Below are 72,089 nucleotides of genomic sequence, written 5' to 3'. Positions count from 1 at the left end.
GGGCCTAGCATGTATGTGTGCCTTGGCTTGTATGTGTGCAACATGAATTGTATGATCCCAGGAGGCGGCCCTTGTTACTTAAAATGGCAATTTTCCATTTAGCATAAACCAATGGCACATACTACTAAAAAAGTATATTTTTATGACAATGGTTTATCTAGATGAATCAGGGTTTTACATATGAGCTGTTCCTTGCTGTATATTTTTTAAAAAGACCTATATTGCTTGGGGGTATAGTTGTCCTTTAAGCATCAACTACTTTTAGTGCTAAAGTTCTCTCTTCAGATACTGCTACGAAGAGTCTGCTTCCTTTAATGCTTCATGCTTGGGCATCTATCTAGGTAGGATATGGCAGTCTTGTCCTCCAGTCTTCTAAAGGCTGCATATCCTAGGAGCATGCCTTGGCATCTGTGTGTGTCTAGAACTCACCCAGTTATTAACTGGCTTTCTTGTAAGTTTGCCGAGAGGTGCTCATAGAATTCTCCAGCATGGTTAATATGGACCTATATATATACATATATATAACCATGCCATTTTCCACTGTTTCCTGTTTGAACAAACAATTCCACATTTTGTACTAATTTGCTTTTATGTTCATTGAACTGTCTGTATCTTACTCTATTCAGTAGCAAGACTGCAAAAACAAATATACAACTAAATGAAATCCTCCATAGAGAACAGAAACCTGGTTCCCAAACAAGTTATGCAGCTGTGAGCCAAGAGGCCTACCTAGTGGGAAATGGAAAACAAAACATTTCAGAACTTGCACTTAAATGGCCAATTGCATACATAAAAGAGACATATATTTCCATCCTCTATAAAAATAAATAGAATTGCTCATGCAATTTTGCAGGACTTCCTTTAAAGTCAATGGGGCTCACTGGTGAAAAACAAAAAGCATATTGCCTTATGTAATACAAGTTTGCTCTGGTGCAGTAACCCATAGCAATGCTTCCTGCTAGTGATGAGCGAATCTGTTCTGTTTAGCTTCGCCATAAAGTTCGCAAAATGGCAAGCAAATTCACAAAGCGGCAAAAAATTCACAAAATGCATTTTTTTTTGTCGCCTGCATCTTTTTTGGTCACCCATGTCTTTTTTTTTTTTGTCGCCCGCCCTTTTTTAAAGAGACTGCACCCAATTTGACACGTGACAAAAAAAATTTATGCATGACAAATTTTTCCGCGGTGAATTTCCACTGAAGTTTCACAAAACAGTTCACCAAAAGCGAAATGCGGAAATTCGCTGCAAATCCATGCCTGGCGAAAAAATCCACTCTTCACTACTTGCTGATTGGCTAATTTTATTACAGAATTCCAAATGTGACATTAAGCTAAGGTACCCTTCCCCTGTTTTAGATTTGGAGTAGGATTGCCATCTTTGCCGGGTTATAAATCCTGAAAAAGGGGTGTGCGAGATGATGTTGGCACCGTGCATTACCTACGTCATCTCAGGGTGGTGTTTCTGCCCGCGTGATGACATTGGGGGCGGGGTTATTGCTATTGAACCAGACAGGTGGCAATATGGGACAATATACTGACATTCACATGGTTTGTACCTAGAGGTTGATTTATTATATAGTAAATTTTACTAATCTATAATCATTGCTCTCACTGGTAAAACATCACTGAAATTGAATTACATGGGTTATTTCCAGTCTGGAAGCAGCTGAGCCTGTAGTGGTAGATGGTCCAAGGGCAGGGTGGAGATGGGACAGAGCACCCCCCCTCCAAAGTAGGTGCAGATTTCAAAGCTCTCTTGCATCCATGGGCCTTGTTACATAGTTACATAGTTACATAGGGTTGAAAAAAGACCAGTGTCCATCAAGTTCAACCCATCCAAGTAAACCCAGCACACCTAACCCACACCTACCAATCTATACACTCACATACATAAACTATAAATACAACCACTAGTACTAACTGTAGATATTAGTATCACAATAGCCTTGGATATTCTGATTGATCAAGAACTCATCCAGGCCCCTCTTAAAGGCATTAACAGAATCTGCCATTACCACATCACTAGGAAGGGCATTCCCCAACCTCACTGCCCTCACCTTGAAAAACCACCTACGCTGCTTCAAATGGAAGCTCTGTTCCTCTAATCTAAAGGGGTGACCTCTGGTGCATTGATTGTTTTTATGGGAAAAAAGAACATCCCCCATCTGCCTATAATCCCCTCTAATGTACTTGTACAGAGTAATCATGTCCCCTCGCAAGCGCCTCTTTTCCAGAGAAAACAACCCCAACCTCGACAGTCTCACCTCATAGTTTAAATCTTCCATCCCCTTAACCAGTTTAGTTGCACGTCTCTGCACTCTCTCCAGCTCATTAATATCCTTCTTAAGGACTGGAGCCCAAAACTGCACTGCATACTCAAGGTGAGGCCTTACCAGGGACCTATAAAGGGGCAAAATTATGTTCTCATCCCTTGAGTCAATGCCCTTTTTTATACAAGACAGCACTTTATTTGCTTTAGTAGCCACAGAATGACACTGCCTGGCATTAGACAACTTGTTATCAACAAAAACCCCTAGATCCTTCTCTATTAAGGAAACCCCCAACACACTACCATTCAGTAGATAGTTTGCGTTTATATTATTTCTACCAAAGTGCATAACTTTGCACTTATCAACATTGAACCTCATTTTCCAGTTTGCTGCCCTGTTATCTAATTTTGTCAAATCGCTCTGCAAAGCGGCAGCATCCTGCATGGAACTTATAGTTTTGCACAATTTAGTGTCATCAGCAAAAATAGAAACAGTACTGTCTATGCCCACCTCCAGGTCATTAATAAACAAGTTAAAAAGCAAAGGACCAAGGACTGACCCCTGCGGTACTCCACTAACCACACTGGTCCAATTAGAAAATGTTCCATTTACAACCACTCTTTGTACTCTATCCTTCAGCCAGTTCTCTATCCAATTACAAATATTATGTTCTAGGCCAATATTCCTCAATTTGATCATTAACCTTCTGTGAGGTACTGTATCAAACGCTTTAGCAAAGTCCAAGTAGATGACATCAACTGCCATTCCAGCATCAAGGTTCCTGCTCACCTCCTCATAAAAGGCGACCAAATTAGTCTGGCAAGATCTGTTACGCATAAAACCATGCTGGCACAAACTAATAGTATTGTGAACTGCAATGTATTCAAGTACCCTATCCCTTATTACCCCTTCCAAAAGTTTTCCCACTACTGATGTCAGACTAACAGGCCTATAGTTTTCAGGCTGAGAACGGGATCCCTTTTTAAATAACGGCACCACATTAGCAATCCGCCAGTCTCTTGGCACCATGCCAGACCTCAATGAATCCTGAAAAATTAAGTGAAGAGGTTTGGCAATCACAGCGCTCAGCTCATTTAATACCCTGGGATGAATCCCATCCGGCCCTGGACCTTTGTTTACCTTTACATGTTCAAGTCTCTTTTGAATTTCCTCCCGAGTGACCCATGCGTCAGTAGCTAAATTACTAGAACTGGGCATATTAAAAGGAAAGCCTTCATTATCTGGCTCCTCAGATGTATAGACAGATGAAAAATAAGAGTTCAAAATTTCAGCTTTTTCCCCGTTCTCATCAACCAACTTACCCCCCCGTGATAATAAGGTTCCCACCCCTTCTTGCTTCATTTTTTTACTATTCACATAATTAAAAAATAATTTAGGATTCTTTTTACTCCTAGCAGCAATATCCCTTTCCATTTCTATTTTAGCTTGCCTGATAGCTTTTTTGCATGCTTTATTTGCTTCCTTGTACCTGATGAAAGTTTCCGCTGTCCCAGCTAACTTGAATGCCCTAAAAGCACATTTTTTCTTACCAACCTCGACAATAACACTTTTATTCAGCCATAAAGGTTTTGCTTTGCGATGCCTCTCCTTGCTTACAAGGGGAATATACTGTTGTGTATACCTGCAAAGCAATGTTTTAAAGATGTTCCATTTTCCTTCTGTGTCTAACCCCATGAAAAGCCTTTCCCAGTTGACACATTGCAGAGATGCCCTTAAACTGGCAAAGTCTGCACGTCTAAAATTGAGCGTTTTAGTTACTCCCTTATAGAGCTGTCTCTGTAGCATTATCTCAAAGGAGACCATGTTGTGATCACTGTTCCCCAAATGCTCACCCACACAAATGTTAGAGATGAGTTCATTATTATTAGAAATCACCAGGTCCAAAATAGCGTCATTCCTAGTGGGTTCTTGAACTGCCTGAAATAAAAAGTTGTCATTTAGCATATTTACAAACCTACTAGCTTTTTCTGACTTAGCCACCCCATTACTCCAGTCAATGTCCGGATAATTAAAGTCCCCCATAACAACAACTTGACCCAGTTTTGAAGCCTCCTCCATTTGCAACAATAGCTGGGCCTCATCCCCCTCATCTATACGGGGTGGTTTATAACATACACCAATGATCATTTTCTTTGTGACCTTCAGCCCTACTGAAATTTCTACCCAAAGAGATTCGACGTTTTCATTGGTAATGTCTTTATTACATGGCTTTAAGTCTGACTTTACGTAAAGACAAACCCCTCCACCCTTTTTAATCTCTCTGTCCCTCCTAAAAAGTGTATAACCATTTAAATTCGCAGCCCAGTCGCATTTATCATCCCACCAGGTCTCAGTGATACCTATTAAATCATAATTTTCAATACATGCAATAGCTTGCAGCTCCCCTAATTTACCTGACAAGCTCCGTGCATTAGCCAGCATGCAGCGGAGATTATTACTTCTCCCTCTGATGTTTACATTAGCTAAGGGAGAATTAGAGCTAAGGCAATTATGAGACTGCTTTCCTTGTAACGGAAGCTCCTTATCTGATAAACTATATGCCCCCCTCACTCCTCCCCCACAACCCTTTGCTAGTCCCCCTACCCCGTCTACACGAATTTTCCCATGGAATTCTAGCTCACCCACCCCCCCCCTTGTCTAGTTTAAACACTCCTCCAACCTCTTAACCATTCTCTCCCCTAGCACAGCAGACCCCCTTCCATTGAGGTGCAATCCGTCAGGGCTGTATAGATTGTACCCCAAGGAAAAGTCAGCCCAGTGCTCTAGGAACCCAAACCCTTCCTTCCTACACCAAGACTTTAGCCACGCATTTAGCTCCCTAAGCTCCCGCTGTCTCCCTAAACTTGCACGTGGCACTGGCAAAATTTCCGAAAAAATGACATTGGAGGACCTTTGCCTAATCTTAGAGCCTAGATCCCTGAACTCACTCTTTAAAGTCCCCCACCTACCGTTCATTTTGTCGTTAGTACCGATATGTACCAAGACAGCCGGGTCATGCCCAGCCCCTCCCAATAATGTGTCAACCCGATCAACCACATGCCGAACCCTGGCACCAGGAAGACAGCAAACTGTCCGGTTGAAGCGATCCGCTTGACAGATTACCCTGTCCACTTTCCTAATGATCGAATCCCCTATAACCACCATCTGTTTAGGCCTAGCTCTGCTCTCCTCCCCACCACTACTAGTGAAACTGGTCTCCCGGCTGTTAGAGAGATCAGCCTCACCTAGAACCGCCAATCCAGAGTTCACACTCCCATCTTCTTCACACAATCTGGCAAATCTGTTGGGATGCGCAAACCCTGGAGCAGCCTCCCTTTTCCTTTTCCCCACACTAGATTTTCTAACTGTCACCCAGCTTACTGCCCTATCATCCTTTTGCTGCTCCCCTCCCCCCATACTATCTGACCCCACTAGTTCTTGTTCAGTTAGCAAGAGACCCCTCTCAAGATTGTTGATTGAACGCAGTGTTGCAACGTGTTCCTCTAGGACTCTAACGCGAGCCTCTAAAGTGGCAATTCGCTCACATCCACAACAGAGGTATGCACTTTGGAACTGTTGTTCCACAACTGCATACATGTGGCAGGCTGTGCACTGTGTCAGACCTTCAATGTTGCTACAACTCATACTCCCAGTTACAAGAACAGTTAAACAAAAAAAGGTGTAAGGACTTGTAGTAAATACCTTGTTTTACCTTGTTTATAACTCCCTGAGTTTATAACTCCACTTACAGAGCCCCCACTTCAAGAGCAATCACTTACAGAGCACCTAACACCAGAGCAAGCTCCACTGGAGTGCCTGTGGTTCTATTTATGCAGTCTGTAAAGGTGAACTAATCAAACCCCACCCTCCTCAAGCTGAGGGTAATTACAAGGGAATGTAACCTGCTGTAAGCCTATGGATCCCACAAACTTTGTAAATTAGCTCCAAAAACAACAATTACTTATGAAAAAAAAAAATAAAACCCAACAGTTAAAAAAAAACACAATGGTTTTGATAAAGTTAGTAAAGAATACTTATCCCTTTTTAGTTGAAATGAAAGCAAGTTGATTCAACCAGCCACCAGCCTGTTAGTAAGCCTGTATTTTGCACCTTACTTGTATCTGCATGCAATTCATCAAAGCAGTGGTTGCTCTGGTTCTAGGGTATGTATATAGGCACAAGTACCTCTGGCAATTATAATAAAGCACAAGCTCTTTTGTGTTCTTGTGCTTACATCTGTAAATAAACCTTATGGGGTAAACAATTAGAGGTAGAAAGGCTGACTAGTAAATGCACCCTCCTGATTGGTTACTGTAGATTACTAGATATTTTACAAATTTTGCACTATTTATCAAATTACTGTAAGTGTTCCTTGTCCCAAACCTGGTTTCTCCTTTATTTTATGTGTACTGGGGACTGAAACTAATGGGATAGATAATGGGGCATAACCAATATTTTAGCAACATTTATGCTTTGCTCCTGAGAGCCCCGGAGCAGCAAGGTCGGAGGAGGGGCTGCATGACCCAGCCCAGCATCACTAGTGTGGGGATAGGTCAGTTAAGCTAAAAGGGGAGGGAGAAGAAGGTGGGAGGAGAAGGGTATATAGGAGAGGTAGTGAGGGCTGGCTATCCACCATTTTAGGTGATAGCAGCAGAGGAAAGATCCCCACCCACCCTCCCTTAGTTGGGGGTTGGTTCTATTGGGTTATGCCATTGATTCTAGACGTCACACATGTGGCCTTGGAGGGTCAGGGGTACACGGGTTAGCTAGCCAGTATAAGCGACATGGGGAATAGCAGGAAAGGACGCAAATGAGTAGCGTCATGGTACTTGTCACAGCTTTGGCGGGTCCTTGTCAGTCTGCCGGGGAGGAAAGCTTGTTCTGGTATGCCAGATCAGGTGGAGTGGATGGTTTAACCCCTAAGGTGGGTGACCATTGGCGGATGGAATAAGAAAGGTGCGCTGAAAAGCGCTGGGTGGGTACTGAATGTGGCTAATTGGGAAAGGGGACCAGTTAGGTCCCGGAGTGGCGGCAGTTATCCTCCGAGCTAGGGATTTGGCGGCTGGAGGATAGCACGGCTCAAGGTGGTTGTGGAAGGGCAGACTGGCAAGGGGCTCGGGGTCAGTATTTCAGTTCGGTAATGTTTGCACTTGTTACATTGATGTATTGTTATATCTAAACATGTTATGTTTGTATTCAATTTTGCACTGTTTGTATTTATAAATAAAGCTGTGGCCACTATCATTCCAACAAATGATATCGTCACGCAGTTTTTATTGGTTAGTAAGGTGAGCGAGTGTAGGTGGATGCTTGGGTCATGTTTCTTCAAGACTAATATTGTCCTTCATATTCACTACATCTTAGCAAAGTGTGTGTATCTTTTATCTAGTTTTATCCTTCATAAAACAATGCAAAATGCTACTTAGAATATTATTCTGTGTAGATGTGAAACATATTCTGTGTGATGCTTCATAAGTGGGGCACACAAACAAGAGAGAAAAATGAGAATTTGGATTTGAACACTAGAGGGCAATACAACACCAGAAAGCTGAATATTATGTTTATTTTAGTACCTTCAGGAGAGCAATGCTTTATTCTATATAACTTCCAGAACCATATAATGTGAAATATCAGCTGCAATATGTACTTTTATGTTTGACATCTATGCTTAACCTGTGAGAAATTCTCTATGTATGCACACAAAATATGTACAGGTATGGGATCTATTATCCAGAATGCTTGGGACCTGGGGTTTTTCAGATAAGGGATCTTTCTGTAATTTGAATCTCCATGTCTTAAATCTTTCAAAAAATTATTTGAACATAAATAAAACCTAATAGGATTATTCTGTCACCTATAAGCATTACTAATATCTTAGTTGAAATTAAGTACAGGTATAGGACCCGTTATCCAGAATGCTCGGGACCAAGGGTATTCCGGATAAGGGGTTATTCCGTAATTTGGATCTCCATACCTTAAGTCTACTAAAAAATCAATAAAACATTAATTAAAACTAATAGGATTGTTTTGCATCCAATAAGGATGAATTATATCTTAGATACATGCCACAGGGCACTTCTTATATTGTATACATAGGCACTTAGTTTGCATTTCATTGTGTGCACTAAATATATTCACAGAATATTATGGGTTAAATGGAGGTGAATATGGACTGATCCTCCTCTTCCTGTGGGTATTTAAACACTTGTTTGTATTTGTACTAATAGGCTTGATAAAGGGCTGGAGTGAAGCCCGAAACGTTGCCTTTGGCACTTAGTAAAGATTCACATTTTTCAAAACAACCGGAGTGCTGCTGTTTTCTTCATTCTTGAATTATATCTTAGTTGGGATCAATTACAATGTACTGTTTTATTATTACAGAGAAAAAGGAAATCAGTTTTAAAATTCGGAATTATTTGTTTAAAATGGAGTCTATGGGAGACAGGCTTTCCGTAATTCTGAGCTTTCTGGATAACGGGTTTCTGGATAAGGAATCCCATACCTGTACAAGGTACTGTTTTATAATTACAGAGAAAAAGGAAATACTTCTTAAAAATTTGGATTATTTGCTTATAATGGAGCCTATGGGAGCCTTCCCGTAATTCAGAGCTTTTTGAATAATGGGTTTACGGATAATGGATCCCATACCCTATACATAGGGTATAAAAAGTGTCACACTATGAACTATGTTTATCAGTATTTAAAAACAAAATATTAATCCTAATACAGAGGCAATTTATTGCCCATGAGCAAAATTTTGGCAAAAATGTCAACCGGCAAAAGAGAATGTTTCCTGTATCAGTTGGGAATTTCCAGTAGGGGTCTATTATGTTTTCCAACTCTATGAGCGAAAGAGTTTTTCACTAAGCCTTTTTCATAAACTCTTTCAGCGCTTCCAATAAACCTCCCATAGCAAGGAATGGTTTATGGCGGCTCTTGAGCAAAGCACATTTGGCCAAGATTTGACATTTGTAAACTGAGAGGAAAACACAGTGCTACCAGAAAGCAGGGGGAAATCATTTTTGGAGAAATGTATATTTTTATAGATATACAAGATGTGTTTCTGAAAGAAAAACTATGACTCCGAACAATGTAGGTCTCTATAAAAATATATCGCTCATATGCAAAACCCTGCTTCATCTAAATAAACCATTTTCGTAAAAATATACTTATATTGTAGGTGGCACTGGGTAATCTTAAAGAGAAAATTGTCATTTTAAGAACCAAGGGCCGCCCCCTGGGATCATATGATTCACAGTGCACACAAACAAGCCAAGGCACACATACATGCTAGGCCCCATCAGCCAATGAATGGACAGAATTCTGCCTTTTACTCCCACACTTCTTCCTGTTACAGTTAGAGCTGCATTATTTCTGGTCATGTGATCTCTGAGGGAGCACACAGCCCATCACTAAATGGCGGCTCAAGGGAAAAGATGTAAAAGGGCAATATTTACTTGTATATATATATTCTCTAATAGGAGTATAAATTTGAAAAAGTAACTGCTTTACTGGAAATGAGACCCACCAGGGCTGTGAAAAAGGGATTTGCCCAGGGCCCACCAGGACCAGCACCTTTATCCATTTTTTTCCCCATTTTTAATTTATTTCCTTTATTTCTAACTATTTTTCATTTGGAAAAACAAATGTAACCCCCATATTTAATAAGAAGGCAGAAAGTTTGCACAGGTTCAGTAACCCATAGCAACCAGTAAGATGTTTGCATTTAAAACTGGAAATGCAACTTGCTGAGTGGTTCTTAACAAAATCTGTGCAAGTGTCAGCCTAAATATACCCTGGCCTCCTTTTGTGGCCAAACTGAACTGATTTGACTCCTTGGCCCTAGTAGAAATAAATTCAGTCTCTTGTTCCAGATTGCACAATTACGCACATACTTGGATTGTTACGGCTGAATAGCCGACTGGTGCTGATGCAAGCTCTTGTCGGGCATGGGTCCCACAAGAGGGGTGACAAGTTGGATACCTGGTTCTCACTTGCCCATCTGCTCCCTACAGGGTTGGGTGGCCGGCATGCCAGGTAGCCCAGGAAGGAGTACAGCAGTGGTTGTTTGGGCAAGCATTCCTTGCATATGTTCTTTCTCAAAAGTTAAAAACATATTGGTTAATAAGTTAATACACTGATGATGAAATGTATTTTAATCTGTAATTAAAGCTGTGACCTTCTTTATCCCAAAACCTGGATGTCATTATTGTGTCTCGGGGGGAAAGGGTTCCAGAAATGGATATACACAGGGCCGGATTAGTCTTCTGGGCATCCCGAGGCCGCCCTGGTTTGTCGCCCCCCCCCCCGTGCGCGAGTGCACATGCACAAACCTTTAAACTCCCAGTGGGAGAGGTCCTGACTGCTCCGTATGGGAGCCAAATTTTAAAATTTTGTTGCGGCGGCCTAAACTTCTGCCGCCCTAGGCCCGGCCTTTGTGGCCTCGCCACAAATCTGGGCCTGGATATACGCATGAGGTAAGTGTAAGGGTAAGTTGGTGGTTATCATTCCTGCGGAGACTTGACGCTGCCTTTATCATAAGAAATAGCATTTCAATACTTGTCCCACCTTTACCACTTCTAAATGTGCCATTTGCCAGGATCGGAGTTCCTGCCACTTCATCCTTTTATAGTTTACTTATTTTTATTGTATTGTTACATAAATAATAATAAATAATTGTTTTTCTAACTTCTGTTAGCACATGGAATTTGGTAGGTTGGTTACTTGCCGTCTAATCCAAGTATAATTTTAATATCAAGGTCCATGCTATTTTATGAGTGAATAAATCTGCGTCCGACTCTCACCCATTTATTTGGTCACTGTGCCCTCTTATTTATGGGGTTATGTAGTAAGGGGTAGAGGGGGGTTTCAGCTCCCCCCAGTCATGTTTAAAACTGTGAATAGCAACTACTTTCAGCTCTTGCATAAAATCAGGCAACACACACTGTAAGGAATACATTTAATTTTATTAAAAGCAAGTAAATGAAGACAATATAGTTGCTTGGAAACAAAATGACAGTTGGTAGGAATAGTTGTGTGATGGTCAGGATGTTCTGTTTTTATCACTGTGAAGGTCAGATTTTGTACTTGAAGATTAGAATAGAACGGGGGGAATGGGGCAGAATCGGACACAAACATTGCCTTCTGTACTGAGACTCTTGCAATTAATTAATGAATAATGCAATTCTAGCTGTAATTTAATCACAGCTAATTAATCTTTTTGGAGAGACAGAGTAATATATTTTCCAGTAGTTTCAGACACTACAGGTATGGGTTCCTTTATCCAGAAAGCTCTGAACTATAGGAAGACCATCTCCCATAGACACCATTATAATCAAATAATTCTAATTTTTTAAAAATGATTTCCTTTTTTTGTAACAATAAAACAGAACCATGTTTAAATTATTTTTAGTAGACATACCCCCATATTTAAGGCACTACGTTTGTCCAGTAGCAGTATCCCATAACAACCAATAAGATGTTTGCTTTTAAACAGGTGACCAGTAAATTCTACCTGCTGATTGGTTGCTATGGGTTACTGCACCTGGGCAAACATAGTGCCTTTTATTACAAAACCCCCTTAAAATATGGTAAGCCAAATTACAGAAAGATCCCTTATCTGGAAAACCCAAGGTCCTGAGCATTCTGCATGACATATGCCATACCTGTGCTACTGAATGCAAATCTTTTGCCCTATGCTTAAAGTTTATATTACATTCTGAGATCCATAGCTGCTAAACTACATTCAAATAGGTTTGATTGGTTTAGTGAAAAGTGAATTTGTTGCAAAACAACAAAAATTCATATAATGCATTGAAGTCTATGGGTGAGTTTTGTAGCAAAACCTGGCTAAAAATTTTACTCATCACTTTTTTATTATGGCTAACATAACGCAGTAACACAATGCCAGATACAGATTTCATCATATAAAATTCAGATTAAACAGTACTGTTAATTAGTGACGAGTGACTAAGTTTGGCGTGAGTTTTGCAACTGTTTTCCACTTGCCTCATTAAATACTTTCCCAGTTTTTGTGATGCCTCACGTTGATTAGAAACCTCATCCCTCCCAGTGCTATTAGCCAATTAGCCAGCACATACCACTAACTAGCAATCAACCTAATATGACTCAGTATAACTGCCCTTCTAATAATAACTGTACTTAATTTTTCCACATGGCGTTTCTATAATTTTTCAATTAGAAATGGGTTCAGTTACCTTATAATGCAGAATGTGAGTAGATCATAACATTATTATAGAGGTCTCACTCTGAGCCAGCAGTTTCTATGTCGCAAATATGTATATATATATATATATATATTATTCATTACTGTTATTATTATCCTTTATTCATATAGGGCTAACATATTTACGCAAGACCAACAAGACAAAATTGCTGTTAAAGTGGATTAAAATGTTTCTTCTCACCAGAAAATTACTAAATAACAAGTTCACATTAATAGAACAACCCTTGCCATATACATAGTTAACAAAAAATGTGCAGCTGAAGAGATATTTACCTCATATTCATCCCTCTGCCGTTCCTTCACTTCTGCACAGACTTTGTGCTGGGAAGTGGGGGGGGGGGGGGGGTCAGTGAGTAGAGTGCACAAGCAATGAATGATGTTAGCAACACAACAAAAATGTCATTAATAATCCCAGAAAACATACATCTTCCAATTATGGAACCTGCAACAACACTTTAGTATCAAAGCATACCAATTCCGTACTTTAGAAAGGCTACCAATGCCAAAAATTATTTTATTCCACAGTGTCAACTGGATTAAGGGAAGACCAGCCTGACTCTCTGTTTGTGTTGCTGAGACCATCGGGTACAGTTTACTGCTGCCATGTTTGACTTGCAAGATTGCTTCTCCTCTCCTATGTAAAAATGAGACCAAACCATAGCCAGGCCTCCTAACACTATAATTATTTATTTATTTTGCCTACATCACATGCACTTGGATAAATAGAGAAAAAGAACAGTAGTAACAAACCATATTAATGGTTGTAGTACAGCAAAAACCTGCCATACTCTGCCTGCCCTACCCTGCCTGTGTGCCATACTCTGCCTACCCTACCCTGCTTTGTGTGTGCCATACTCTGCCTGTCCTACCCTGCCTGTGTGTGCCATACTCTGCCTGCCCTACCCTGCCTGTGTGCCATACTTTCACTGTGTGTGCCATTCTTGGCTGGTTTGTGCCATACTTGGCCTGTGTGTGCCATACTCTGCCTGCCATACCCTGCCTGTGTGTGCCATACTCTGCCTTCCCTACCCTGCCTGTGTGTGCCATACTCTGCCTTCCCTACCCTGCCTGTGTATGCCATAATCTGCTTGCCCTATGCTGCCTGTATGGAACACACAGGCAGCCTACAGTGACACAATGCTGGCACTGCTCCTACAGTCTGCACAATAACTATATATTAAAAAACCTTTTAATTGCAGTACCACCTCAGTATATGTTCTTTTTGTAGTGTGCAGGGATTATTTGTGGGTTTCTACTGCTCCTGAGGTGTGAACACGGGAACAATGGGGGTGATTACAGCCTGAGCCTGAGGTGTGAACACTGCAGGGGGTGAACAATGCAGAGATTAAAAGGTGTGAACAACACAGGGGATTACATATTTAAACAATACAGCCTGATTACAGCCTGAATCTGAGGTGAGAACCATGCAGGGGGGGCAGTTAATCACAGTACTGATACCATTTAAAGCTTACACAAGAGTAAGCCATCAAAGCAGCCAGACAGGTGGAGGGCCACACAGAGGGGGGTCGCGGGCCGCATGCGGCCCGCGGGCCGCCAGTTGGACAGCACTGACCTACAGCAACCAATCAGACTTTTGCTCTCGTGTGTAGATTTTCACACTTGATATCTTCTCAGTTGTCTTTCACAGAAGGACCCCACTGCTGAAATCTTTTCCTGACGATTGGTCAGCTCAGCCTCCAGTTTGATTTGACTATTGCTCTTCTGAACTAATATCAAAATTAGTCTGATTCATTTACAAAAAAAACAAAATGTGTCTTAAATGGTGTTCTGTGCCCTGGGATACTTGATCAAGTAACACACTTGCAATACTCCCTTTAGATATGAATAAACTGTAGGTTCACACATGAAACCATTGAACTCAGGAACAGTTTATTAACAATCACCAGCACAATTTCACATTAACACCTTTCACACTTCTGGACAGTTAAAGGAGAACTAAAACCTAAAAAAGAATATGGCTAGAAATGCCATATTTTATATACTGAACTTATTGAACCAGCCTAAAGGTTCAGCATCTTTATGCCATGCCGTGTATTGTTATATTCTGCATATACAGTATATTGTGCACCGGTCCCTTGTGCCAACACACTCATGCCTAACCCCTGTCACATGTGTATATAGTACTATATTTGAGTCTTACTTCAGTTGACTAATTGGTTATAACTCTTGAATGGCTGCTATTTGTTAGTATATCAGAGTAAAATTGCACCTGCCAGGTGATTTTATCCCCAAGAGATTAGTCTTATACTGCCTTGTATAAGGACCAGAAAAAAATGCTAAAATTGAATTAGACAACTCATAATTGTTGATACAGCTTATATCAAATTACAGAATTAGATAAGAATTGTATTAGGCCTTACAAGATAGTAATACTGAAAATCATTCTGTGTGAAATAAAACCCCCAAAACTGTTATGGCCTCCTTTTAGAAAGGGTTTGGGGTTTTGCTACAGTATGTGAGAACTGAAATGCTGAGAGCTGATATGATTTGCTTTCTCCAGCCACAATCTTTCTGCCAGAAATTCAAACCTCACATCCTCTGAGTCAGGCCAAAGACATCAGCCAATGAAAATAGATAAGGTAAAAAGAAAATAAAACATAGGAAGAAGCATTATAATTTCTGTTTGGAACCATTTAGAAATGCAGCCATAACTTATTTTTAGCAAAACACTTTTAATAAGTGCCCCACTGTTCTATGTTAAGAATATCAAGTGGAGCACTGAATGTGTAGCTGATTCAGCACTTTTCCATACATAAATATGGGGTGGAAGCCTGCTGTACCTATAATTGTATCTGTAGGTACCACGGAAACCCCGTTTCTCTGGGTGCCCAGGCCTATGTCAGTCTTGTTGTGCCATTGGTTTACCCTTCTGCTTATTGATATGCTTACCAATTTACTTTTCATTTTCCTATGTCCTTCTCTCTTCCTCTCTGCTTTTACTCTTTTCTCTACAATGTTACCCTCTTATGGTATTTTTGTCTCAATAAATCCCTTGTTTTCTCTGTTGTCTCTTCTTACTCCACTGTAAACTTCCATAAACTTCCATCTTTGTCCTTCTTGATGAACCTATTCTTAATTTTTTACTCCACCTTTTTTTTGTTTTCTTCCCTTCTGATTCTTTTTCTGCATTTTCTCTTTTTTTCCCCATTCTTTTTGTTTTTCTTTCACTTTATACTCCTTATAGTGTTCATTGTTTTATCCTCTGTCCCATTCTGATCTCCCCAGCCCCCAACTATTCTCTCTAATGTTTTCCCTTTTCCACTTACCCTTTAGTTTATCCCTCCTCTTTTCTATTCTTCTCCTATCTTCTGTCTATTCTTTTGTTTGTTCCACAATCAATTTCCTTTTTTTATTCTGATCTTCCTCTCCTCTCTCTTTTTCTCACATATCTTATTCTTTCCTCCTTACTACCTTTTATTTTTTCACCCCCTTTTTTCTTCTGTTCATTTCATTGAAGATCCCTTTATATTTTGCTCTCCCACTATATTTTCTGCTCACAATTTTCTCCGCTTTTCCTCATCGCATATTTACCTTGACCCTCCAAGGAAACCATGGAAAGGATTACATTTGAATCTCTCACTTTAGACCCCCACCTCTTTGTGTTTATCACAATTAAATACTAATATATGTGGAGCTGAATGAAGAAAAGTTTAGGTTCGACAGAAGTTTAAATCTCCCTCCGTGAATTCTTGGTTTGATGGTATGCTACTACTTTCACATATTCTAGTATCATCTACTGAAAGGTTCTCAGAATATTTAGATTCTATCTAGCTTGAGAAACAGAAAATTGCCTGAATGTGAATGTTAAATTCGGTGTCATTAAACCTGGATAGACACTCCAAAAAAATCCAACTATGACTAAATAAAGTAAAAAGGCTATTTTTAGGGACACGTAAGTATACATTTTTAACTTTACTGAACTGCCATAGTTGAATTTTTTTTTTGGAGTGCCTGTCCAGATTTTGATGACACAGTTTTTCTGCTCCCTCTAGCTGTAGGTTTAGGGCAAGGCACCCAAACTCAAAATTTCAACTGGTGAATTTGTACTACTTGCACTTTCTTGCACTTACTTAGATCTTATCCCACCCCCCAAAAAAATCCACATCTTTCCTGAATAATGTTGGTAATTGGATCACCACACATGAAACACTGTCTACAGGTGTCTCCAGATATTGGAATCTTTTCTTTACAGCATTTACTTAGAGCACATCTAAAAACCTACCTCCACTCTTAAAAAGTATATGGCACTGGGGGAATAATGTTGTGGACAGAACTCTATTTAAACAGGAAAGGGGACTTGATTAGTTCTATAACTTACTAAACACTGGGTCCTGCTAAAGGTCCTCCCTTTCTGCAATAAGAATTGTTAAGATACGGTGGATTTAATTAAAAATAGAGAAATGAAGGGTAATGAATATATTAAAATGATTTTTCAGGCGCAAAAATAAAATGTGAAGCCCCAACATAAAGCCTATAATATAATTATTGTACATTCTATAGGATGCCATACTTTACTCATTAGCATTTCATTACTTTGTACAATATATTACAGTCTATGCATCTCATACTGAAGTAATTGGTTTTACTACTCTTCTTGCAAATACTGTTTCCCTTGAGTTATTGTAAGTCTGTTTTCATTTCCCATATTTTCATGGAGGCTTTCAAAATAGCGAAAGCATTTCTATACAGCTATGTGTATAGGGTCAGGGGTTGTGCTCAAGGTTTTCCTTATGTTTTCTTAATCTGTGCAAATCATACTTGGACTTTTCAGCAAATGCTGATCTTCCAGAGCATTTGTATTGTGCGAATGCCAAGTTTCCAACAAGGTAACCGCATCATCATATACAATCTATTAGTCTATACATTGGATCAAATTAATATTATTTTGATATTTTGGAATGCTGCACTAATCTGGAAAACTGATGTCTTACAGTGATAACTAACCACTGATGGGAAGCAGATGGCTGGCAGGAGTAGCTGGCGGTCTGATTACTTTATTGTTTCATTCATTAATATTTAATATTTGTTTGTGTGTAGTGTATTTATTTATAAATGTATTTATTATAATTTAAAAAAAATATTGAATACAATTATAGCAAAAAGACCAATCATAATACCAATTATAAGATGGTGTGTGGAGGGGTACACTAATTAATTAAGCAGGAAATAACTTTTGTAATTGTTAAACAGGTATGGTGTCACCCCGGCAGGTGCAGTGACAACTCCACTTGCAAATGTTAGCTGATACAGACGTAATGTCCATGGGATGGCACATTGTTTGGCGAAATCTCTGTACAGGTAGGGGATCCATTATCCAGAAATCTTTTTAACATTTTTAAAAATTATTTCTGCATATCAGGTCCTATACCTGTATTTTCATAGCTGCTGCACCCAAGGCCAGTGTTGGACTGGCCCACCAAGATACCAGGAAAACTCCCGGTGGGCCCAGGTGTCAGCGTGCCCTCTTGCTTCTAACTATTTAGCCTATTTTGTGGTCATTTCTGTATGGGAACAAGGAAGCTTGATAGAGTATAGTATGTAGAGGAAAGAGACTAGCATAATAAAGAGTTTGAGGGAGGAGAGGAGGAATTTTTTTTTGTTTTGAGAGTGGGCCCATGGTCCAGTGTTTACTAGTGGGCCCCTGCAGTCTCAGTCCGACACTGCCCCAGGCTAAGTAAGGGTAAGTGCTTCTGCCATGCATTATGTCCTATATCTGATCAGTGCTAAATATATATATATATATATATATATATATATATATATATATATACAGTATATATATAAAATTGGAGCATTTGTAATGGAATATTTGGAACTAAAAAACAGAGATATCCATCTGTTGGTTACATTAAGAAATCTACATCATGCATGCAGCATGGATCAAATTGAAAGAAATGAGTCACATAAAGAAATCCATGGGGCCATTAAGGAAGCCAGGTAATAGTAGCTGACACACAGCAACAGTTGGTGGTATTCCTTTTATAACAAGGGTGAGATTGTGGCCATTATTTTGGATGTGTTACAACAAGCCATATTTTAGCTGCTTCTAAAGGACATAAGTGTGCATTCACTTACCTAGACGCAGTGTGAAACCATTTCCCCACACAATTATGGCATCATTGCAAACCCAAATGAGTGATTCACTTGCTGCTGTTGTGCAGTTGCATCTGATTTGCTAAAATGGATGCAACTACATGTAGGGACCCATAGGGTTAAATGGTCCCTATGGCTTTAAATCCCTACAGGTTCAGTTCCCTTAGTTGCTGGGCAGAAGGGAATGTATCTAAGTGAGTTCATTAACATGTGTGCTATTGATTAGAAGGTATAGTGACCACATCCTGCCTGACTTTGGTATAGTGTTGGGAGAGGAGTGGCACCTTCCTGTTTGTTTGCTTCCACCTTAGGGACAAGGTGGATGTGTGCTGAGAGCCCAGGGCGTGGGCCCAGGCCCAGTGAAGTCGGGGAACAGGGCCCCGTGAATGAGGCATTAGATAGTGGCAGGTGTAGCTCCCGTTATAGTACACTCTAGGAGTGTAAGGCAGTTAGGGTTGAGCTAGAATGAGCAGCATTGAGCTCCTGCATAGGATTTGCAGTTTTTCTGGAGATAGTTCTCCCAGGCCACATTGCCTGTAGTGTAGGGATCCAAGTGAATAGGGAATCAGGATAGAGAATTCCCTGAGGGATCCACTAGGGTGTGTCACAGAGGTGAAGGGAGATTCCTGCCAGTCTGCCCGCAGGAGAGTGTTAGTCTGAATATACACTCGGTATGTGTTGCATGTACCAATGGCCTCTGAAGCTGTATTGTGAGTAAACCCTGTGGATGTTCAATAAATACTTATTACTTTGTTATTTGCAAGAACCTCTGGCGCCCTCTGTTTTCATTTCTCTGCATAGCAGCAAGAGAGGTGTAGTTGCACAACACCCTCACCTTCCTCTTCCACTTAGCGAAGGCCCATTCTGGGTAAGAGAGTACAGTGTAACCCATGTTCTACTGGTACTAGTCCGGGAAGGCAGCTATTGAGCTGAAATAGAGGTTACATTTGGCGCCCAAAAGGCGTGGGGCTCGAAGGTTAAGCTGCTGGTGCATGTTTCTTTAAATTTTTGTGACAAGCGCAGGCACTGCTGGATGCAGTAGAGAAAGGTGCTTGGTCACTTCGTGAAAGGTGCAGAGTAATTGGCCGCGGGTTCGGGTTCTGAGGTTTTTGCCCGTTACTCCCATTGGCTGCAGTTACTGCCTGTCATTTAAGTCTCACGTGCATATGTTTTGGCGCGAGTGAATATTTTTGGCGCGAGTTGACCAGGGAGGATCCCTGATGTGAGGTCATCGCCGCCATTTTGAGGAAAGCAATCGAAGAAGACGGATGTCTGGTATTGCTCTGTACCTGGGTGTGCGCATTATCTCTAATCCTTGCTGAGGGGAGACTGCTGCATTCTGTTTCTGTACCCGCATAAACTGTGGGCTGTGAGAGTATTTTTTCAGTGACTCTGTGTGCATCGGAAGGCCATAAGCCCATACCCGCGCAGAATGGCAGATGCCCGCTGGGGTGGCTGGGAGGAAAAGTACACTCCGGCTGGAGTTTCCGGTGGTGCCACAGGGGAAGTGCCAGTGACTGAAATTGGCCAGAGATACATCTGGCGCGGCACGTTTGGAACAAAGCCTGATAGTGACAAGCGGTATGTCTGGCGAGGCACATTTATACAGAAGTCTGACAGTGAAGGCAGGAGGGTCATGGTTCCTTGCTGTGGGAAGTGCAATGCGGAGGTCACCAGGGAGCTGCGTGATTTTGCTGCTAAATGCCCTCAATGCCAAATGCCCTGCTGGGTGGGACCCTTCCAAGCCATTGGGAAAAGCAAAGACTCTGAACTGAGGTCTGCCCTGATTTTTGCTCTGGAAGGACTGTCAGTGGTGATAAAGGAACTGGAATAGGGGGGAGGCCTGGTACCCCATTCTGCTCCAATGTTATTGATTGCACTGTTGATATGTTGCAATGTTTGATTGCCTTGCTTGTTTTTCAGTGATCATTGTTACCCGGTAGTGCTCTGGAGAGACTACCAGAAGAGGATGTCATATGATACTATGGTATTCTGTGGGTAATGTGATGTGTTTGATATTGTACCCCATTGTCGGGACGAAATGGGTTTTTCCCAGGGGTGAATGTAGGGACCCATAGGGTTAAATGGTCCCTATGGCTTTAAATCCCTACAGGTTCAGTTCCCTTAGTTGCTGGGCAGAAGGGAATGTATCTAAGTGAGTTCATTAACATATGTGTGCTATTGGTTAGAAGGTATAGTGACCACATCCTGCCTGACTTTGGTATAGTGTTGGGAGAGGAGTGGCACCTTCCTGTTTGTTTGCTCCCACCTTAGGGACAAGGTGGATGTGTGCTGAGAGCCCAGGGCGTGGGCCCAGGCCCAGTGAAGTCGGGGAACAGGGCCCCGTGAATGAGGCATTAGATAGTGGCAGGTGTAGCTCCCGTTATAGTACCACTCTAGGAGTGTAAGGCAGTTAGGGTTGAGCTAGAATGAGCAGCAATGAGCTCCTGCATAGGATTTGCAGTTTTTCTGGAGATAGTTCTCCCAGGCCACATTGCCTGTAGTGTAGGGATCCAAGTGAATAGGGAATCAGGATAGAGAATTCCCTGAGGGATCCACTACAGGGTGTGTCGCAGAGGTGAAGGGAGATTCCTGCCAGTCTGCCCGCAGGAGAGTGTTAGTCTGAATATACACTCGGTATGTGTTGCATGTACCAATGGCCTCTGAAGCTGTATTGTGAGTAAACCCTGTGGATGTTCAATAAATACTTATTACTTTGTTATTTGCAAGAACCTCTGGCGCCCTCTGTTTTCATTTCTCTGCATAGCAGCAAGAGAGGTGTAGTTGCACAACACCCTCACCTTCCTCTTCCACTTAGCGAAGGCCCATTCTGGGTAAGAGAGTACAGTGTAACCCATGTTCTACTGGTACTAGTCCGGGAAGGCAGCTATTGAGCTGAAATAGAGGTTACATACATGTACATTTTGTTCAAATACTTTATAAGTCTTTCTGCCGTCATTTCCAGTGTTTGGAATGCTAATACATTCTGTTCTTTTGGCACAGGTGACGCAGGGAACCCCAGGAGCTACAGACCTGGTCAGGAGTTGCCAGTAGTACCAGGGTTCCCCTGTGTCAATAGCAGAGCTTGACTCTGAATGAAAGGCAGGAAGGACTGAGCATTGCTGAGTGTAATTATACGAAAGTACAAGGAGCAAATTTTGACGGAATAACCTCTAATGGTAATGGTTTTACACGCAGCTCGCTGTGGGGAAAGCGCACTTTGCCCATTGCACAGGCAGATGTAAATGACATCCCTTTCTTATTCTTCTATTAATATCTGTGGAATGCTACACATTTTAATATTCCGATTTTCCCTCTGACCACATGCAGTAGCTTTGGCTAAGAAACATAGTAATGCTTATGTAATGCTAAGTAATATCCTTATGAGAACTTGAGTGATATCCCCAGCTGTGACAGGATGCTGGAGCTGTAGTTCATTCATATCTGAAGAGTGGATGTTATTGATGCTGGTCTTAAATCTTTATACATCCCCCCCCTGAGAGCTAGCAGTAAATAGTATTAGCCAGCTGATCATTATTCTGATAGCAACAGGTATCGACATGGAAGGGCAACAGGTGTGCTTTTTACAATGGCACTGTATATATAGACAGTTTGTATTTATTATTAAACTTGGCACAGTTGTGTACAGGAATAAACTCTACAGATCTACAGATATTGTGATGTATACATGGCATTTGGAATACATAAGCAAGATCCATTACACTAAATACCAGAGCAAGAAAAAATTGTATATCTGCTTTGATGGGATTTGGAAATGTAAATCATGTGTCATACTTTGTCAAATGAACAGGCATTGCCAGCGTCAGCCATAAATATAAGCACATCTGCTTAATCCATCACAAAGAAGTTACCAGTTCCCTATCGTGTCCATTCCTTTCATGTTGCTGCTGAGCAAGAAACTGTTCTATTATATGACAAGTAAATTTGTTGAGAGTTCCAAGGTCAGCAGGACTACATGGCCAAGCTTTAGTCGGTGATAGTCCCAAGACTTCCGAATGTGACATAAATATAATGTAGATTTTGTTCATGGCAATCAAATGTTTGACTCCAGGAGGAGCCGGGATCACAGTTGCTTTTGTTTTCTGTTATTTAATATGACAAGGTTAGGTTTCAAGCTTTATAGACTGACACGAAACTAACACATAAAATCTACTAAACTGCCAAAAATTCCCCTTTCACTGCCATCTTGGTTGCTTCTCCCCAGTGCAACAAATAGTATAATAGGGGAAACTGTGTGTATTTACTGAGAACATTAAATCTGAGTGAGGTTTGTAATGTATGTTATACAGACCATTCGTTTTAGTCTGTTTACTTTTTAGAAATTGCCATTTATATTTAATGACAAACCTATAGACATGTTTTTAGTAGCAATTTTAAGATATACACAAGTATGTGTCAAATATCCAAATATATGGGAATAAGCTATACATTTTTTGATATTGTATGCATATATATATATATATATATATATATATATACCGTATATACTCGAGTATAAGCCGATCCGAATATAAGCCGAGGTACCTAATTTTACCTAAGAAAACTGGAAAAACTTATTGACTCAAGTATAGGGTGGGAAATGCAGCCGCTACTGCTAAGTTTCAATAATTAAATTATTTAATAAAAGGAAACTCACAAGTGCTTACATGACTACCATATTAATAAACACAAGGTATGGGCTGGAAAATGAGGCGCATCCAACATAAGATAACCACATGCAAGGTTGTACAGGTTAATATTTCATTTAATTTTACATAAATATTGAAATTGTGATGTGTAAATTTGTTATTTAATTCTTATATAGTTCTGTATACTTTTTGGGGTGAGTGATGTAGAATCACAAGTTTAAGAAAGAAAAGATCATGTGTACTAGGAAACAGTAAATATTTCCGACTCTTATCTCATCCATTTACCATATACATTGTTTTATGTGGAAAAAAACATCTTTGATGCTTGTGTCCCCCTAATACAAAGGTTGTCAAAACTTTTTATGATTCAAACTGCGCCTAAATATTTCAGATTAGTTATTCGCCCTTTCTCCTAAATTAACCCTTGTTTCATTCCTAAAATATGAAAATTACAGCTCCAGTTGGCACAAAAACGTTTTCCTTTTTGACAAAATTAGAACAGGATCTAATAGTGCCAAGCATAGTTGGCAACTATCAAAAAAACTCTTTTTGTTTATGGGCATAAACCCTTGTGCTAAATATTTGGAGAGTCTGGTGATAGCTGGTACAGCATGCAATCTCCCCAAAAAAACAAACTTTTCTTTTAAAACTTTTCTTTTCAAACTTCCCTTGTAGGAGCACTGCCGGATTACTTGTCCTACCGTCACATCCGTCAGACGAGCATGGACACAAGGCATGCCATGCGCAACCCTCCGTGTGCTGCCTGATTATGTGCACTCGCAGGCCACCCCGCCCCCCCGTGTGTCGCCCGATCATGCGTGCTCGGCATGCCGCGCGCACCCCCCCGCATGCACATTTTTTGCACATCTTAGCACATTTTGCGTGCTGGAAAACTCGGCTCATACTCGAGTATATACGGTAAAATATATTTATATAAAAGTAAATGCAAAAAATATCAAGCTTCATACATACAAGGTGGACTTCGCAGCCTGTACATGGGCAATGTAAAGATGTGATTTTCACCTTGAATCTGTACCAGGCAAAAAAGTTCACTTTAAAAGCCATTTAAAAGGCACGGGTGGGAATCAGAGTTCAATGGCTTTTCCATTAATACACTGGGCTAGTGATGAGCAAAATGGCAATATTTGTATAGTGCACAAAATTTGTATCAGGCAAAAAAAAATTATTCAGTAGGGACAGGGCACCCAAACCTAACTTACACTATATTCCATACTTCCAAAGGTATGGACAGGAAAAAAAAATGTCCCCTCAAAAAATGTCACCTTAGATTGGTTCTAATTTCTCTCCATTTTTGCCATTCTGTTTTTAAGAGAACATGAATGGAAATAATAATCTTTGTTTAGTCTAAAATATCTTTCACTTGTAGTTGTAATTTCCCTGGGAAATGCAGACTTTCTGAGAAGTGTTCCTTGAATATAATCGAATGAAAGAAACTGTATATTATTATAAAAAACCTTCTTTTTATCAGTACTTATATATGTACGGATGCTACCCATTGGCTTTTTAATTTATTGCCCTGAGATCACATTCTAAAAATCCCACAGACATCTGTATTACTCTTTAAGATCATCATGATTCAAGGATAAATCCTCGAAGCTGTAAAATACTCAAGCCGAGACATCTCACAGTTTGTATCCCTGTTATTTTGTGTGGTGCTTTAAATATTGGTCCAGATCCCTGCTGCCAACGCCTTCTGGCCATCCTGGAAGCCATTAGATAGCTCAGATGTAAAACACGTGTACATGACTGTTAGTGAGTAGGCTCATCCCACCCACAGAGCATCTATTGTTTATATACTTCAACCTGTTGTGCCCTGTGTTGCACACATTCAGAAATATATTATGTAGCACTTCTAATACATTTACCATCATATCTTTATGTTTTCAGCCCCATACTTCTGCAGTCACTATGAACAATTCACACCCACTTTTTGGCCACTCCCCCATTGCAGTACACCTGCTCAACATATTTTAATCTTAATATATTTCCCTAGAAAAACTCCAGAATCATTTTATATATATTCCTTCCTTCAGCAAAAGCTTGTGCAGGCACCCTAAAAAAGCTTTGATTTTACTTCTCCAACCCTACTTACAGTTCTCCAAGGTACAAGAAGAATATTTTGTCTTAAAGGAGAAGGAAGGTCATTTTGGCATTTTACTGCCAATAGATTTGCCACATTAGTGCCACCTAGAACACTATATTTATTTAGCAGAAAACTTTATCATACCAGAGTAAAGAACTCTAGAAGCTTTCTCTGTTTGATAGCTTGGTCTTCATAGCTTCCTGCTTGCAACTCTAGCAGTTATAGCTTAGATTACACATTCCTATGGGTGGGGGGAGTGAGTTTTATGAATTCTTATGGGAGGGAGGAGCAGGAAAGGGAAGAGAGGAGAGAGCTGCGCAGACTCTGGCCCCGGGAATGAAGGAGAGAGGAAATCAGATACCAAAGAACATGTTTACAAAAAAGGAGACAATAAATCCTGTGTTTCTTTTGATAGAGGACTCAGTGCAGCTTTTCTGTGAGTACTTCTGTGAGTGGCTGTATTCATATAGACCTTTCTGATAAAGTTTACTTACTTTTTACCTTTCCTTCTTCTTTAAAAGGCATTATCTAAGATTTATTTTATTCTGAACGCTTCTGAGTTTTTGTTGGCTTCAGGGAGTCCTTCACGTTTGCCACTTCTTTAAATCACAGGAAGAAAAGTTACTTGTATCAGTCAATAGCAGTCCCATAGCTTAGCAGGCTCCTTTTTTTCTATCTAGCAGAGTAATGAAAATGTTCCATAATCACACTTTGGGGGCCTGCCTTTCCAAGGGATGAGATTTGTAGATTTCCAAGTTCCCGCAAATGCAGTATAATGTATTATAGCTACTCAAATATACATTACAGAATAGTTTTTTATGACATTATTAATAGTGATGGGTGAAATGTTTTGCCAGGCATGGATTTGCAGCGAATTTCCGCGTTTCGCCATTGGCGGATTGTTTTGCGAAATGGATGAAAAAATTTGCCGTGCATCCAAAAATTGTCGCCGGCGTAAAAAAAGAATAGTCGCGGACGTCAAAAGAATAGCCGCGCAACGAAATAATAGCCGCGGGCGACAAAAGAATAGTCGTGGGCGACAATTTTTTTTGCCGCACAACATTTTTGCCGTTTCGCGAATTTTTCGGCAAAGCGAAACAGAATAGATTCGCTCATCACTAATTATTAATTGTCCCAAGAGGTCCTAAAAAGTTTCAAGAACTCACAATAATTAGGGCATTTATCAATTTTTTTATTAAGTTTTGTCATTGCTTTTTTTTGAATTATGGTTTAAAAAACACATTTTTTTTACATTTTATTGAAAATAATTAAACAAAACTCTAATTAAATCAATTAAATCAATTACATTTTTTCAAAGTTTTGCAACCCATTAAAAAATGATGTGAAAATTGTGAATTTGAGGTATTTGATTTTTTTTAAATGGGTTTATTTGCTTGCTTTTTTATTTGACTTTTTTAACTACTAAGGTAACATTCATTTTTTTTAATCAAAATTCAAGGTTATTCAAAGTAGAAAAAAAGTATGAAAATTACACAAATACAAACTTTGATAAAGAAGCCTACAAATGCAAGTACCTTGAATATTAACTACTCCATGACATGTCTGCATTATATGATATTGCAGTAGAATAAAATACTATGAAACATATGAAGTATATAAATTAACAAACACTAATAAAACTATTCACATTGAATCCATGCACTAGTGTAGTAAAGAGATTACAAAATTAAAAACTACAAAAGAAATCTACCGTGAAAATGACAAAGAAATATCACTAAAGCAAGGCCTTTATTTACCTTTCTTCTTCTCTGAAATTGTCCTCTTTCCAGTTAATGACATGAGTCATTAGAACTAGCAGGAAAAGACAGGCCTCTGACCTTCTAAAGGACTGCAGAGATCAAAAACCTCCATATGCTCACGAGATGTTATCTGGGCAAGCAGCTCCGAAAGATGCCTTGTGATGGAGCTGTGTGGAAATGACAAATAACCCGTTTATTGAGTGCTAAACATAAATGTCTGACATTTTCATTTAAAACTTGGCCTTTTGTCAGACAAACAGACGAGAAGGCCGGGCTAGAGATGCAAGTGTTTGCATTAATCAGGTGTGTAACTACTGAAGCAGACTTAGCTGCCTCATAATACATAATATTTTCTCAACTTCCACTCCCTATAGACAGTGTTTTGATTAGATTCCATTCCAATGCATCATTGATGCATTGATAATGAAGTGATAGGATTGTTCTGCCCCCAATATGGCATAGTTAGTAGGGATCAGGTACAATGTAGTACTATAGTATTACAGAGAGAAATGTAAAATCATTTTTACAAATTGTAATTATTTGATTAAAATGAAGTCTATTGGAAATGGTCTACCTGCAATTTGGAACTTTCTGGATAACGGATCCCATACTTGTAACTATGCTTGATTTGTATTTTAAATTTCTGCTACTGGATTAGCATTGTTTCCTAACACAATATATTTGAATTTGTAACTAAACCTTGCTTTCCAGCATCACAACAAGATAACTCACGCTATCCTTACACAATAATGTATCTTTATTCTGTTACTGTTTGTTTACAGCATGGGGAAGTAGATCCGTAGTACCAGGTAATTATCTGACATAATAATGCATATAGAAGATTTCCAGTTTCCAGACTCTCAAGCAACTCCATGTCATGATCCAGTCCTGTTTCTTTAGGTCTAAATTCCTGTTCACACTAAATGATGACATGAAATAAGATCTCAAAAAGGCCTGAAGTGGATCATTATCACCCTACTGACATGGGGCTGGTTGACAGCTCTGACTCCATATGAACTGCACTTACTGCCAATATGAGTTTTTAGTCAATGCACTATAGATCCATATGCTGACAAAATAACTGTCATCCTGTGCAAAGGTTCTAGGTACTAGGGTGGTGCCTATTATACAGTTACCAAACTGTACTTACAGGCAGTATTTTGTCAGTATACCATTGACAAAATTACAGTCAACTGATTTTTTTCAGCAGGCATGGATTTGCTGCAATATTCCACATTTCAGTATTGGTGAATTTTTTTTTGCGTAAACTGTGGCAAAAATTTGCGTAATGTGTGAGAAAAACATTGTTGTCACGTCAAAAAGGTCGCAGGCATGTAAAAAAAGTTGCAGTTGTGTCAAAAAAGTTACGGTCGAATTAAAAAAAGTTGTGTGCATCAATAAAAAATGGTTAATGATAGAATAATGTCCAAGTCATAGTCTAAATCATATTTTTCTGCCAATGCTTTAACATTCCTCCGCTGCTTTTATTATTTCTGTTCATTTCCAGTTAGTATTTTGTAAAATGTTTTTAACTGTCCTATAGAGGGCGCTGTTTGTTGTTCTTTAAATAGTTATCCTAGCATAGGGATCCCCAACCTTTCTTACTTGTGAGCCACAGTCAAATATAAAAAGACTTGGAGAGCAACAAAAGCACCATAAAAGTTCATGGAGGTGCCAAATAAGGGCTATGATTGGCTATTAGGCAGCCTCTATGCACACGAGCCACTGGTTGGGGATCACTGCCCTAGCATGACATGGCAAGCCTATGATTAAAGATAGAATTGCCCGAAATACATAAAACCTTTATAGTGCTGTGCATTGTTCATGTTTTAATGCTTACTAATTAATAGGACACTCTTAATTGTCTCTTTTGTTGCTCTAATTTCTGTGTTATTTTTACATATGTGTAAATATGTGTACTTAGATTCATGTCTAATACTGTATTTGGGTTTGATAGCAATCATGCCTAAAGATAAAAGACTTTGAGAAGCATGAATGTAACTACAGAGGTAGCAGACCCTGCAGTTGCAGGGGGGCCCATGAATATAGAGGGGGCCCAGTAAGGTCCTAATTAATGAGCAATTTCAATATATCTTGGGGAAACTGGTCAACACAAAAATGTTTTGGGGCCCTACATTGAATTTGCTTTGGGGCCCTGTAACATATAGTTACACTACTGTCAAGGAGTACAACTTAAGTAATTAAATGCCAGATTATTGGTTTGATTTGTTGTCTGAAACTCACCATGAAAGAAACTAGTTGATATTCTTGAAGTTTAAGAGTAAAAAGTCAAAGCTTGGATATCTCTGAGAATCAGGAACAGGATCTGTTGATCTGAGATTAAGTTTTATCCAGACTTGATAACCCAAAATGATTTCAAGGTAATCAGATTGGCTTTAAGAGAACTGTTAGCATACAAATTATCAAAATGTAACTAATGACCCAGCTGAGGATAAGGTGACTATTGTCACTTATTTTAGAATTGATCACAATAAGATTATGGAGATAATTAGGAAACATCATCCTTGTGTAAGAACCGATCAAGATTTCGAAGAGATTCAGGCACCAAGTTCAGGTTGAAAGCTTTCTTCTTGTCTAAGAGCAGAAAAGGAGCATAATAGAAGCAGTCTGGGTTACACTGACAAGTACTTTGTGTGTCTCTTCAGTATAGGCCCACTACTTCAAACTAAATCCATGCAGTATTGGTTTTCATTTATCTGATAGAGATGATATATTTAATAAGGACAAGACAGGATATCTAGCTTTATAGTTCCATAACTTATATAAATAATTCGCTGTGGGTAAAACACTGACCTTGTGCCTTTAACCTAAGAATAGAATGGCACATGGAAGAATAAAATGCATCTCACCAAGTAACATTTTCGCCTCTGCATTTTAATTCTCCTCCATTTTAAGAAGCATGGGGTTATGGGAATTACAGAATCAGAGATGCATGAGTTCATAAAGAAAACATCTTTCTGTATTCTGTAGTCTATAAACTGACAAAATCAAATTGCATCAGGAATGTTTGGTCATAACCTTAATGTAAAAAGGACACAGAATGAATTAAAGGAAATATATACTCCCAAACAGTGTTGGTCTCTATAAAAATATATTGCATTAAAGAACTCATTAGCAAAACATGGTTCATCTAATTGATCCATTTTCATAAAAATATATTTTTAAGTAGTATGTGCCATTGGGCAATCCTAAATAGAACATTTCCATTTTAGGTACTAAGGGCCGTCCCTTTTACTCCCACACTACTTCCTGTTACAGTTAGAGCTGCATTATTTCCTGTCAGGTGATCTCTGAGGGAGCACACAGCCCATCACAAAATGGTGTCTCAAGGGATAAGATGCAAAAGGGCAATATTTACTTTAAACTCACCTCATTACATTTTGTGTAGCAATGTACACTGTGAAAGTTGGCATAACGGACACTGTTCCTTTTTTACAAGGTAAAAGCTGGAGAATTTCTCTGCATTGTGTAAGAGTCCCCATAAGGGTCCCTAACCTATAACATGTGCCTTTACATAGGCAAATAGTGCACTGAATATTTTATCTAACGTGCTAAATGTGAAAGAAACCATCATCACAACTGGTCCCCTTCTGAGTAATATTTTAAATTGTGTGCGTTCGGAGTGACAGATGTGTATGTGAATGCTTTAGGTGCCGACGCGCCTGGTGAGCCATGGCTTAGAAATGTATAACTTTGAATTAATGCGTGGAATGACACTTTACCCATTACTTTTAAAAGAATATTTTACAAGGGTTGAGAAAGAAAAAAATATAGCAAAGCATCCGAACTCTGCCTTAGTAACGGCTCATTTTTATCTCAGACTTTACTGTATGCGCTTGTAAGTACTCATTAATAAAATGACATGTGGTAAAGGCAGGACATACGTTTTTATATATATTAAAAAAAAAAAAAAAGCCACAAAAAAGCCCACAGACTGCAATGTATTTTGTGCAGAAAAAGTTGCCATGAAAAAAATGGCCACTATCTTCTCAAATTTTCAGGTGAACCCGGGTAGGTTCCTATATTACTAATGATAATAATAGCAATAATAATCTAACAAAATATTTTGCCCACTAAGCGCATTAGAATAGAAGCCAACTGCCTTCTTCATTCCAGTGAACACAAACCCTGCACCCAGATATGTCTAACGAATAGGGGAGCAGTAGCCAAAAACTGGGGAGAGAAAAGGAAAATAGGTAACATAAACATTTTTTGTTTTTGCTTATATCAGTTTTTAAATGTATCAGAACAGACATGCTGTTTATAACAAGGAGTCTGTCAAGAAAGACAGAATCAGATTCCATCAGAATCGTTTAAAGCATTAGCTTTTCTTGCATGGCTATGTTTTCCAATGGCAAAGTGCCCTTTCTGTATATTATACAACTAACTGTATGGAGTGCGATACACTGAGTTTTGGGGAACTTTAAAGTCTATACCAATACAGTATGTGATGCTAAAGCACAAGAAGTTTATGCAACTTTGCTATAATTAAAAGGAGCCAGCTAAGACCCCTGATTTGCTGAATAAGAGTCTTCAAGAGCAAGTAAAGCCTCAGATAGAGCTTCCTTAGCATTTCCATATATGTTACCACCATGTGATCTCAGTTTATTTATTTATTAGCTTTTTTGCCTCTTGTGTAAAAAGCTCTGGTTGCTGTTCTGGACCTCCTACACACACACTAGACTTTACAGAGCAGCGGGGTTCTAATGTGTGTGCAGTGTGTATGTCAGCAGTCCATCGGAAGGGGTCATTTATGACTGGAAGTTCAGTGTGCAAAGTGCAAGTGTTTTTTACCCACGATGCAGAGGTTTTTTCCCAATAACTACTTTTATAAGTAGTAAGAAATGCCTAATATGTTTATTTCAAGGTGTGGCCCCAGACTTTCTTTATTTCCAAGGTCACCATCACCCCATTCTTCTTACATCTTGACCCTGAAGACATCAAACAGAGAAAATGGTTCTACCTACAAATATGTCTTTTCTGAATGGAGACTTATAGGGTTAAATTTTTTTGCTTAAAATGCCATATATCCATTTTTCCTGACCCCAGGAGACTGGCAAGTATGAGCAAAGTTGCCAATGATTCATGAATGAACACAAGCGATGCTACGTGAAATCAATCACTGGGTGGCATCCAAGAGCTAACTAAGATAGATTGAGCTTCAGACACTCTTCTCGGACATATTTTAGCAATTTCCTCTGCCTTCTGTGAAATTATGCTAATATTTAAGATGAGTTTCCTTAAGTCTGGGACTCCAATTAAGTCTGTCTGTTTCACTTTTGTGATAGAGCTGGAAATCACTTGCAGGAATGGAGCTGGCGAACAGTGGAATTCTTAGTGACAAAGCCTTTGAGACAAAACTGATCTGGAAAAGATCTGCCGGCACGGAATTTGCCTTATCCACGACTATCGGGGAATTGAGGGCTTGGATACAGGATTTGTGCTGATGTGCTGCAGAACAGCAATATTTACATCTCTAAAATGACAGTGGATTCAACAACAAAATATAAAACATTTCTTATTATGACAATCAAATATTAATGTTCAAATACACTGGGGCTCAGTTATGACTGCCTCTGCAGGAGTACTTATGGCTGCTTTAAGGTACCAGCGGGTACAATGGGCAACATTTAATTGGAGGAGCTCCACTGCCCCAAGAAATTTCTAATAGAATAAGCCTCATGCATGGGTAGTTTAATATAGCAAGGCAGGCAGTGAAGAAATGGTCTGCGCTAACTGAGGTAGACGTGATCAACGGGTGAGTCACCTTGGACAAAGAGCCCTGGGAGCATAAAAATAATGAAATAGTTATACCACAAGAAAAAAGCAAAATTAAAGAAAAAAAAAACCCATACTATAGAGCTTTTCCAGACGGGCCCTATTTTTTTAAAATGGCCCTGGGAGCAATTAAGGGTGCAGAAGCATATTCCATAGCGCCCATTCATATCTAACTTGTGTCAGTGGTAGTGCTGCATTATGCACCTCATGGGGTTGAAGACAGTTGGGATGCCTACATGCCCCCCCCCCCCGCCCTTCCAACCCTCGTGAATACAAAGTTAGTGAATGCAGGCAATGATGTATTCATGGTGCTGTCTATAGGTCTCTGTGCTTTAAAACAGATTGCAGAGAACTATGGCAATTCCATAAGGGAAGAAAGTGTGTGCAAAAGAATTCTGATTTCTTGCACTTTGCACATTACCTTTGCATTTATAAATTGCCCCTTGTGTCAATGTTGTTGCCATTGTTATTCAGGCCACCTGTAGGTGTATTACTGGGTCCCACAAGTGCCAGGTTCATACTGTCTCTTCATATGACCACAAAATGGCTCAGGTTGTTTTCCATGCCAAATAGGTGTTAATCATGGTAGGAGTGTAACACTGTCAGAAGTGGAGGATATCTCTCAATATGGTTAAATCTGTTTCTGTGTAGGATACAGTTGGTTAGAGGGACACAACCTATTGCCTTTGCATATAAATGAACCCTTTGATATATGCACTGTGCACCACATTACTACCTTTCTTCACTTCCTCCGACAGGAACTAATTGTGTTTTCAATGGATGAAAAGTCTTATAATTACATGTTTAAGGGATGTCTCCTGTTACAAAGCATCTGCTGTTATGCAAAACACACACAGACTACATTATAGAGGGGGCTGGATCTTACTGGACAGCACAGTACTGGAGATTGTGAGTCAACCTCAACATTTTTCCCCAGAATGCACTGTTTTTGCACCTATTTGCAAGACTCTGCATGCATAATACATTTTGTTCTTAGGACAAAGTGCCATGAACTGTTTGCAAATTCCGTGAGGGTCAAGCCCCTGGTTAAAGGCTAGGGTTAAATGCAGGGGGCTTTCTGCACCCTATCCGACCACCCACCATTAAAGTTAGCATAAGCCTTGGTGCCAGTATTGGACCCTTAGAGGTTTATTTATTAAACATGCAAACTTTGCTACAGGTCTAATAACAATTGCTGCTCTAAAGTGCTAATTCTCTTTAAAGAAAATGTAAAACCTGCATAATACTGTGGCACCCCTCCAGAGGCCTCCCTCCTGAACTGCTCCATTGGGGACCCCCTAAATGTGCCCAGTAAATGTTTTACTTTGTTTTGCGCAGAGTATCGGTGACACAGAGCATTCTCAGTTGAAGCCAGGTCCGAATCAGGCACATTTAGGTGGTCCTCAGTGGTGCGTTTGGAGAGGGGGGGAGGGTTATGAAGGGGGAGCCAAGATTTTACACAGGCTTTAGTTCTTTGTTGAGCATAACTTTCATCATGATATTAGACAGCGAGAAATCATTTTTTTAGACTAATAACTTAATGTTGATACACTGTGAATTTCAAAAGCTTTCCCTCAATATATATATATATATATATATATATAGAAAATACACAAAACAATATAAAACACTCTGGTGTGAAGTCACATTGTGCACATTTTTGTGAATATTTTTTTATTTTTAGGCTAAGCTTTTTCTTATTTTGGAAGAACCCTAATCCTACCCAAGGGTTCCTGGCAGCACTTATTTTGGCACTCAGGATATGGCTTGTGCTAGGCCATGATTAAGGGTAATGAAGGCTCCATTGCCAGCATGTTCTGATTCACTCAGCGATCTGCCAGCCTTTGGTTACCAGAAACAAAGAAAGGGCTTTATCTTACCCACACTAGCATTGGCCAGTGGCTAGAAGCTTTTTATCACTTGGCGGCTAATAATCTAGTATCAACTACATGGTATGAAAAAGGTGTGCTACTATATAACTCCTTAATAATCCAATCCAATAAATTAAATCAGATGAAATGAATTAGTAGACAGGAATCCTACTGAGTTCCATTAACAGTATTAACCAATCACGTTTATGCTCTTTGGATTTTGTTGAAACCCAACTCCCAACATGCGACTGGCTGCTAAAGTTGTATATCTTCTACATCTGCAGGTCCTCCAGCTGCCTACAAACCCCCTCTACTAATACAAGGTAAGTTTCCATGAAGATGAATGGCATATTCTATAGAGTTAGAATAAGCATTATCTTCCTCTGTCTCCCTGTTTGAACCCTTTAATTTTATATATTATTGCCACTGAATATTATGTCCAGTGTGGACCTGTTTGCTTTTCTATTCTATAAAAATGTATTGTGTAATATTGTATATGGCTTAAATAAACCCTACATTTTAATAAAAGGAAATGTAATAGCACTACTGAAAATAAATGTAACTACAGATGTTGATCATTAGTGTGTGGAGAAAATATGAAGCATGAAACATTTTTTTTTAAATCTAACAAATATCAAACTTGTTTCCATTTGATCAAGATGAATTGTTCCCACTGACTCTTAGAAAACCATGTTCAAAGCCAGTATGCTGTATGTTTGCAAGGAAAGAACATTTTATTTAATTGATTTGAGACAGAATGAAGAATAATGATATACAAAAGGTTTTTTAAATGGAGTTGAAGGTAATGACTTAAGCACTGGAACAGATGCCTGCCATTTTGTAAATTGAACACTTTTATTGTAAATAGTGTACGTAGTTAACTGTGGCATTCTAGCACCCGCTTGCTATTATGGACGTCCCAGAAGATTCAGTCTGATCAGGCTGTCTGCTCAGTTAGTAAAAAACGCCTACTCATTTAGTCTGGCGGTGCAATATGTGAGCCCATAGGCTTTTATAAAAGTTACTTATGAACCAAGATGGACTGACTAGGTAAGAGTCAACCAGGGAACCATTATTTAGATTGACTGATTTATTGTCCCAAAAATATCTTCAGGTCTAGTTCTTGTGGGAACTGTAATATTTTAGATGGTAGAACTTTTGTATTGGTTGTTTTTGTAAGTACATTTAGAAGTTCACTGTATACACCGATATACAGTGGAGGAAATAATTATTTGACCCCTCACTGATTTTGTAAGTTTGTCCAATGACAAAGAAATGAAAAGTCTCAGAACAGTATCATTTCAATGGTAGGTTTATTTTAACAGTGGCAGATAGCACATCAAAAGGAAAATCGAAAAAATAACTTTAAATAAAAGATAGCAACTGATTTGCATTTCATTGAGTGAAATAAGTTTTTGAACCCCTACCAACCATTAAGAGTTCTGGCTCCCACAGAGTGGTTAGACACTTCTACTCAATTAGTCAACCTCATTAAGGACACCTGTCTTAACTAGTCACCTGTATAAAAGACACCTGTCCACAGAATCAATCAATCAAGCAGACTCCAAACTCTCCAACATGGGAAAGACCAAAGAGCTGTCCAAGGATGTCAGAGACAAAATTGTAGACCTGCACAAGGCTGGAATGGGCTACAAAACCATTAGCAAGAAGCTGGGAGAGAAGGTGACAACTGTCGGTGCGATTGTTCGAAAATGGAAGGAGCACAAAATGACCATCAATCGACCTCGCTCTGGGGCTCCACGCAAGATCTCACCTCGTGGGGTGTCAATGATTCTGAGAAAGGTGAAAAAGCATCCTAGAACTACACGGGAGGAGTTAGTTAATGACCTCAAATTAGCAGGGACCACAGTCACCAAGAAAACCATTGGAAACACATTACACCGCAATGGATTAAAATCCTGCAGGGCTCGCAAGGTCCCCCTGCTCAAGAAGGCACATGTGCAGGCCCGTCTGAAGTTTGCCAATGAACACCTGAATGATTCTGTGAGTGACTGGGAGAAGGTGCTGTGGTCTGATGAGACCAAAATAGAGCTCTTTGGCATTAACTCAACTCGCTGTGTTTGGAGGAAGAAAAATGCTGCCTATGACCCCCAAAACACCGTCCCCACCGTCAAGCATGGGGGTGGAAACATTTTGCTTTGGGGGTGTTTTTCTGCTAAGGGCACAGGACAACTTATTCGCATTAACGGGAAAATGGACGGAGCCATGTATCGTGAAATCCTGAACGACAACCTCCTTCCCTCTGCCAGGAAACTGAAAATGGGTCGTGGATGGGTGTTCCAGCACGACAATGACCCAAAACATACAGCAAAGGCAACAAAGGAGTGGCTCAAGAAGAAGCACATTAAGGTCATGGAGTGGCCTAGTCAGTCTCCGGACCTTAATCCAATAGAAAACCTATGGAGGGAGCTCAAGCTCAGAGTTGCACAGAGACAGCCTCGAAACCTTAGGGATTTAGAGATGATCTGCAAAGAGGAGTGGGACCAACATTCCTCCTAAAATGTGCGCAAACTTGGTCATCAATTACAAGAAACGTTTGACCTCTGTGCTTGCAAACAAGGGTTTTTCCACTAAGTATTAAGTCTTTTTTGTTAGAGGGTTCAAAAACTTATTTCACTCAATGAAATGCAAATCAGTTGCTATCTTTTATTTAAAGTTATTTTTTCGATTTTCCTTTTGATGTGCTATCTGCCACTGTTAAAATAAACCTACCATTGAAATGATACTGTTCTGAGACTTTTCATTTCTTTGTCATTGGACAAACTTACAAAATCAGTGAGGGGTCAAATAATTATTTCCTCCACTGTATATGGTACAGCACTGTGGAATATGTTGGTGCTTTATAAATATATAGTAATCATAAATATATAAAAACCATAATCATCATCCTCATCATCATTATCATATTCCATCCAAAACCTTGCCAATATATATGCAATGTACCACTGAAATGTATGGCAGTATTAGTACTGTATGTGTTTGGTTAGAGATATAGTAAACTAAGGGACAGATTCAGAAAACTGATAAATTAGCACCTTAATATCCCCACCAGAACCTGCTCCGTATATGTCTCTGTATTAGTAAGTGAATAGGAGAAGGAGCTTATCTGCAGTACATTTTCAGATGCAGAAGAGTGTCCTCCTAAGTTTATATAAGGCAGCAAAAGCTCAACACCCTGGTCTTGGATGGACCATATGTTTGCAGGCCCCTGGCATGTAAAGGTGTGGGCACCAGTGCATGAACATTACTTAGTGTAGGGTTAGATACTTTGATTAGTTTCCCCTGGGGTCAAAAGACAATAGTACTTGGCAGCCAAATAGTCCTTTGATACTCCAAAGCTTTGCAGTACCCCTATGGCAGTCACCAGCAGAAAGACCCTTGCGGGTGGTCCAGTAATACGTTCTGCCTGCTTATGTTGTGAGTACTATAACACTGAGGGGCCTATTTATTAAAGTACGACAGGTACGAAATACAAAAAATTTGTATTTGATCGTACTGTGCGTATTTATTGCGAGTTTTTCATGTAGTTGCACGACTTTTTCGTACTTTGCAACAAAATTTGTGCGACAAAATCGTATTGTCACGCCGAGTACGAACGTTTCGGATTCATTCAAGCTTCGGTATTGTGACTTTCCTTGGGCCAGGTTGGAGCTGCAGAGTGCCATTGAGCACTATGGGAGACTTTCCTTGGGCCGGGTTGGAGCTGCAGAGTGCCATTGAGCCCTATGGGAGACTTTCCTTGGGCCGGGTTGGAGCTGCAGAGTGCCATTGAGCCCTATGGGAGACTTTCCTTGGGCCGGGTTGGAGCTGCAGAGTGCCATTGAGCCCTATGGGAGACTTTCCTTGGGCCGGGTTGGAGCTGCAGAATGCCATTGAGCCCTATGGGAGACTTTCCTTGGGCCAGGTTGGAGCTGCAGAGTGCCATTGAGCCCTATGGGAGACTTTCCTTCGGCCAGGTTGGAGCTGCAGAGTGCCATTGAGCCCTATGGAAGACTTTCCTTGGGCCGGGTTGGAGCTGCAGAGTGCCATTGAGCCCTATGGGAGACTTTCCTTGGGCCGGGTTGGAGCTGCAGAGTGCCATTGAGCCCTATGGGAGACTTTCCTTGGGCCGGGTTGGAGCTGCAGAGTGCCATTGAGCCCTATGGGAGACTTTCCTTGGGCCGGGTTGGAGCTGCAGAGTGCCATTGAGCCCTATGGGAGACTTTCCTTGGGCCGGGTTGGAGCTGCAGAGTGCCATTGAGCCCTATGGGAGACTTTCCTTGGGCCAGGTTGGAGCTGCAGAGTGCCATTGAGTCCTATGGGAGACTTTCCTTGGGCCAGGTTGGAGCTGCAGAGTGCCATTGAGCCCTATGGGAGACTTTCCTTGGGCCAGGTTGGAGCTGCAGAGTGCCATTGAGTCCTATGGGAGACTTTCCTTGGGCCAGGTTGGAGCTGCAGAGTGCCATTGAGCCCTATGGGAGACTTTCCTTGGGCCAGGTTGGAGCTGCAGAGTGCCATTGAGCCCTATGGGAGACTTTCCTTGGGCCAGGTTGGAGCTGCAGAGTGCCATTGAGTCCTATGGGAGGCTTCCAAAATCGTGCACAGAAGGATCTAAGTCGGAAAGGTTTTTCCGCCGTTTTGAATCGTTCGGATATGAACATTTTGTGACTTTCAGATCACCAATACAATATTATCGTGACTAATACGATTTTTTCCTAAGCATTTTCGTGATATTTGCGATCATCAGAAATGATCGTATTTAATCCGAATTTTTCCTTTTTCGGGATTCGACCCGTACTTTAATGAATAGACCCCCGAGTGTGCTGTTATATAGTTATATTTGACTGCATTTATTTATTTTCTATTTGCTTGGTTTATTAGTAAATCATTTATGTTTGTTTAAGAACCATTGGCACCCAACTCCACTTGCAGCCTAAACTATTCATCTCTCATTCAATGCTGATTCTTTTATAATGAAACTAGAAGTTACACAACAGCCCATTAACTGGTTATAAAGAAATTAGATGATTTTATCATTGTTTTCATTTCTATTTATGACTGAACAACAACAGCAATATTTGTCATTTTTATTTTTATATCCAGTCCCCTAGTGAGATGTGACAAAATGCAGAAGCCAAACTTGGAGCAGAAGCAGCAGAGACAGAGATGAATGCCTTTGATTGACTTGACAAGCGGTTTGATGTTCCCTTGCCATTTAGGACAAGGCAGATTGCTGTTGTATCAAGGCATTTAAAGCACAAGGTGTTTGCTTCATGATGATGCTTGGTGTTGTGTCACACACAGGGCGTCCCCGTGAGATTTTAGTGTATTTGTGCAGCCAAGTTGGCCTCAGTTTCTGATTTTTTTGTAAATAAACTAAAAATGTAACTGAAATTTTGCATTACTATCAATGAAAAAAGAAACATTAATGTAAGCACTGGTCCCAAATAAGCATTTTTTTATTGGCCTTTGGCTAGAAAAATAGGGCAATTTAGCTTTTCATAGCTATTGTAAACAGACACACAGTATGCTATTAGCAGAAGCTGGTTTCCTACTTAGGAAAAAGTGTTTATGTTATAGTCCTATGCTAATCTGTACCTGGTTATACTTATCTTCTTCAGCAAAATGTGCTCGAGTTAAACTACAGAAAAAGTGAATTTACATGTTGGTTTTGAATTCTATTCCCTTATTCTGCTGATTAAACATAAAATATATTGCCAGACACATAAAGAATAAACCATTATCCACTTTAAAGGTACTTCAACTTGTCATGCCCAATAAATATAGACGTGGAAACCATTTAGGGCATATACATAGCGGTAGGCTTAATTATTAATCCAAACATCTACTCAAACATTGTCTCCGCTCCCTAGACCTAACAGCAGAGAATTTTAGCAGCTTGAATCATTCAATGGGGAATAAACGCTAAATGACAGATTCTTCAAATAAATATTCTGTTCTCTGTTAATCCCTGTTACTGAGTTGCAGGCATATTTAATAAACTCTGTATCATTTTAGCTCATCTTAGTTTATCATTTGTTTTTATCCAGCGACTTATACTCTAGGATCTAGGTACATTTACAGTATAACACTGATTTGCTTCACATCATCAAAAAGTGTTTTTGTCAGTTTCATGGCTCAATAATAAGCTAAAAAGCTCTTGCTCATTTCTAGGTGGCCATAAAGGGAAAGCATAGAAATCATTTAGCAGAGAGTATAATGACCCCTTACGTGTGCTAGTATCAATTCTTTTCCTTTTTACAATGTCTTCTCTGCATGCAGCGTAACAAACATTAGAGAAAAGTCGGGCATGGAGAAAATGTTGAAGAGCAGCTATAGTGTCGCTCAGAAAGGGATTTCAGTACAAACAAGGGAACTTTGATGGATCACTATGGTTTTATAATAACTGGTAACTTTATGCAATTAGGGGGTTATGTAATAAAGGCACAAAGTTTGCCCAAAAGCAGTAACCCATACCAACTAATTAGCAGGTAGAACTTGCTGGTCACCTGTTTAAAAGCAACACAAGCATGGGTCACTCATCCTGGGCTAAATTAGTGCCTTTTATTTCATATGGGGGTAAGATTAGAACCTGAATGGCTAAATGAATGGCTATTCTGGACAGAGGCTTATCCTTCTTTGTTGACTGGACAAGGCTTGGCCTAGACAGATTATTATCCTATTATTTGTATAGCACTGACATATTCTGCAGCACTTTTTGCAGTGATTATACATCATTCACGTCAATTCCTGCTAGTGATGTGCAGGTTGACAAAAAAAATCGATCCCCGTCCACCCTAACCATACTGCTCCCAAGCTGCCCTAACCCAACCCAGAAATTAATCTCTATTTATGACATCATGAAGTGGGCGGGGCAGGCGTATGCCTATAAATAGAGGCTGCTGGAGACAGAGGCCAGGCCCAGTAAGCAAGGAAGGCTGAAGCAAGAGCTGAGCCCGCACCTACCAGTGGGATACAAATCTTGTGCAAATGTTGGCCCAAACCTGCCTGACGTGGGTAAACCCATGGGTCTTATGGGTTTCGGGACAGCCCACAAACAGCACAAATTCCTGCCCCAGTGGAGCTTATAGTCTAAGGTCACTATCACACACACTAAGGACAATTTTATCAGGTATAAAATATCCTGTCTGTATGTTTTTTGGGGTGTGTAGGAGAAAACCTACACAAAGACATGGAGAAGGTACAAATTTTTTGCAGGGGGTGCCCTGGCTGGAATCATAGAATAAAACCCAGGACCCTGGTGATATAGGACAGCAGTGCTAACCACTGATGGAGAATTGGATCAGGATTTCCACCTTGACAAAAGCAGTTAAAAATATTTCTGACAATTATAAAGTTGACCATGACTGAGATACTGGTGCACTACTGCAACACTTACAGGGAGAGTAAAAAGAAAAAAAACACACCTCTGTTTTGGACTGAAGGCCTTCTTTCCAAAATAATGATCTAGTATTTGATGGAAATACACAGGCCATGTCTATGAAGTGCTACAATATACTTGGTGACAGTACTATACAGGTTGATGAAATACAAATAAATCCCATTGGGATACTATACTTGCAACAGGCTAAACAGCATTTGAAATAACATGTGACTAATTATCCATCTAATTATTTTGGATTCTTTGGTTCCATATATCTATTTAAGTAAAAACAAATGAGTTTTGTTGGAGTTTTTGACTGAATTCCATACAAATCTGTGCCAATATATTCGCTAATTTATAATACCGAATTTTATTTATTCTACAAGACTCTGACTTTTGGTTGACATATGTTTCCCAGAGAGGAATCTACCATCCTAAGCCTTAATTCCTCCAGATGTTTCGCACACACTTTTATGAGCTTCTTCAAAGAAGAAAAAAGTTACCGTTACATAAAACTAATGTTTTTGCATTTTCCAAAGAACGTTACAATTTTATGCCTATACAATAAAGTTAATTCATTGGCAGCTGAACACATGTATTATAGGTAAAGGAATTACTGTGCTGTACTTCTATGCTCTGCGTGCCACTAAATAGCAGACTAATGTATATAAAATACAGTTCAGCTGGTCAGAAAGAAATTATAAAAGAAAAACCTCAATTCAGAGTTCAGTTAAAGAACAGGTGCCTTTCCCATATTTGTATTCATTAATATTGTTTCCCCAGGGTGTGTTTAATAAGCATACCAATAGGGTATGTACATTCCAACCATGGGAATGTAGTCATAGATAAATAAATGTAGAATTTCAGTAAAATGGTATAAGGAATTATGCGTTATAGTTCAAACCTGTAGACAACTGCCTAAAATCGAAATGTTCACGATACCATCACAGAAGGACATAAATTAAAAAGTCTGGTGAAACACTGTGGGTGGATTTACAAAGAATCATTCTTTACTTTTAGGTGGTAACAATGGTTTCCTGATGGACAAAAAAAAGGCGGGAAAACCTTTCCGACTTTGAACCTTCTGTGCACGATTTTGAAAGTCTCCCACAGGACTCAATGGCACTCTGCAGCTCCAACCTAGCCCAAGGAAAGTCTCCCATAGGGCTCAATGGCACTCTGCAGCTCCAACCCGGCCCAAGGAAAGTCTCCCATAGGGCTCAATGGCACTCTGCAGCTCCAACCCGGCCCAAGGAAAATCTCCCATAGGGCTCAATGGCACTCTGCAGCTCCAACCTGGCCCAAGGAAAGTCTCCCATAGGGCTCAATGGCACTCTGCAGCTCCAACCCGGCCCAAGGAAAGTCTCCCATAGGACTCAATGGCACTCTGCAGCTCCAACCTGGCCCAAGGAAAGTCTCCCATAGGGCTCAATGGCACTCTGCAGCTCCAACCTGGCCCAAGGAAAGCCTCCCATAGGGCTCAATGGCACTCTGCAGCTCCAACCTGGCCCAAGGAAAGTCTCCCATAGGGCTCAATGGCACTCTGCAGCTCCAACCCGGCCCAAGGAAAGTCTCCCATAGGGCTCAATGGCACACTGCAGCTCCAACCTGGCCCAAGGAAAGTCTCCCATAGGGCTCAATGGCACTCTGCAGCTCCAACCCGGCCCAAGGAAAGTCTCCCATAGGGCTCAATGGCACTCTGCAGCTCCAACCCGGCCCAAGGAAAGTCTCCCATAGGGCTCAATGGCACACTGCAGCTCCAACCTGGCCCAAGGAAAGTCTCCCACAGGACTCAATGGCACCCTGCAGCTCCAACCTGGCCCAAGGAAAGTCTCCCATAGGGCTCAATGGCACTCTGCAGCTCCAACCCGGCCCAAGGAAAGTCTCCCATAGGGCTCAATGGCACTCTGCAGCTCCAACCTGGCCCAAGGAAAGTCTCCCATAGGGCTCAATGGCACTCTGCAGCTCCAACCCGGCCCAAGGAAAATCTCCCATAGGGCTCAATGGCACTCTGCAGCTCCAACCCGGCCCAAGGAAAGTCTCCCATAGGGCTCAATGGCACTCTGCAGCTCCAACCCGGCCCAAGGAAAGTCTCCCACAGGACTCAAGGCACCCTGCAGCTCCAACCTGGCCCAAGGAAAGCCTCCCATAGGGCTCAATGGCACTCTGCAGCTCCAACCCGGCCCAAGGAAAGTCTCCCATAGGGCTCAATGGCACTCTGCAGCTCCAACCCGGCCCAAGGAAAGTCTCCCATAGGGCTCAATGGCACTCTGCAGCTCCAACCTGGCCCAAGGAAAGTCTCCCATATGGCTCAATAGCATTCTGCAGCTCCCACCCGGCCCAAGTAAAGTCTCCCATAGGGCTCAATGGCACTCTGCAGCTCCAACCTGGCCCAAGGAAAGTCTCCCATATGGCTCAATAGCATTCTGCAGCTCCCACCCGGCCCAAGGAAAGTCTCCCATAGGGCTCAATGGCACTCTGCAGCTCCCACCCAGCCCAAGGAAAGTCTCCCATAGGGCTCAATGGCACTCTGCAGCTCCCACCCAGCCCAAGAAAAGTCTCCCATAGGGCTCAATGGGACTCTGCTGCTCCCACCCGGCCTAAGGAAAGTCTCCGATAGGGCTCAATGGCACTCTGCAGCTCCAACCTGGCCCAAGGAAAGTCTCCCATAGGGCTCAATGGCACTCTGCAGCTCCAACCCGGCCCAAGGAAAGTCTCCATAGGGCTCAATGGCACTCTGCAGCTCCAACCTGGCCCAAGGAAAGTCTCCCATAGGGCTCAATGGCACTCTGCAGCTCCAACCCGGCCCAAGAAAAGTCTCCCATAGGGCTCAATGGCACTCTGCAGCTCCAACCTGGCCCAAGGAAAGTCTCCCATAGGGCTCAATGGCACTCTGCAGCTCCAACCTGGCCCAAGGAAAGTCTCCCATAGGGCTCAATGGCACTCTGCAGCTCCAACCCGGCCCAAGGAAAGTCTCCCATAGGGCTCAATGGCACTCTGCATCTCCAACCCGGCCCAAGGAAAGTCTCCCATAGGGCTCAATGGCACTCTGCATCTCCAACCCGGTCCAAGGAAAGCCTTCCATAGGACTCAATGGCACTCTGCAGCTCCAACCTGGCCCAAGGAAAGTCTCCCATAGGACTCAATGGCACTCTGCAGCTCCAACCTGGCCCAAGGAAAGTCTCCCATAGGGCTCAATGGCACTCTGCAGCTCCAACCCGGCCCAAGGAAAGTCTCCCATAGGGCTCAATGGCACTCTGCAGCTCCAACCTGGCCCAAGGAAAGTCTCCCATAGGGCTCAATGGCACTCTGCAGCTCCAACCCGGCCCAAGGAAAGTCTCCCATAGGGCTCAATGGCACTCTGCAGCTCCAACCCGGCCCAAGGAAAGTCTCCCATAGGACTCAATGGCACTCTGCAGCTCCAACCCGGCCCAAGGAAAGTCTCCCATAGGGCTCAATGGCACTCTGCAGCTCCAACCCGGCCCAAGGAAAGTCTCCCATAGGGCTCAATGGCACTCTGCAGCTCCAACCTGGCCCAAGGAAAGTCTCCCATAGGGCTCAATGGCACTCTGCAGCTCCAACCTGGCCCAAGGAAAGTCACGATACTGAAGCTTGAATGAATCCGAAACTTTCGTACTCGGCGCGACAATACGATTTTGTCTTGCTTTTTGGTCCCGCTTTTTCTTGCAAAGTCTGAAAAAGTCGCACTAATGTATGAAAAAGTCGCAGAAAATACGATTTTTTTCTATTTCTGACCTGTCGTACTTTGATAAATGGGCCCCTTAGATTTTTTCAGTATGTATTAAAAATTAAAATAATATGGAAACAATTTTACCATATTCTATTGTTGCCCCTTTGTATTTACATTTGGTGACTTTATAGATTTCAACATGGATGTGCAAGATTTCTTTAGAGGAATGTAGGAATTTTAACTGCTAGGTCCAATTTGGCAAATGCTTTGATAATCACTCAAAATTGTTGAAATGTTATGAAAACAGTCACTTTTTTAAAAAAAATTATGCAAAGCGTTTATAAAATTCAACTGAATTGCAAAATGCCAGGAAAATGTTAGGAATCCCAATTTGTGCTTTGATAAATGCCCCCCCTGGAGTAAAAACTAACACTAATGTAATAAACCTCATTATGGATCAGTTGATTCTGGTGTTACAAAATATGCCCTTTGTAAGTTATGCTTTTGATGGCTTCTTGAAAATGAATGTGCTGCAAGTATTACAAGCAATAACTTTCAGGGGGAGCATTAATCGCCTCACACTCCATATTTGCATCAAAAAGCACAAAAACCCCTAATCTACAAGATCAAGCCTGCACTGCTGCTAAGCACAAATCTGTAACACACTCTCCCACATTCCCAATTAATGGACAGCTATCATAGGAAAATAGGTGAGGGATAATAGAGCCAGCAGTTGGGGACAACAATACTGTTTGGCCAAAACATGCTCCCAGAGAGCACTACATGACCTGCTACCCACTAGCACTATAGAGCTGGAAGTAGCATTATCATAAGTACAACATTGTCATCATCACAGGGCAGGAGAAATTGGGGCACATGAGACAAATAAGCCTACTTTGAGACCTGGATATACAATTTGGGTTGCCACCCATCCAATTTTGACCAGGATAGCGTTGTTCACACACCCCTGTGACATTACCGCTCACCCCTGCCTGGAGGGCTTTGAACACAAAGATGGCAACCCTGTCAGCAATTCTTAACAGCCAAATAATTGTTCTGACTTGCTGTAGAACCCCAAAAACAGCATTTGGCAAACAAAATGTACACACACACATATATAATGTGTATATATATATATAAGAGAGTACACACAACAGCACCTCACTCCAAAATTGCTACCATGTAGCTGCCCCTGTGCACGGAATACCATATAAATACCGAATAAAACACAACCAGCACTAAGGGTCTTGTGGTTCAAATAAATATTTGGAACCGAAACGTCAGTTGTACATGCAATTATAATACACTAATATTTATTTGAACCACAAGACCCTTGGTGCTGATTGTGTTTTATTCGGTATACATATATATATATATATATATATATATATATGGGCTAGATACCATATAGGTAGGGGCTCAATTATCCTGAAGCGCATTATCCAGAAAGCTCTGAACTGAAGGAAGCCCATCTCCCATAGACTCCATTTTAATCAAATAATTCAAGTTCTTCAAGATGATTGCCTTTTTCTCTATAATAATGAAACAGTAACTTAAACTTTAAGTACACCAAAGAAAAAAACAAAAAGGCATTAAATCTGGGTGCTCTATATATATATATACAGTATATATATATATATATATATATATATAGAGAGAGAGAGAGAGAGAGAGATATATAGTATACGCAATAAATCTTAATGACATATTGAAAGGGTTCCTTTTCTGAAGACCAAATGGTGCCTTAGAAAGTACCTTAGCCATTTTCCCCAGTACCAGTCTCATTGGATATTCCACACACATTATTGAAAGATATTCTTTATGGACTATGGGGTCAGATATTCATCTTTGGATTGCAGTACAAAATGTCAACTGGCAAAACTGAATTAAATCCTTTGTTATGTCTCAATGCGTAGCAAATACTTTATTATAGTCTTTACTTACTTGTCACATTCACATTACTCTACTATAGACTACTATAGATTACTCTATTTCCAGTCCATATTCAGTCATGTTCCATTACATCACATACATGGCTTCCTAAAAAAACTCCTTTGAACTCTGAGTGTTAAAGAGGATTGTGTTATGCTACCATTCCTGCTGAAGTACAGCCATAATTTTAGTGTATTGACCATTTAAGTTACAGTACATTTTAATTCTTCCAGTCCCAGTAGATTATGAAATGGGTTTATGGACACACTGATCCTTTGGGGCACATTTAACTTGCTGTACAATAAACACAGCCCAAAAGTTCTTAATGTCTCTTTTAAATAATGAAAATATTCTCTGCTTATTCCTAGCTGTGCTGTTTTCCCATCTGCACAAGCTGCTCATAAAAGTTTTTGTATATTCAAGAATCCATTGTTTGTAAGGCCTGTTAGTGACAGAGGGGCATTCATCATTTTAACGGTTACCACTCGCAGTCTAAGCCTTTTGCCTATCTCAGCACTATCATACCGCGACCCTTACCTGGAGCCATGCAAACCCTAGCGCTCGTATCGAATGCTAAGCACCCAATATTCAGATACTTAATTAGAAGAGAATGCAAGCACACTGCATGGAAGTACGAAATGTAATTCAATTATTTTTTTCATGAAAGCGATACCAAGTTGCCTTCAATATAATATTCTTTATTGTTTACCAAGAAAATTATTTTAAATTAAATCAAAGTAACTTATAACAAAAAACATTTTTATTCAATTATTTGTGATTGCACCAAAGTAATACCAGCTGCGCTAATCAGCCAATCTTTTTTTTATCTCTTTTAGACACTGTTTTTCTTTTTTTAGAAATACATATCGAATCTTTCTTGGCTGGTTTTAATACAAGCCTGATACAAAGGTCATTGAGGTAGGAGAATTGTCAGGTTGGGCTTTAGTCTCATATGATGGACTTTGCTTTGCTTTGCTCTGGAGAATGTTTAAGCTTCTGTACAGTAATAGGAGTGTGAAGCAAAGACAGAATGTTATAGTTTCTGCGGTACAGGTCTGGGATCCGTTATCTGAAAACTTTTTATTGAGAAAGCTCTCAATTACAGGAAGGTCATCTCCCATAGTGTCCATTTAAAAAAAAAAATCAAATTTTATTTCCTTTTTCTCTGTAATAATAAAACAGAACCTTGTACTTGATCCAACTAAGATATAATGAATCCTTATTGGAGGGAAAACAGGTTTATTGGTTTTTTAGTATGGAAAAAGTATGGAGATCCAAATTATGGAAACACAATAACTTTGCATTTAACAGTTTATTAAGAATTAGTCCAAATGAATCTAGGATAAAGGATTTGGCTGGGTGATAGTTTTTAGCTCAAATCAGTTAAACATATTAGTAAAGGGATGATCTTTGATAAATGTGTAGAAAAACAAATGGGAAAAATATCTGAGAATGCTTTAAGATTCGCAGTTCAGTATACAATAATCATATGCCTAGCTTTAATGCCAGGCTGGACAACTGTCTCCTCTGTTCTACTACCCGTTATCCTAAGTGAATGAAGGGGCACTTGGTTACTTGGTTTTCTAAAAACACAAGTTCAGTAAAACATGTTGGCATCAGGAGTTTTAATCCTCTGGGAAAACAGCTTATTTATTGCATTTTCCCATTTTGTGATTATGGTTTATGTACTCCTATAGCTGTTGGGAGTGAGTTGGTCCACACTTCTACTTTTGTAAGTGCATAACATTTCTTTATTGCCTGCAATAGGGTATTCAAGCTCACCTGCTTTAGGGTAGTACTATAACAAAATTCAGTTGCCACAGGAGGTCCACCAATAATATCCTTGCCTTGAGCCCATGGGCACCAGAAATCAGCCCTGGTTCCACCCAGTTTACATATTATTAAAACTAATTTGGAACAACTACTTGACTGTATTCTAAGTGTGAATGATGTTACCACTGAGGACTTGCCTGAGATGCTGAGGCACATGGAGAAATGCAAGGCTAACATAGTTCACAGGGCTTACAGTCATATGGCATTGGTTGTTTAAAGCACAGTTGACATAATATTGGTGTGTAACCCTCCAGTGTTAATGTAGACTGCAATGTGACACATATTTCCTTCCTCATGACAATATAATCCCATTGCAAACACTATAACAAAAGCAGTATTAATAGGGTTATGGCACACCAAGCAATTTCACTGACACATTGCTCTCTGGGAGAACCACAGTCCAAACAATCTTTTCTTCCTGTCATTGCTTCCCATTCAAAATAACATGAAACAATAATGTCTTTACAGACAATGAAATGCCAAACGAATGGTGTTTCCAAGTCTTGTCATTTGGCACTAATAGCAGACTGGGTGTAATGTAATTGTGGTTCACTCTGAGAGCATCACAGTAGGTAAAATTCCTATTACACATAGATGGAGTCATGTCAAAACACCCACTTCTTGTTGCAGGCAACTTGTTAATGGGACACACCATAGAGGTCAGTTACAAGTAGGGTGCAAACCGTATGAATACCAAAGAAAATCTCCCTGCTTTCTGCAATTTTCCATCCTTCCACCTCCCCCCATTGGAGTTCAAAGACCTGCATTACCCCTTATAGAATGGTGCTGTCTGTGCTTAGTAGGACTGTATTTACAAGGGGCGGGGGCAGGATGTAGGCAGGCAGGATTTCGTTTTTCTCTGTAACAATAAAACAGTACCTTGTACTTGATCCCAACTAGGATATAATTAATTCCTAGATCCCTTATCCAGACAACCCTAGATCATTCTCTTGTCCAATACCAATATAAAATTGCTATGGCTTACTAGGCCTGGAGCTAAGTTTGCACATTGTTACAATAAACAACATACTGTAGATTCTTCCACTTTATTAGCCCTAAGGGGCTTTTGTAACAAAATGAGCAAGGTCTACTCACCTATAGCATAGCTTGCACCTATTATTACATAAGTAAGAGTACAATACCAGGAGAAAAGTTTGCTCCAAGTAATAGCTGTGAGGAGTTATTTTCGGAGCTGAAGTTAAAGAACAGCTGGGCTTCCATAGATTTCTTGTTCCTGATTATTGTTTTTTCATCATATTAGCCAATTTGTAAAAAGCTTCACCATAGTTTTTAACAACTATTTGATTTTCTCAAAAATGAGTGAATAAAATAACCAAAATGTCACTGACATGGTATAAAAATGATGGAATATCATATATAACGGAATATCTATATATAGTAAAAATATAATATTTTATTATTTCATTGACATTTCCATTCTGATAACAATGATTTTGCATTCCATCAATCTGAAAAGAACACTTTTTTAAAAATATATTCTAAATAGGCAACATTATTTCTAAGTAAATGTTTGGGATAAAAATAAATTTAAAGTTGCTTGTAGGATTCCTAACCCAAGCACTGGTTTGGAAGGTAAGGTACAAATAGCTTAATCATGGGCGAGATGAGATTTTTATTATCACTATTGCAAGTAAAGGCATGGCTTTGCTATCTAGCCTATCCAGAAGGCAAGTGTTTGCAGAAGAATCTGTAGAGATTAGGTAACTGAAATACCTTTGTACAATTTATATCCATTCACATTTGGTCTTAAATATGATGAATAAGTCTGGCCCTCAGCTGATTGGGAAAACGTTGTCGCCCAAGAGAGTGATTCATGTTTTTGTTTTTAGAAGCAGATCATATCAAAGCTGTTCAATGAATGTGTTAAACAAATAGAAAATATCGGGTCAGTGCAAATGTTTCCCAGAGGGGTAAAGAAAATTCTTTGTGACTATCACATTCTAAGTGATCCGGCAATAGAAAAATTAATGAGAATACCAAATGTTCTTGCTGAATGCATTGTACTGCCCACAGCTTTAGCCACCTGATCTTTGCAGCTAGAAGAATCATTACAACACATTTCAAATATGTGAATATCCAGTCTGAATGCAGACTGACTGTTCTTTATGCTGCTGCCGCGTACGGCTAGAATTGCAGATACGTGTATGAATTTCTCAGTGTGTGAGTGAGTACGTGTATACCGTGTATATATATAGTTTACATAGCAATTTTGGGTGCAATTATCATGTTTTCTTGGCCTGGCACTGGACTAGGGCAAGCAAAAAGCCCATGACTTACTTTGAAAACATTTTTTATTGTATCAGTAGTGATGGGCAAAACTTTTTGCCAGGCATGGATCTGCGGCGAATCTCCGCGTTTTGCTGCTGGCGTTTTTCTTTGCAAAGCGGGCGACAAAATTTGCAGCGGAAATATTCGCTGCATGACCAAAATTTGTTGCCCTCCTCTAAATTTTTTTTTTTGACGTGCAACATTTTCACACGGGACAGATTCACTCATCACTATGTATCAGTTCATTAGTCGGAGTGTTTGTAGAGGAACAGCCTCTCCTACACCTTCTGCAGGGGAAACAAGCCGCTGAAAGTGAAAACTAGGCAGCGGAGGACTGGCACGAGTGCCGAAATGGAATCCAAATTAGAAGTCAAATTAAGTCCGATTAATTTTAATTACACTTAATTAAAGAAATGCCATCTTATTTACTTCTGATTAACGGCACATGATCTGGGCTGCTATCAGTTGCCTACACTTTGTCATTTCACAGTTTACAGGATGATACAAGACAGATTGACATGAATGAAATATTCACAGTACAAGACAGATTAGGAATTCAGATTGTGACTACATGGCAGCATAGACAGTGCAGTCTGCATCAGAACTGATTCACCATTAGCCTTGTATCAGTTGCTTCTCATCAGATGTAACATATAAGTATCTTTCCACAAATATGAAGTGCTTTGTGCCCATTATCCCACTCTATGCATTTAGCTTGGTTACAAATGGTTTCTCAGTGGCAGCACCACCATAAATGGGGACTGTGAGCCGCTCATGACATTAACTTTATTGAGATAAGTGAGTTACTGCGCAGCTCAGCATTTATCTACAGTTTAGTAAGATGAACAATAGGATATAGGTGATAAATAGGAGATTTTAGAAAATAATTGTAGATACATTAATGCACACTCCTATTTTCAATACTCAGCTTTGTCTCTGTTTTTGGCCCAGACTCTTTCTTTTCCTTCTGCATTAATGTTTAATTGCAATGAGCACAGGAAGGGAGGGAGGTTCTCCTGATATTTTAAGCCATCTGATTTTTTTCAATTCAAGCACCACTTGGAGGTACAACCTTTAGTCAAGGCCCTCTTTATGTCAAAAATGCATGCAGGAAAATATTACTATATCAGTTATTTCACAAATCTCATCCTAACTGACCCTCAAGGTGGACTTTCAGGTGTATCTTGGAAAGCCATTTTCCACAATTCTCATCATTTATGGCCTTTAGACTGAACCAGCCTCACAAGCTGAGAACCACTGTGTTAGAAGAAGAAGGCACTATGTTATGGTAGTTATCTGGTGCCAGTCCTCCCCACGATTGCCCAAATGTCACCAAGTATGGGCCACAAAGGTTTATTAAAAGCTCAGGTCTACCTATGACATGTAGATATGATAATCTTCCATCTCTTATGCTACCTTGTATTTCAATATTTGGAGGCCCATTCATCAACATTCTCATTTTTGTGATTTTAGAGGTTTTTTAAACTCATTTTCTCTAAAGATACGAATGCCAAATGATTTATTAAAACAGCCTTTTAAAAAAAAAGCCTGAATGAAAAAAGAAGCAGAAAAAAACACCAATTTTTCATATTGTTGAAAAATTAAACCACGAAGCAAAGAAAGATCTTCCAGCAGTAAATAGGACACCTGCCATTGACTTCTGTACAATCTCAACAGCTTTTAGGTGTTTTTTTTCTTTCGGATTTGTCACAGTTTTGTTGCCTACTAAGTAACAAAAAATTGAGTTTTTCCCTCCAACAAAATTGTAACTTTGGCACAAAAGAAATACAAATTATGAAAGAAAAATACGATCTTTAGCAAATGCCCCCCTGAAAAATATCCAAAGGGGCAAACTAAGTTAACCCAATAAATCTAAGATAAAACTAAACACAGTTTTCTGTAATAATTGTTACTGATTTGTAAATCAGAAAAACATTTCTTCCCACCAACATTATTGCTAACTGGGAACGACTTGGAGAAAGTCCGACTACAGATGGAAAGCCCTAGAAGCCTTCTTGTTCCCACATAATCACATTACTATATACCATGTCCCCATTAGTACAGCGTGTACCAACAAAATGATTGCGCTATGAATAATACGCCTGTAATTGCAGTGAGTCATACAATTGATTGCTCAGGTATTTTCTGCAACTGTTTCAAATTATGTAATTATATTATTAATTTCTAACCATACATGTGGGAACAATATGCCATTTACTTTTACTTGTCGAACAATTTTAGCTTATTTCCGAATTTCACTTTGCAATATGACAGGTATCGTGTCCCAGGGAAAGGTGAAAGATCACTGGCAGGTTGATGTTTTTAACAGTTTTGCCCATTCTTTTTAGGAAAATGACTTACTGAATAATTCACACCAGATTTAGCCGGGTTCACACTATGAAAATAAGGAAATCCTATATTTTATGTTTTCAAGTGAAGCAACCTCAGTGATAATGCTGCATTGAACATGGGGGTAGTTCAGGGCTATTAGTTTCTCATGTATGTGCTATATACATCACCTTATTACTTGTGATGAGCGAATTTTTTCGGCAGGCATGGATCCGCAAGGAATTTCCACATTTCGGCATTGGCGAATTGTTACACAAAATTTCAATGCGAAAATGCGCACACAACACATGCATTTCACAAATTTTTCATATTTTTGCAATTTTTCCATAGTTTCTGGAATTTTTCAGCGAAGCAAAATGTGACAGATTCGCTCATCGCTACTTTTTACATCAGTTGAAATAGAAGAAACAAGCAGTCACCGCAGTGGTTTGTATATACCCTGACTGTATTTGTATTTGTTAATATTGGGCTCTGATAGTTTTAGTAGGTCTTTTCCACCTGTGACTGTAGTTGTTATTCTTTTATTTATAGATCTGGAAAATGTAGAAAAAAGTCATTAAAAGAATAAATATTACAATGTAAAAAAATTGTTAGTGCAAATTTGTGCAAATGCAGGGTTGAACTGGGTCAGCTGGGGGAGGGGATAGGGTGTGCTGTGGGGGCGCCTAGAGAGGGTGTGGGGGGGGGGTGGGCCATGGTCCCAGGTGGGCCCTGCAGAGGCCAGTCCGACCCTGTGTAAATGTAATATAAGTTTTGCAAACCTGGAAAGTCAAAATAGCCCATCCATTCAACTGAACTCGTTTCCCTATCAGTGGCACAAACACACACACTAAGGCCAGTTACATTAGAAGCCATATAACCTACTGCGGTTTAAAAAGGAAATTGCAGATCAAGGAAACTAATGTAAACATATGCAAAATTACTAAAGCCTCAGCTCTAAAAAGACATTTTAAAACAAAACAAGGACCCAGCATTTAATATAAATATTGAACAAACTGTAGTGTCTAAACCCTGTCAAGGACAGCCGTATACTTCCACCCAGGCCTTTCTTGGAAATTTTCTGTTTAGGATTATCCTATAGCACATACTTCTAAAAAGCAGATTTTTAAGAAAATGGTTTATTTTGATAAAGCAAGGTTTCAAATTTGAGCTGTTGTATTTGATTTACTGTATATACTCGAGTATAAGCCTAGTTTTTCAGCACCCAAAATGCGTTGAAAAAGTCACCATCGGCTTATACTCAAGTTGGGTGCCATGGGTCCCTCCAGACTAGCACCCTCTGTCCTTTGTGTGCAAATTAGGCCACTCGTAACCAGACCTTCCAGTGCCTATTGTTTTTGTTGACCCTCTTCTCCACTTACAGAGCTAGTTTACTGTTTTTCTTTGAAATATATATTTACCCCACTGATGCCTCAATTAATGTAATTTTATTGGTATTTATTTTGATTATTGAAACTTAGCAGTAGCTGCTGCATTTCCCACCCTAGGCTTAAACTCGATTCGATAAGCTTTTTCCAGTTTTCTTAGGTAAAATTAGGTACCTCGGCTTATATTCAGATCAGCTTATACTCGAGTTTATACGGTATTTTTATAGAGACCTACATTGTTTGGAGGTATAGTTCTTTAAAGACTTGTTTTTGCTTGCATGTGAAATTAGGGACTGTGGGTTGGGTATGTTGTAATCAGGACCCATTTAGTGTTTAGATTGCCACGGAGGTGTATTTTAGGCAGAGTTTTTCAGACTTTTTGGTTTCAAGCTCCTTTTTGTTGACCAATATTTTGCCCCACCAAGACATAGGACTTATTGATTAAATGGACAGTATACACCTAAAAACATGTTTTCTAAAAATGAACAAAATAAATAGCTTGTTGAAATTACATTCTGCCTTTTGTTTTAAGTCAAAAATTTTGAGAGTTGAGTTATTTCCCTTCCTTTATCAACAGGGTATTTTGTTCAGAGCTCCCTATCTACCTGAATAAACAACCCCTCCATTCTCTAAGCAGTAGCCATTGAGCAGTTTATTATCATAGGTTTCTCAGTTTCTTTGCAGTTCCTCTGGATCAGGAAGTGACAGGAAGTGCAAGTCAAACAGGCTTCATATTCTTGTTAATGCCAGAAACTCAGAAACTATAGAAATTTCTTGATTAAAACAATAGTCAAAAAAGTATTTCAGCACAAGCCCTATTTTCACTGAGCTCATGTTGAAAAAGGGTGTATACTGTCCCTTTAATACAAGTATTACCATAACATGCACCCTAATACAGTACTAAAACAGAAAATTACAATTAACTCCTAATTCCATTTTAAAGACCAGGATATTATTTAAGTTATCCTTAACTGAAAAGTAAGATGCAGACTTCAATAGTTCTCTCAAAAAAGTAAAAACCTTTGGGCTGTGTCAGGAGTGCCCAATGGCCTTCGTTTTCTCTTTGGTGCAGTGGTCAAGATGGCGGCATCCATGGTTGACATGTGGAAAACGATGCCAGCGCATCCAATTGTGTGGGTGTGTGACATCATCATTCAAAATTCAAAATCAATAGATGCCCAAAGATCCGGGTTCAATGCCCAAATATAGGTCATTCCCTATAATCTTCCTGAGAGCGTCTTAATTACTATTTTGGCTTGTTCTACTTGTTCAACTAGAGACTTGCTTAACCTCTCAGACCCAAATTGGTCTCCCAGAATACAGCTTCCTCCTTGGTCCAGACTTGGTCCTGCTCTGGGCCTTGGCAGGCTGGTCCCCAAAGAAGCAGCTTCAGGGGGGTGGCACACAGGTGTCTATTAAGATTTAAAAAAGTGTTTACTTTTTTACTCTGCCCCACAAAATCCCGTTGTGGAGCTAAGGGGGAGGGGTTGCCATGATTCTAATGGCTCAGTATATATCATACCAAGTGCCAGAGCTGGAGCCATAAAGTTTGGAAAAGATTCGCCATCAGAGGAACTTTAAAATGTAAGAGAGATGTCAAGGGGAAGTTGACTCAGTGATGTTATTTTTCAGAATACTGCAAACTTGCACATTTTGCCAATAAGATTCAATATAACCTACTGTAAGTGAACTTGGAGTGAGCTAAATAGTTAATGGATGAAGGGAGACTACTGGTTAGTCTGAGACGCATAACCATATGAGTAACTATTTAGAAATGTGCTAATATTAAGGACTTAGCAAAGAAAATACTCTGGAGTAAAGTAGACTTAGGCACATTGGAAAGAAACCTGTATTTATAGTGTAAGGAAATTTTGCCATAGATACAGGCAAGAAATGCAGCAAGCACATTTTATTTTTTACAGCATATTTCTCATTTATATCATATCCAGCCAGTGATGTAACTTTTGTTGTTGCCGAAACCCCCAATTGGCTCCTTTAGACAGCTTTTTTTTTTTTTTTTTTCAAAAAAAGCAGCAGTTTTATAGCTACTGTAAATCTATTAAGTCACAATTTGCACATAATAAAATGCTACAGCAAGCAGTTAAATAAGAGCCTGCTGCTAAGCTATAGAACATTTTCCAGGAAAAGTCATTGAGACTGCTCTTGCTACTGCTTTCGTTCCTTTGAGAAATTCAATCATGCTGATTGAGGAAACCTGGAGAGAGTTGGCTGTTCCTTCCTCCAGTTCATAATTGCCCTGTAGACTATTTAATCATCTGTAGATGAATCAAAGCCTGTGCTGTGGACTTCCGGAAACCCAGGCAGGCACGTATCGAACACTTCCTACCAACATACCAGCATAACCAGGGACCCATCTTTCCCCGTCCCCCTTGTTCTTCTAGGCAGCCATGATGAAAATTCTGGAAGACCAACAGAATAATATATTTATTATGGTTCAAACCACACAGTGCATTTTATTACATTTTGAGTATATATTTGGTCTTTATACATCTCTTAATGGGACACAATTATTTATTGTTAATCATGTTATACAAGCTATAAAATGGCCAGAGTTAACAAATTTAGTTTGTTAGCTTTTTTTTTTTTTTTTCGTAAATGCATCTGTTTGCAGTCTAAGTATGTCCTAGTTGCTACATAATACATTTGAAGGAGCCTTTCAGATACAGAGTACATTTAATTGCAGGTATAGGATCTGGAATGCTTGGGACCTCTAGTTTTCCAAATAAGGGGTCTTCCTGTAGTTTAGATCCCCATAACTTCAGTCTGCTAAAATAATTTCAACATTACACTGTAAATAAATCCAATAGGATAGTTGTGCCACCAACATGGATTTATGCAGGTTAGTTACCATCAAGTACAGGCTACTAAAGGAAATAATTTTTAAAAATTAGAATTATTTGCCTAAAATGGACTGTACGGAGGATGGCCTTTCTGTAATTTAGCGCTTCCACTACTGTCCTATATTTTAGGGAAATGGAAACATTTTGTTTGCTGACAGCAAAATTATTACTTAAAAAATGATCCCTTAGGGGGAAACAATGAGGAGAAAATTATACCCTACTCATAACTAAGGTTTATTTTCCCTTTAAAGATTAATTTACCTATATTCTGGGGTGAAATGCTTTTGATTTTTTTTTATATTTTCCTCTATTATCTCTAGATCATTTTACAAATCTTATGGTCTTTAATAATCATATTACCCTACTTATGCTTTGCGCAAAACCGAGCTGACTTTCTTACCATGACAGGACGCACACTGCCTTGCTTGCACAATGACTGTGGTACATATATAAGGTGCCACACTATTTAATATCAGTAGTATTACACTAAAGATTTCAGGCATTTGGAAAAAATGATGTTTTTTGTCACCATTGTGTTGTTAGAGAAAGCTACAGCTAAAACAGCTTCTACTCTTCTGGGAAGGTTTTCTGTTATGTGTTGGAACATTGTCGGTGGGATTTACTTCCATTCCTATGTAAAAGTTGGGTACTGATGTTGGGGATCAGGCCTGGCTCACAGTCAGAATTCACCCTGGGTTGGGCTGAGGTTGGAGCTCTGTGCAGGCCAGTAAAGTTCCATTAGCTCAGTAGACACATTCTGTACACACTTTGTGCATGGGGGCATTATTGTGCTGAAACTGGAAACAGCTGTTCCGAAACTGTTGCCAAACTGTCAGAAGCACAGAATGTTTAAGAATATCATTGTATGGTATAGTGGAACCTTTTTGGCAATGATGGATGTGGCTTAAAGGGGTTGTCCACCTTTAAATTAACTTGTAATATGATGTAGATTCTGAGACAGTTTGCAATTGGTAATTTTTTTTATTATTTGCAGTTTTTGAATGATGTGGTTGCTAGAGTCCAGTTTAACCTATCAGTCAGGCAGTGGTTTGAAAGAGAGACAGGAATATGAATAGAGGAGGGCTCAAATAGAAAGGGCCTAAATAGCAATCAAATTGTAGCCTCACAGAGCAATAGTTTTTTGGACACTGGGGTCAGCGACCCTCATTTGAAAGCTGGACACAGTAAGAAAAGGAAGGAATAAATTCAAAAACTATAAAAAAAATGAAGACCAAGTGAAAACTTACTAAAAATAGGCCATTTTATACTAAATTAAAAGTTGACCTAAAGTTGAACCATCCCTAACTATCCACATGCATATGGCTCTACATACTGTTTTTTAATGAGCCACCTCATCTACAGACACTAAGGGGCACATTCATCAAATCACGAGTTCGAATCATGAAATGGGTAAAATTCGAATTGGATACGATTATTTCTGATGATCGCAAATATCACGAAAATGCTTACGAAAAAATCGGAATAGTCACGATAATATCGTATTGGCGATCCGAAAGTCACGAAATTTTCGTACCGAACGACCGTAAACAGCAGGAAAACCTTTCTCACTTTAATCCTTCCGTGCATGATTTTGGAAGCCTCCCATAGGGCTCAATGGCACTCTGCAGCTACAACCCGGCCCAAGGAAAGTCTCCCATAGGGCTCAATGGCACTCTGCAGCTCCAACCCGGCCCAAGGAAAGCCTCCCATAGGGCTCAATGGCACTCTGCAGCTCCAACCCGGCCCAAGGAAAGTCTCCCATAGGGCTCAATGGCACTCTGCAGCTCCAACCTGGCCCAAGGAAAGTCTCCCATAGGGCTCAATGGCACTCTGCAGCTCCAACCTGGCCCAAGGAAAGTCTCCCATAGGGCTCAATGGCACTCTGCAGCTCCAACCCGGCCCAAGGAAAGTCTCCCATAGGGCTCAATGGCACTCTGCAGCTCCAACCCGGCCCAAGGAAAGTCTCCCATAGGGCTCAATGGCACTCTGCAGCTCCAACCCGGCTAAAGGAAAGTCTCCCATAGGGCTCAATGGCACTCTGCAGCTCCAACCCGGCCCAAGGAAAGTCTCCCATAGGGCTCAATGGCACTCTGCAGCTCCAACCTGGCCCAAGGAAAGTCTCCCATAGGGCTCAATGGCACTCTGCAGCTCCAACCCGGCCCAAGGAAAGTCTCCAATAGGACTCAATGGCACTCTGCAGCTCCAACCCGGCCCAAGGGAAGTCTCCCATAGGGCTCAATGGCACTCTGCAGCTCCAACCCGGCCCAAGGAAAGTCTCCCATAGGGCTCAATGGCACTCTGCAGCTCCAACCCGGCCCAAGGAAAGTCTCCCATAGGGCTCAATGGCACTCTGCAGCTCCAACCCGGCCCAAGGAAAGTCTCCCATAGGACTCAATGGCACTCTGCAGCTCCAACCCGGCCCAAGGAAAGTCTCCCATAGGGCTCAATGGCACTCTGCAGCTCCAACCCGGCCCAAGGAAAGTCTCCAATAGGGCTCAATGGCACTCTGCAGCTCCAACCTGGCCCAAGGAAAGTCTCCCATAGGGCTCAATGGCACTCTGCAGCTCCAACCCGGCCCAAGGAAAGTCTCCCATAGGGCTCAATGGCACTCTGCAGCTCCAACCCGGCCCAAGGAAAGTCTCCCATAGGACTCAATGGCACTCTGCAGCTCCAACCTGGCCCAAGGAAAGGCACGATACCGAAGCTTAAAGGAATCCGAAACTTTCGTACTCGGTGCGATAATACGATTTTGTCACACAGTACGAAAAAGTCATGCAAGATATGAAATTGTCACGCAAGGTACGAAATTGTTGCAGAAAATACGCTCAGTAATAATAAATAATAATAATTTGCACCTAATTGTCAAATGAAATAAAAAGACTGTTTTAACTTAGACACTATTCAACAAATAAACAAAAACCAAAACACTACAAGTAGGTGACTTGCAACTCTGGCAACCCTGATTTATCATGGGCCTTTCACTCACATCTAAATTCCAGTTGTTTTTAAATATCAAAAAGGTGCTTTAAAAACATTCCCTCTGGTCAGTAATTAACTTGTGTTTTATTATTCTATATATTATGAATTCCTTTGTTGAAAAAAATCACTCAAAGGAATTTTTATTCACAAAACACTTACTGCGGACTGATGTGTGCCAATTAAGTTCAATTCAGTGAATCAACAGTTTTCTGTTCCCTGTTCCTTCAGGTAGAACAGTGGCTGATACGCCTGCCCTTTCCCAGGCTTCTGCGCCGAGACCTTTGCTGAGTGAAAACAGTAGGGACACCTGTTTTCTGAGCAGAGAGGGCTAGCACCTGAAATCCTAGGAACGGGCCAGCTATTGAGAAAAGGGTGCTCGATAAGGCAACCACTGTGATAGGCAGCGGAAATTTGATAATGAAAGGAGATGCCTAATAGATTAATCTGGTGAGATTTGCCAAAAACACAGCGTTTTCTGGAAGATTATCCACACTGGCAATAGGAAGCCCTTTGTTTTACGAAAGTCCCCACTTATCATTGTATTCTTTATCTCAGTAAGAAACATAATGGCCTACTTGTTTACATGTGAGGAAGATATATTCCGAGCGGGGCTCAGGAACTGTGAACTCCCTTTTTAGTTGAAATATTTCCAGCATGCAAGTTATTAGCGCAGGGAGAACAAGCTGTTGGACACATATAAAATTTAAATATGCTTTGCAAGCGTTTAGCCAATAATAATGTTATTTCATCAAGGTGGAAAATGTTTCGCTTCCTGCCTAAATACTTTCAGATGAAAGTTACGAGTTCATTTGTAGCTTTCCGGCTCACCGTATGTGTGCAAGTATGTCTAAGTGCTCTGTTTACCCAAGTACTTTTTAGCTGGAACAAAATAATGGAGTTATTTTTCTACTCTAAGTAATTATGTGGTTATATTTTTTCCCTCTGTAGTGCAATTGCCGATTACATTTAGATGGCGGCCAACATGTGATGTTTGGCTGTAAATATTAACAATGCATAGGGAAGCTGCGGATATATAGTTACACAGTATTGGAGACACATGTTCAACCTTTTGCTCAAGTAAATCATGCCTAACTTCTAGGTTTTTAGGATATTTTTACATGCATACAGAATAGGATACAGAATACTGATTCATTGTTATATTGGTTACTCTGTGATGTAAGGAAGTGACAGGATATAACTGCAACATTGCCTTCCAATTTACTTCAATCATCTATCCACTCAAATTCTGTTAAAAATAGATCTGCTTCTCATAAAGTAATGAGGTACAGGTATGGGGCCTGTTATCCAGAATGCTTGGGACCTGGGGTTTTCCGGATAAGGGATCTTTCTGTAATTAAGCTCTTCATACCTTAAAGGAACAGTAGCACCAAAAAATTAAAGTGTATAAAAATAATTATAATATTATGTACTGTTGCTCTGTGCTGGTACAGCTGGTGTGTTTGCCTCAGACTATTATAGTTTATATAAATAAGCTGCTGTGTAGTATGGGGGCAGCCATTCAAAGGAGAAAAGGCACAGGCACATAGCAGATAACAGATAAACCCCCATTATCTTCTACAGAGCTTATCTGTTATCTGCTATGTAACCTGTGCCTTTTCTTCTTTTTTCCAGGTTGAATGGCTGCCCCCATGGCTACACAGCAGCTTATTTATATAAACTATAGTACTGTTACTTTAGCAAATACACAACTTTACCTGTGCAGGGTAACAGCACATTATATTTTAAATACTTTAATACACTTTCATTTTTGGCGTTTCTTTTCCTTTAAGTCTACTAAAAAATAGGGATGCAGCGAACCCAGTTTTTTGGGTTCGGCCAAACCCCCGAACCCATTGTAAGGGATTCGGCTGAATACCGAACTGAATCTGAATCCTAATTATCATATGCTATCTAGTATACAGAAGGGTTAAATATCGCCATGCGCGCAACATTTAACCCTTCCAAATCCTAATTGGAATATGCTAATCTGAACCCTGCTGAAAAAGACTGAATCCTGTTCGAATACCGAACTGAATCCTGAATTCAGTGCATCCCTACTAAAAAATAATTTAAACATTAATTCAACCCAATAGGATTGTTTTGTCTTTAATATTTGTAATAATTTAAGGATTAATTATATCTTAATTGGGATCAAGTACTGTTTTATTATTACAGAGAAAAAGAAAATAATTTTTAAAAATTAGAATTATTACATTATAATGGAATCTATGGGAGATGGCCTTCCTGTAATTTGGAATTTTCTGTGTAATGGGTTTCTGGATAACAGATACCATAGTTGTATTGCTATGAAATATGGGTATGGGATCTGTTATCCAGAAACCCATTATCCTGTAAGCTCCGAATTACAGAAAGGCCATCCCCATAGTTTGCATTTTAATTAAGTAATTGAAATTACATTTCCTTTTTCCTCTGTAATAATAAAACAGTACCTGTACTTGATCCCAACTAAGATATAATTACCCCTTATTGGGGGCAGAACAGCTCTATTGGGTTTATTTAATGGTTAAATGATTCCCTTTTCTCTGTAATAATAAAACAGTACCTTATACTTGATCCCAACTAAGATATAATTACCCCTTATTGGGGGCAGAACAGCCCTATTGGGTTTATTTAATGGTTAAATGATTCCCTTTTCTCTGTAATAATAAAACAGTACCTGTACTTGATCCCAACTAAGACATAATTACCCCTTATTGGGGGCAGAACAGCCCTATTGGGTTTATTTAATGGTTAAATGATTCCCTTTTCTCTGTAATAATAAAACAGTACCTTGTACTTGATCCCAACTAAGATATACTTACCCCTTATTGGGGGCAGAACAGCTCTATTGGGTTTATTTAATGGTTAAATGATTCCCTTTTCTCTGTAATAATAAAACAGTACCTGTACTTGATCCCAACTAAGATATAATTACCCCTTATTGGAGGCAGAACAGCCCTATTGGGTTTATTTAATGGTTAAATGATTCCCTTTTCTCTGTAATAATAAAACAGTACCTGTACTTGATCCCAACTAAGATATAATTACTCCTTATTGGGGCAGAACAGCCCTATTGGGTTTATTTAATGGTTAAATGATTCCCTTTTCTCTGTAATAATAAAACAGTACCTGTACTTGATCCCAACTAAGATATAATTACCCCTTATTGGGGGCAGAACAGCCCTATTGGGTTTATTTAATGGTTAAATGATTCCCTTTTCTCTGTAATAATAAAACAGTACCTGTACTTGATCCCAACTAAGATATAATTACCCCTTATTGGGGGCAGAACAGCCCTATTGGGTTTATTTAATGGTTAAATGATTCCCTTTTCTCTGTAATAATAAAACAGTACCTTGTACTTGATCCCAACTAAGTTGTTTGGCTATTAATGTTAATTATAAAAGGTTCTTGCAACCAAAACATGCTCCTTGCACTTCTGTGCCAGTGTGTCCTCAGAAAGCCTGAGTGATTGCATTCACCTATCTGGGTTGGTGCTCCTATTAGCAGGAAACTGCACCAGCCTGGGGTACATACGGGAGAGGTGAAAAATTTACATTTTTGTTAAAGTTTGGCTTTTCACTCTACTGCACTTGTGCTGCCGGTGTAAGGAGAGAGGAAGAAAGAGGATTGCTCGTCTGCATGTACCCCATACAGGTTTCTGCTAACAGGAGCACCAGCCCGGGGCATCAGGTAAGTGAATGCAATCACTGGGGGTGCCTAACATTTTTGCACCCCCCCAGAGATTTGACCTTTCCATATCCTTTAATATATAATAAACACTATTTTTATGTATTTTGTTTGAATGATTGCCAATAATTTACTTTTAAACTTTTCAGGTAGGTCTTTTCAAATGTGTAAAAAGATGACAATAAGGAAGAATGCAGTAACAGGTATGGAACCTGTTATCCAGAATGCTCAGGCTCTTGTGTTTTCCAGATGAGGGGCTTTTCTATAGTTTGGATCACCATACCTTAAGTTTTCTAAAAAATTTACATTAAATAAACCCAATAGGATTGGTTTCCTCTGTTAGGATTAATTATATTTTAGTTGTGATCAAGTTGAAAAGGAAATCATTTTATTGTAAATTATTGGATTAAAATAAAGTCTATGGGAGATGGCCTTCCTGTAATTCGGGGCTTTCTGGATAATGGGTTTACAGATAACAAATCCTATGCCTCTCAGGCATGCACCAAACCCAGTTTTTTGGGTTCAGCCTATCACAAGGGATTCGGGCAAATACTGAACCGAATCTGAATCCTAATTAGCACATTCTAATTAGGATCCGGTAGGGGTATTTTTTCATTTCCGGGTTCACACGGACATTTAACCCTTCCAAATCCTAATTAGCATATGGTAATTTATGCTAATTGGAATTCAGATTCGATTCGTCCAGGATCATGGATTTGGCCAAATCCGAACCCTGCTAAAAAAGCCCCAATTCTGGCCGAATACCAAACCGAAGCCTGGATTCGGTGCATCCCTAATACCTGTACTACTTTTTTCTATCATTGTATCATTTTCTCTATCATTGTATTATATTTATTCGCTGCTAAGACGTTATGCAGCACTTTGCAGAGATTGTGTATCTATACCTATGCACTAGTTGTACTGTAAGTGCCCATCTGACCCATACAGTATATTCCTTGTTCAATCACCATCCAGGATATGCTTGTTAAAGCAAAATGAATAAATGAACCCATGCCAACAGCCATTATGGACATGCTTACAGAGTAATTCCAAGATTACCTTGTACAAATTAGCCCTCCCAGACCTTTCCTTTTATTCTTGTATTATACTCCCACTGTGGCCAACTAGGCTCATCTGGATCTGATTGGCAGCATTTTGTGCCTAAATTATGGGGTTAAATGGATCAGACTTTTAATAAATTATTGCATGGAGATTCCAGACAGAATTATAAAGTAAAATAAAGCTCAACTTAAGGTTCATATTATGTGGAACTAGAAAGTAGAAAGAAAAAGCACGTAGAACCTCTTCTGCAAAGTCCTGCAATTTGTTTATGAACATCATGTAGCAAATGTATCAAAAGTCTCAAATAAAGTTTTTATTACTAACATTTTTAAAGGTATAGTAATGTAAAAAATATTGAAAATCTGAATAAAAAAATCTGCCACCTAAAATTTGTCCTAATTTTATAGAAGTCAATTGCGACGGGGGTTACTCAGTCCAGTTTCCCTGAGCCCCCTTTTTTACTAATAATATAAGTATAATCAAGTGCGTTCATTTTCAAAAACGGGTTTTTAATTTCAAAGTTGCGATCATAAAATTGCCAACATCAACCTTTACCTTAATGGGGTACAGTGACTTGGAAAGAGGGGGGCAGGCAACATGCATTATCCAAAGCATTCAAGCAAACTGATGTTCGAGGCTTTTTTTAATTAATTTTAGTCATTAATGAATATCTGGGTTAAATTTTAGAATTTTACATATCTTCTTACACCCCTGTTATCACAGCATATTAATAATATTATGTAGCATATTAATAAATAGGCTCCTATGTAGGAATGGCACAACAAAGAACAATCAGAAGTGTGTATCATGCTTATTTTAGGCTTGTCATCTGTAGACAAAACTAGACACAAAATGGAACATGAGGGAACACTAGCCGAATAGATTTATTAGAGATCAAACTGGGGAATCCAGAGGGACTCCCAGAAGTTTAAACTATGTTATGATTTAGCAATACTTTTCTGAGTATAAGGAGTATTTTCCCAACAGTTAGGGAAGGTTTAAAAAAATTGACATATTTATCAAAGCTGATCCTTTAGCAAAAAAAGCGTCTGATTGGTCCATACAGGGGGTAAAGATTTAGATAATTATATGTAATTTCTGCAACAAAATAAATCATTCCAATACTTATTGTATATGCAGGACACATATGTACAACTTATGAAAACAAAATGAATGAGTGATAAATCAGTCTAGTACAGTGCCTTCAAGGAGAATGAAGGTAGTTAAACCACCACTTTTTGCCTACACCCACTTACCATTTAATTGGAAACACTTTGCCAGGCACCAGGGGGGCTAAGAGTCCCCCGCCTGACACTGACAGTGCCTGTCTAAAAGGTAAAGTCTTTTCCATTCAATTCAATTGGAAGCAAGTGCAGATAAGGAAGGTCATTTTAAATGCTGCAATTGTCACTTTGCAGTCACAATGCCCAGTGTAATATTATTTAATGTGGCTAATTAACAAATTTAGATTCAGGCTTTAGGCTGTACTAGTTTATGTGTAGCTAATTAATGACTAATACACTCGATGGATTCCATTTGCATCCCACTTAAGGGCTCTGGCACACGGGGGAGATTAGTCGCCCGCGATAAAACTCCCTGTTCGCGGGCGACTAATCTCCCCGAGTTGCCTACCCCTGCCATCCCACCGGCGAACATGTAAGTCGCCGGCGGGATGGCAGACGCGGCGGCGCGATTTCGCAAATTCCCTGAAATTGCCCCGCCGCGTCTGCCATCCCGCCGGCGACTTACATGTTCGCCGGTGGGATGGCAGAGGTAGGCAACTCGGGGAGATTAGTCGCCCGCGAACAGGGAGTTTTATCGCGGGTGACTAATCTCCCCCGTGTGCCAGAGCCCTAAGGGCTCTGGTACACGGGGAGATTAGTCGCCCGCGGCAAAACTCCCTGCTCGCGGGCGACTAATCTCCCCGAGTTGCCTTCCCCCTGCCATCCCACCTGCGAACATGTAAGTCACCGGCGGGATGGCAGACGCGGCAGCGCGATTTCGCGCAAATAGCCGAAAAAGTCTCGCGAGTCTTTTTCGGCGATTTCCCGAAATCGCCCCGCCGCCTCTGCCATCCCGCCGGCGACTTACATGTTCGCCGGTGGGATGGCAGGGGGAAGGCAACTCGGGGAGATTAGTCGCCCGCGTGCAGGGAGTTTTGCCGCGGGCGACTAATCTCCCCGTGTACTAAAGAGAAAAAATAAGATCTGCCCATAAAGTAAATAACAAATGCCCAAAAATAAAAGAAGATGATACATTACATGTGTACCCTGTGTTAGTTTTATTAAAACAGAGTCCTGTGACTATTATTTGACAATATTGGACATCCTTGTTGTTCCATGCCTAGGGTTGCCACTTTGTTGGTATTTTACTCGCCTGGCTGGTAAAAATGATGCTCGATGCCAATGGTATTAATAGGGAAAAACTTTTAAAAAAATATAGGAAGACCTGTATTTTCTAGCAAATGCAGCCACCCTTTCCATGCCCCTGTACTTAAGCACTATACCTGCTGCCTGAGTTACTTATTACAGATAAGATTAAAAAAAAATAATTCAAAAACAGAAACAAAATTAAAAAAAAAACCTGAAAATAAAAGCAAACCAATATATTAAAAACTATATCAGGCGTTTACATTGTGCATTATAATTACTGTACCAGTAAACTAAAGAGCACTCAGAAACAAGGTGACATTGATCTATTTGCTGGGATAAGTCAGGAACTGCTGCTGACAGTGATAGATATTAATAGACCAATAAGTACATAAAACTAGGGCTTCATAATTCCCCCAGTCTGTTCTAAAACAACTTTCTCTGCAGCCCAAATCAATTATGGATTACCAAGTGAAACTGCTAAATTGAGAGAAATTGCCTTTTTTTTTACCTGCTATTAACATCAGTATAGTGGGTTCTTTGAGTTACTGGATCATTTGTACATTATGTAAGGAGCGGTACGCTGGTATGCACCAAATGATTTCCTTAATTACTCATGTAAGTTATTTGTATGAATACAATAATAGTAATAAGTCTAAATACATGGAAATTCAAGCAATACTTTGAATTTTTTAAGAAACTCATGAAGCAAAATATAATATTTGCTCTTATATATTCAAAATTTAATTTAGGAATATAAAAATAAATATCAAATAAAGGAATAAGGGACCGTTTATTACTTCTGCAGTTCTGCTAGCCGGGTATTATCCAAATAATGGAGATTTCTGTTGGTTACTGTATTTATTGTTCTCTCTAAAAGCAAATCTAATCTGCACTGCTTCTAAGAATGTTTCCATTATTCACTAATAGACTACTGCTATATAAGTGTCAGGACTTATTGGGATCTAATCCCTGGACAGTTCTCTAAACTGATGGTGCATAAACCAGTTGAGCTACTGGAGGTCCTTAATGCTGTCCTGTTTGGTTTTCTTATTGTTCTTGTTGTATTCCTGCCATCTGCTCCCTTTCTCCACCCTCCCCATGTGTAGTCTATTAATCAATTTAGACCCTTTATAAGCCTGCCTCTGGCCATTGCTTTTTGCTTGGTCATTAAGCTCCTTAGCCATGATCTTGCTCTCCTTGTGCCTTTGACCCCATTTGGTTTCTGAGTCCTGAGCCCTGAGTCTTTGCCTGGTTCCTTGTCCCCTGCCCTGTTCCTGAGCTCCAGTGCCCTTCCTAGTCCTCTTCTTGTGGATCTCCTGGTTTACATCTTAGGCCTGTTCCTTGACTCCATTTGTCCTGACTTCTGGCCCGATACTGGACTTTGCTAGTCTGCTGCCTGTCTCGACTTATGGCCTATTACCGGACTTTGCCTCAGCCTGCAAGTTACCACTACTACTGACCTGTATATTAATTCTTGTTTTTTTTGCATCTGAAGTTGTCTTGTTATTTTGCCTTAATTAAAGCTTTGCATTCACTTATCATGACTTTCTGTCTCTGTCATGCAATTTACGGGAATACTCCGGGTTACCCAGTATATACTCCCTTCTGCTTGCCTCTGCAGAGTGAATAAAAGTAACAGAAAGTGTTCACATTTGCAAAACAGCAATGTCAATAGCTGTTTTTGCCACTAATTTCATCAAAGCAAGGAATCAAAGCAAGAATATAAATTGCTATTGCTATTGTAAAATATAAGGATATTAGGCATTCCATGATCATGTGGCATTCCATGACCTTATAAAGAAGAAGAAGAAGGTTAAGTGCATTTATACAGGGAATGGAACTCCAAGGTGGCTTCTAATAGCCTTATATTTTACAACAGGGGGTACCTTATTTTTTATAATGCACAAGTTTTAGTGAGCCATGTGACAGAAATTATATCACCAAGCACAGATAATAACTGATGACATACCTAAACACCATTTATAAGGCTATAACGTACAGGATATTCATGGTTCTTCTGGTGTATATATATATAGCGAACCCAGGGTGGCACTCTGCTTCAGCTCTTAGCTCGGGTGCAAGGTAAATGATTTAAATATCCAAAAAAGACCAGCAACACCGAGTTATATTCCAAAAACAATCAATTGTGTATTAAAAACGCATGAACAGCCAACGTTACGTTTCGGTCCCCATCGGGACCTTTCTCAAGGCCTTGAGAAAGGTCCCGATGGGGACCGAAACGTAACGTTGGCTGTTCATGCGTTTTTAATACACAATTGATTGTTTTTGGAATATAACTCGGTGTTGCTGGTCTTTTTTGGATATATATATATATATATATATACATACAGTATTTGTTAAAGATTGCCATTGTACAAAATATACAGTTGCTACTTTGAATGTTAACAAAAGCATATTTTTGTCTTATTTGACCTTTACAGAAGTACCAGGCAAGTTTACTTGATGTTGAGAAATTGTTTTATTTAAAAGTTTATAATAAAAAAAGTATTCTCTGTTTTTCCTAACCCAGCCTAACTATGGAGGCTTAATCTCCCTCAGCTGGACATGGTTTCCTAAATGAATAGGGAGATCCCCTTCAATGAAATCCAATTACCATGCCACACGCATACCAGTCAAAACCCATATGTGAACACATAGTTAAAAAGAAATAAAACATAATGTTCATTCAGGCGTGTTTTAAAGGGAAACGCATATGCCCTAATTGTAAGTAGGGTTTATCTTCAATTTGTTTTCCTCTAAACAGATAAAAATGAACAATAGAATAGCTAATTATGCACATAGAACATTTGTTTTGGGTATGTTTATATTTGTAAGTGTGAAACCTACTTGGTCCATGGCAACAGCATCAATAATGCCCATCATTAGACATGATGAGTTGTTAAATTGGAATCCAGACTGGAGACACTGCAATGTAAAGGCATACTGTATATACATAATGCTTTTTTACAGAAAAGCATCTCAACAGTTAAATATTGTATTATTTACAGTAGTATAAACAAACTCGATCTAAGAGGAGATGCTGTTGCTTCTGTTGTTTTTCACACTGACCAGGACCCCATACCACCTAAGGATTGTCAGATGCAGAAGTTAGAAAGGCTTCATCCATCCATGGTGAAGTGGCAGTACACATACAAAATAAGTCCTATATTCAGGCATTGAACCCAGGTCTTTGGCATCTTTTTACTTTTTACTAATTTTAGTGCTGAAATGGGGCACGCAGATGTAATGTTGAGGCCATGGGCACTGCCATCTTGGAAGGGCTCTCCTAACCAGAGATCTCCTTGTGTCTCAACCCTTTCTCCTTATAGATTGTAAGCTCTTTTGGACAGGGCCCTCTTCACCTCTTGTATGTATGTATGTATATCTTTATTTATAAAGTGCTACTTATGAACGCAGCGCTGTACAGTAGAAAACATTAATACAAACATGGTGTTAAGATAATAGATA

At 39.9% G+C, this 72,089-nt stretch overlaps 1 long non-coding RNA gene across 1 annotated transcript; it reads left to right on the top strand.

Annotated features, from left to right (window-relative positions):
* Positions 1–30,493: 30,493 nt before the first annotated feature.
* LOC116411683 lies at positions 30,494–40,829 on the top strand. The gene is made up of 3 exons (XR_004223282.1): positions 30,494–30,602; positions 35,097–35,135; positions 39,916–40,829. It is a non-coding gene; the product is annotated as an uncharacterized LOC116411683 (long non-coding RNA).
* Positions 40,830–72,089: the final 31,260 nt, after the last annotated feature.

The sequence above is a fragment of the Xenopus tropicalis genome, chromosome 6 (assembly GCF_000004195.4).
Source record: "Xenopus tropicalis strain Nigerian chromosome 6, UCB_Xtro_10.0, whole genome shotgun sequence".
In the NCBI taxonomy this organism is placed as follows: domain Eukaryota; kingdom Metazoa; phylum Chordata; class Amphibia; order Anura; family Pipidae; genus Xenopus; species Xenopus tropicalis.
Note: the sequence above shows the minus strand (reverse complement) of the source record. Positions and strands in the feature narration are given on the sequence as shown.